Source organism: Scyliorhinus torazame, chromosome 2 (genome assembly GCF_047496885.1).
Source record: "Scyliorhinus torazame isolate Kashiwa2021f chromosome 2, sScyTor2.1, whole genome shotgun sequence".
Taxonomy (NCBI): Eukaryota; Metazoa; Chordata; class Chondrichthyes; order Carcharhiniformes; family Scyliorhinidae; genus Scyliorhinus; species Scyliorhinus torazame.
Window position 1 is genome coordinate 266,766,227 of NC_092708.1, and position 71,357 is coordinate 266,837,583.

Sequence of the window (71,357 nt, forward strand, 5' to 3'; positions counted from 1 at the left end):
CTGTGTTGGAGAGTGGGATCACTGTGTGGGAGTGTGGGATCACTGTGTGGGGTCACTGTGTGGGAGTGTGGGATCACTGTGTGGGAGTGTGGGATCACTGTGTGGGGTCACTGTGTGGGGTCACTGTGTGGAGTCACTGTCTGGGAGTGTGAGGTCACTGTGTGGGAGTGTGGGGTCACTGTGTGGGAGTGTGGGGTCACTGTGTGGCATTGGGGCCACTGTCTGGCATTGGAGTCATCGTGTGGCATTGGAGTACTGACTGGCCGTGTGGGTTCACTGTTTGGGAGTGTGGGGTCACTGTGTGGGAGTGTGAGGTCACTGTGTGGGAGTGTGGGGTCACTGTGTGGGAGTGTGAGGTCACTGTGTGGGAGTGTGAGGTCACTGTGTGGGGTCACTGTGTGGGAGTGTGGGGTCACTGTGTGGGAGTGTGAGGTCACTGTGTGGGGTCACTGTGTGGGAGTGTGGGGTCACTGTGTGGGAGTGTGAGGTCACTGTGTGGGGTCACTGTGTGGGAGTGTGGGGTCACTGTGTGGGAATGTGGGATCACTGTGTGGGAGTGTGGGGTCACTGTGTGGGAGTGTGGGGTCACTGTGTGGGAGTGGGAGGTCACTGTGTGGGAGTGTGAGGTCAATGTGTGGGAGTGTGGGGTCACTGTGTGGGAGTGTGAGGTCACTGTGTTGGAGTGTGGGGTCACTGTGTGGGAGTGTGGGGTCACTGTGTGGGAGTGTGAGGTCACTGTGTGGGAGTGTGAGGTCACTGTGTGGGAGTGTGGGGTCACTGTGTGGGAGTGTGAGGTCACTGTGTGGGGTCACTGTGTGGGAGTGTGGGGTCACTGTGTGGGAGTGTGGGGTCACTGTTTGGGAGTGTGGGGTCACTGTTTGGGAGTATGGGGTCACTGTGTGGGAGTGTGGGGTCACTGTGTGGGAGTGTGGGGTCACTGTGTATGGTCACTGTGTGAGGTCACTGTGTGGGAGTGTGGTGTCACTGAGTGGGAGTGTGGGGTCACTGTGTATGGTCACTGTGTGAGGTCACTGTGTGGGAGTGTAAGGTCACTGTGTGGGAGTGGGAGGTCACTGTGTGGGATTGGGAGGTCACTGTGTGGGAGTGTGGGGTCACTGTTTGGGAGTGTGTGGTCACTGTGTGGGAGTGTGGGGTCACAGTGTGGGGTCACTGTCTGGCATTGGAGTCATCGTGTGGCATTGGGGTTACTGTCTGGCATTGGAGTACTGTCTGGCCGTGTGGGTTCACTGTCTGGCCGTGTGGGTTCACTGTCTGGCCGTGTGGGTTCACTGTGTGGGAGTGTGGGGTCACTGTGTGGGAGTGTGGGGTCACTGTGTGGGAGTGTGGGGTCACTGTGTGGGAGTGTGCGGTCATTGTGTGGGAGTGTGGGGTCACTGTGTGGGGTCACTGTGTGGGAGTGTGGGGTCACTGTGTGGGAGTGTGGGGTCACTGTGTGGGGTCACTGTGTGGGAATGTGGGGTCACTGTGTGGGGTCACTGTGTGGCATTGGGGCCACTTAGTGGGAGTGTGGGGTCACTGTGTGGCTGTGTGGGGTCACTGTGTGGGAGTGTGGGGTCACTGTGTGGGGTCACTGTGTGGGAGTGTGGGGTCACTGTGTGGGAGTGTGGGGTCACTGTGTGGGAGTGTGGGGTCACTGTGTGGGGTCACTGTGTGGGAGTGTGGGTCACTGTGTGGGAGTGTGCGGTCATTGTGTGGGAGTGTGGGGTCACTGTGTGGGGTCACTGTGTGGGAGTGTGGGGTCACTGTGTGGGAGTGTGGGGTCACTGTGTGGGGTCACTGTGTGGGGCCACTGTGTGGGAGTGTGGGATCACTGTGTGGGAGTGTGGGGTCACTGTGTGGGGTCACTGTGTGGGGTCACTGTGTGGGAGTGTGGGGTCACTGTGTGGGATCACTGTGTGGGAGTGTGGGGTCACTGTGTGGGGTCACTGTGTGGGTGTGGGGGATCACTGTGTGGGAGTGTGGGGTCACTGTGTGGGAGTGTGGGGTCACTGTGTGGGAGTGTGGGATCACTGTGTGGGAGTGTGGGGTCACTGTGTGGGGTCACTGAGTGGGAGTGTGGGGTCACTGTGTGGGGTCACTGTGTGGGTCACTGTGTGGGAGTGTGGGGTCACTGTGTGGGAGTGTGGGGTCACTGTGTGGGGTCACTGTGTGGGAGTGTGGGGTCACTGTGTGGGAGTGTGGGGTCACTGTGTGGGAGTGTGGGGTCACTGTGTGGCATTGGGGCCACTGTGTGGGAGTGTGGGGTCACTGTGTGGGAGTGTGGGGTCACTGTGTGGGATCACTGTGTGGGAGTGTGGGGTCACTGTGTGCGATCACTGTGTGGGAGTGTGTGGTCACTGTGAGGGAGTGTGGGGTCACTGTCTGGCCGTGTGGGTTCACTGTCTGGCCGTGTGGGTTCACTGTCTGGGAGTGTGGGGTCACTGTGTGGGAGTGTGGGTTCACTGTGTGGCCGTGTGGGTTCACTGCCTGGGAGTGTGGGTTCACTGTCTGGGAGTGTGGGTTCACTGTCTGGGAGTGTGGGGTCACTGTGTGGGAGTGTGGAGTCACTGTCTGGGAGTGTGGGGTCACTGTCAGGCCGTGTGGGTTCACTGTCTGGGAGTGTGGGGTCACTGTGTGGGGTCACTGTGTGGGAGTGTGGAGTCACTGTCTGGGAGTGTGGAGTCACTGTCTGGGAGTGTGGGGTCACTGTGTGGGAGTGTGGGGTCACTGTGTGGGAGTGTGGGGTCACTGTGTGGGAGTGTGGGGTCACTGTGTGGGGTCACTGTGTGGGAGTGTGGGGTCACTGTGTGGGAGTGTCGTGTCACTGTGTGGGAGTGTGGAGTCACTGTGTGGGAGTGTGGGTTCACTGTCTGGGAGTGTGGGGTCACTGTGTGGGATCACTGTGTGGGAGTGTGAGGTCACTGTGTGGGGTCACTGTGTGGGAGTGTGGGGTCACTGTGTGGGAGTGTGGGTTCACTGTCTGGGAGTGTGGGGTCACTGTCTGGGAGTGTGGGGTCACTGTGTGGGAGTGTGGAGTCACTGTCTGGGAGTGTGGGGTCACTGTGTGGGAGTGTGGGTTCACTGTGTGGGAGTGTGGGTTCACTGTGTGGGAGTGTGGGGTCACTGTGTGGGAGTGTGGAGTCACTGTGTGTGAGTGTGGATTCACTGTCTGGGAATGTGGGGTCACTGTCTGGGAGTGTGGGATCACTGTGAGGGAGTGTGGAGTCACTGTCTGGGAGTGTGGGGTCACTGTGTGGGAGTGTGGAGTCACTGTCTGGGAGTGTGGGGTCACTGTGTGGGAGTGTGGAGTCACTGTTTGGGAGTGTGGAGTCACTGTCTGGGAGTGTGGGGTCACTGTCTGGGAGTGTGGGGTCACTGTTTGGGAGTGTGGGATCACTGTGTGGGAGTGTGGGGTCACTGTGTGGGAGTGTGGAGTCACTGTGTGGGAGTGGGGTTCACTGGGAGTGTGGAGTCACTGTCTGGGAGTGTGGGGTCACTGTTTGGGAGTGTGGGATCACTGTGTGGGAGTGTGGGGTCACTGTATGACATTGAGCTCACTGCCTGGGGGTATGGGGTCACTGTCTGTGATTATGGGTCTCAGAATGTGGGGCACTTCTGGTGCTGTGGGGTCTCTGGCTGGCATTGGGATCATTGTCTGGCATTGGGGTCACTGTCTAGATATGCAGGATTATTGTCTGGGAATGTGCAGCCACTGTCCTGCAGCGTGGTGTCACTGTCTGGGAGTGTAGGGTCACTATCTGGCACTGGAGTCACTGTCGAGGGGTGTAGGATTAATGTCCGGGAATATGCAGCCACTGTCTGGGATTGTGGGGTCACTGTCTGGGAGTGTGGGGTCACTGTCTGGCAGTGGAGTCACTGTCGAGGGGTGTAGGATTACTGTCTGGGAATGTGCAGCCACTGTCTGGGAGTGTGGGGTCACTGTCTGGGAGTGTGGGGTCACTCACTGTCTGGCAGTGGAGTCACTGTCGAGGGGTGTAGGATTAATGTCTGGGAATGTGCAGCCACTGTCTGGGAGTGTGGTGTCACTATCTGGCATTGGAGTCACTGTCGAGGGGTGTAGGATTACTGTCTGGGAATGTGCAGCCACTGTCTGGGAATGTGGGGTCAATATCTGGCATTGGAGTCACTGTCGAGGGGTGTAGGATTACTGTCTGGGAATGTGCAGCCACTGTCTGGGAATGTGGGGTCAATATCTGGCATTGGAGTCACTGTCTGGCATTGGGCACACTGTCTTGGGGTGTGGGGTCACTGTTTGCGATTGTGGGTCACTGGCCCTGAATGTGGGGTCACTTCTGGTGTTGTGGGGTCACTGGGAGTGTGGGGGTCATTGTCTGACATTGGGGTCACTGTCTGGGATGGGGTGCACTGTCTGGGAGTGTGGAATCACTCTCTGGGAATGTAGGATCACTGTTTGGGAGTGTGGGCTCCCAGCTTGGGAATGTGAGTATCTAACTGGGGCCTGTTTTTTTGAGGATTTGGAAGGGGGCTTGACAGCATGGACCCACAGATGTTGTTTCTGCTGGCTGAGGAAATTGAGAACAAAGGGACACAATCACAGGATAATCATTTCGGATTTAGATGAGCAGAAATGTCTTCAAAGGGATATGAATCTTTGGAATTCTCTCGCCTCGAAGGTTGTGGATGCTCCATCATTGACTGTGACATACTCAGAGTTTTGGTCTCTCAGGGAATCAGAGATATGGAGAGTGGGTAGGAAAGTGTCCACTATTAGTCAATGATTGTATGATTTGATGAAGTAAGCTTGACGGGATTTACGCCAAGCTCCTGCTCAAGTGTTCTGTTGTGTTTGGGTTGTTTTCTGTAGCCACAGAAGGCTGAGACTTTCATGGGGAAGAGGGTGGCACAGTGGTTAGCACTGCTGCTGCACACCATCAGGGACTCGGGTTCAATTCAGCTTCGGGTGACTGTGTGGAGTTTGCACTTTCTCCCCGTGTCTGCGTGGGTTTCCTCCGGGTGCCTCCCACAGTCCAAAGATGTGCAGGTTAGGTGGATTGGCCATTTAAAAAAAAATTGCAAGGTTATGGGGATTGGGTGGGGCAGAGGATCGGTGGAGACTCAATGGGCCAAATGGCCTCCTTCTGCACGGTTGGGATTCCATGGAGTAAGGGGTGCATGTTCCCCCATCCCCGCCATGAGTGACTCAAAGCTGGGTGGGAGGCTGAGCTGTGAGGAGGATGCAGAGATACTTCAGTGTGAATTGGAGAAGTTTCTTTTTAAATTAAAATTTTTCCAATAAGGGGCAATTGAGCGTGTGCAATCCACATACCCTGCACATCTTTGGGTTGCGGGGGTGAAACGCACGCAGACATGGGGAGAATATGCAAACTCTATGTGGGCAATGCCCAGGGCTGGGATCAAACTCGGATCTTTGGCACCGTGAGGCAGCAGTGCTAACCACTGTGAATTGGACAAGTTGATTGAGTGGACAAATGAATGGCAGATGCAGTATAATTTGGTAGCAAAAACAGGAAAGTAGACTATTATCTGAATGACCATAAATTAGGTGAGGGGAATGTGCAATGAGACCTGGGTCGCTGAAGGTAAACTTGCAGGTTCAGCAGGCAGTAAAGAAAACAAATGGTATGTTGGCCTTCATTGCGCGAGGTTTCGAGTATAGAAGCAGGGATGTGTTGCTGCAATTGTACAGGGTCTTGGTAAGGCCACATCTGGAATATTGTGTGCAGTTTTGGTCTCCTTATCTGAGGAAGGATGTTCTTGCTCTCAAGGGAGTGCAGCGAAGGTTTACCAGACTGATTCCAGGGATGGCGGGACAGACGTATGAGGAGAGATTACATCGGTTAGGATTGTATTCACTGGAATTCAGAAGAATGGGGGGGAATCTCATTGAAACCTATAAAATTCTAACAGGACTAGACAGGGTAGATGCAAGAAGGATGCCCCCAATGGTGGGGGTGCCCAGAACCAGAGGTCACAGTCTGAGAAATTTCTTCACCCAGAGAGTGGTGAGCCTGTGGAAATCGGTACCACAAAACATAGTTGAGGTCTAAACATTGCATGTTTTCAAGACGCAGTTAGATATAGCATTTGGGGGGGGGGGGGGGGGGGGGGGGGGGGGGAAAGGGGATCAAAGCATATGGGGGTAAAACGGGATGATTACCATGATCATAATGAATGGCGGAGCAGGCTCAAAGGGCCGAATGGCCTCCTTCTGCTCCTATTTTCTATGTTTCTATAGTCAAGAGGCACAGTCAGCAGCATTTATTTATTATAAATAATGTATAAAAAATAGTTACCAGAAATGAATCAGACACAGAAATCTGACCTATAGTATTCCAGCAGAGGCTATAACCTATGAGACCATAAGACATAGGAGCAGAATTAGGCCATTCAGCCCATCAAGTCTGTTCTGCCTTCAATCATGGCTGATATATTTCTCATCCCCATTCTCCACCAGTACAGGCTTAAGTTCTCAGTTACTAAGACTGTTCAGTCCCTCCACTAGATTGTATGTAATGTGTCGATGCTGGTGAACTGGATGTGAAGCTAGCAGCACACTTGTTGACTTTGGTAGCTAGATGAATGCCGCCTACTCTTGCCCAACTGTGGGTCCGCCTCCCAGGGGTAGCGAGAGTGCCAGGGCAGCAGCTTCGATTGAGAACAGGTGCTCATCCTCCACCCCTGGGCATATGGAGTGCATGAACTGTGCCAGTCTGAGCAGATATTCCAGGTTGTATCCTGAGCAACCGCAGCACCCAACAATCTGCCTGGCAATGGCGTCAGCTGGGGCTGGCCCCAGATACAGTGGGTTCTGAGGGGTGGCAATATAAACCAGGGCGAAGGTGCTGCCACAGGGCTCCATGCCCTGAGGGACGAACTCCACAGTCTTGCACATGTATCCCCCGAGCAGGCTTTCACGAAGGTTTAAATACTCCAGCGAACTCCTGACCTGATCATCCCGCACCTCATAGGCCACTCCCCATGTGTCAGCCTGAGCAGATGGAGAGAGAGTGAAGCTGTGATTAGACTCAAACATCAGTAAAAGGTACAGCTCAGACACCAAAACAATAACAAACTGCAGGTGAGGACAGGGGTCGGCTGTGATGTTCCCTCATGCCAAACTCCATCCACAGTTAACACACATCAGCTGTAGCATGCAGCAGGGCTGCAGGTATTTGCTGAATATGAGCCTAGACTATACAACCTGTCATCATAATGTAACCCTTTTAGCCCCGATATGATTCTGGTGAATTTGCTCTTCATTTTCTCCAAGAGCTCTATAAATCCTTCCCAGAACTGAATGCACCACTCTGGCTGCAGTCAAACTGGATCTTTACAGCTGTAGCAGAACCTGCGCCCTCTTATAATTCAGCCAGCTTGAAATCTAATGTTCCATTAGCCTTTGAAACTTTTTCCTCCTCTGCACAGACTTCTTGGAAACCCCAAAGCTCATCCGCAGTTCCCAGCCGCTCAACTACTTTACTTGGACTAAGTTGATTAATTGAAAATATATTGAAAAGTCAGTGCAAACAGTTGCTTAGGGAGTTATTGTTATTCATTCTGTATGGTCTAGTATCAGTGACTCAAAGCCAGGGAATGCAGTTCAGAGTTTCACAACAGTACGTCACTGTGAAATACTTACATCAACATCTTCTAATAAAGTGACCACGCGACCTGGCTGAAAAACAAAACAAGGCAGATTAATGAACATGTTGGCAGCCTGTGTACTGAGAAAACAAGCGACAGCCAGTCAGTGGATCCCATTCCTGCCACACCTCAAATGTCAACCTCCCAACAGTGATGGGACAGGATCTGTGTCTGCAATTCCCTCGTATAGGAACACACTCTGTGTCAGCCCCTGGCTCAAGTTGGTCTCACACCTACTGCCATAGGGTCCTAAGGTGCCAAGTTGAGGACCTGGACACAAAAATTTAAAAAAACTGACATTCCAGTGTATTACAGATGGGGTGCTGCACAGTCAGAGGTGCCGTCTCTCAGTTGAGATTTTAAACCAAGGCCCCATCTGTTGGATGTAAAAGGTCCCATGGTATCATATTGGAGAAGAGGAGGGAGGTTATCATGGCTGTCCAAAGGGTGCAGTTTAGGTGGATTTGGCCATCCTAAATTGTCCCTTAGTGTCCAAAGTTAATTGGGATTGCAGGAGGGTGGCATGTGGCACAGTGGTTAGTACTGGGACTGCGGCGCTGAGGACCCGGGTTCAGATCCTGGCCCACTGTCCGTGTGGAGTTTGCACATTCTCCCCATGTCTGCGTGGGTTTCACCCCCACAACCCAAAGATGATTCTATATCCTGGCCACTATTAATCCATCAATCAACATCACAAAGAACAGTTTGGCTGGTCATTATCTCATTGCAGTTTGCAACAAATTAGCTGTGTTTCATGAATTACAACAGTGACTACACTTTAAAGGTTTCTTTGATGGGATGGGGGTCTCTTTGATTCCCGCAGTGAAGGGTGTCTAATTCCACACAGCGAGGGGTTTCTAATTCCCCACAGTGAGGGTCTCTATCCCACATTCCCCACAGTGAGGATCTCTGATTTCCACAGTGATGGGTGTCTGTCTATGACCCTCGAGTGGTTCTCAAACAGAAGGAGACCAAATCTTTGTGTTCAGATTTAATGGACCTCAATCCCTCAGAGGGAGATTCAGGTTAAATCATTTTTCAAACATATTTACCAGAATCAAAACTCACCATCTCCTGGTTTCCGCGGTGATAAGAATCTCCATGCCAGAACCTCCTGCTGTAACCACGGATGAAGCCAATCTTCCTGGAGGTGAATTCAAAATCTGGTTTCCAAATCAGCGAGCCGTAACCAAAGATCCAGAGGACCCGGGGAATGTTGCAACTCTGGAGTAGTGAACCAGCTTTATCCACCTCCAAATGCTCGGTCACCTGGGGAGGCATCGGCAGGTGGGGATGGGGGGGCTGTACAGATAAACTGCCTGTGGGACGAGAGCCTCACTCCGCGCCCCTCTTCTGTCTCTCCTGCACTTTGTCAGTGTCTTCTTTCTCTGTGTCTGTTTTCTCTCTTTTTCTTTTTCTGTCCTCACTCTCCGTCAGTCCTCTATCTCTCCTCTCTCACAGACTCTGTCCTCTCCCTCAGTCGGTCTTCCCTCACTCTCTTTGTCTATCCTTCCTCTCTCACTCTGTCCTCTCTCACTCTGCCCTCTCTCCAACTTTGTCCTCTTTCTCCTCTCACCCACTCTGTCCTCTGTCTTCCCTCTGTCCTCCCCCTCTGTCCACTCACTCAGTCTCTCCTCTCACTCAATCCTCTGACACACTCTGTCCTCTCTCCTCTCACCCACTCTCTCCCTCTCCTCTGTTTGTCCTTTCTCTCTCTCTCTCACTCTGTCCTCTCTCACTCTGCCCTTTCTCTCTCTCTCACCCACACGCACTCTCTCTCGAAGTGCCTGCCTGTCGCTCTGTCTCACAATCTGTCTCAGTCGACCTCACTTTATTTACTTCACACGAATCCACTGCTTCAGCAAGTGGGCGGGTTATTGAAGCTCTGACCAATCAGTGTTTTCCGGGCGAGGGTTGGGTTCAGAAGCGGCCAATAAAGCAGTCCCAGCCGGACTGAAATATTCCTCTGAGTTGCATCAGATTGCGGTTCAATGATGCAACAAACCCGGGAACAGGGACTGGAAACATGGGCAATCAGGAGCCAGGGGCGGGAGAGGGTATGAGGCACTGGGGGCAGGGCCTCTCATAGAGTCGAGCAAAGACTGGCAACACCACCCAGAGGCAGGGCACCAGCAGGTTTTGCTTCAAACATTCTCAGGGCAGGTCCAGCGCGGATGAGATACCGAATAAAGCTCCATCTCCTCTGTCCCAATCAGACATCCCCAGGACAAAGTTGAGTAAGTTGCTGCTGTTCGGCCTGCGGGTGGGTTTAATAAAGGACACAGACAACAGATATTGCAGCAGGAATGATTTCATTGTTTGAACAAAAAAAATTAATTCAAACTTTGCCAAGGAATTGAAACCATAGTTGAACTGATAAGTGTATTTACATGTGAAGACATTTATAAATATACATTATATACAAAATAATTTTATAAAAGTATAAAGTTCAGTGCTTCACATTTAAATTAATTATGAAATACCCAACCTTAAAAAAAATAACATTATTGATTGTCTTGGTCTTTGATTTAAGGGATCAGCAATGGGCAGTCTGTACACGAGGCTCTGCTCCCTGGGAGAATGTTGATCCAATCCCAGGGTGGAAGGTAGGGGAATGGGCCATGGACCCGTCAGCCAGTGCTCCTGTCTGGGGTTTTTCCTCAATCCCAAATCCGGCCTTATTTCAGTCACTGTGAGCGAGTCAGTGCCTCGGGGTTAAAGTGGGCCCAGTTAAATACACTCCACTCTGCAAAAATAATAAATAGAGACTACTCTGTGGGCTTGCGGTCAATCACAATCCTGTATTTGACTCTGTTCTCACTCCGTCAGCATCTCCAGTAACAACGGTCGCTCTTAGACCGAAGCATTAAATTGGCGCTCTCAGCATCTTCTCCTGCAGAGGCTCAATACGTAGAGCTTTACATTCAGTCTGTGACACTGCGTCGATGGGACCAGCCTGGCCCCAGAGTCTGTCGAATCTCTGGTTCTCCACGAACAGCAACAGTTCACTAGGCTGAAAGATTTTCACCATCACACAAAGCCACTCAGACACTGAGAGCCAGAGCGGGCCCTGCACAAGGTCGCAACCTCCACTTTCCAAACATTTCTCCTCCGAATAGCAAGCCGTGAATAAATAAAACAGCAGTCCCACTTCATGTAAACAGACAGACCTGGAGACCCCAGGCAGACTGTAGTATCTCTGGCATTGCAGCCTTAAACCTGGGCAAAGAGAGAGAGAGAGAATCATTGAAAATGTCTTTCACTGGTTTATTTTGCCCTTAAATCAACACCTTCCGATCCTGTGATTTCTGTTGCTTTTAAAACTTTCCTGTGCTGTACATTTCTTTGTTCTTTGTAAAAGTAGGCAAGCAGTCCACATCCACCTGTTCTGGGCGTGTCCAAAGCTGAGGGGGTTCTGGTAGGGGCTCTTGGCTGTTATGTTGGAGGTTGTGGGGGTCGGGGTGACCCTGAGTCCGGAAGTGGCGATATTCGGGGTGTCGGAAGATTCGGAGGTCCAGGTGGGGAAAGAGGCTGATGTCTTGGCCTTTGACTCCCTGGTAGCCTGGAGATGGATTTTGTTGTGTTGGCAGACTTGGAGCCACCGAAAGCGGGGCGGGGGGCGGGGGGGGGTGAGTAACCTGGCAGAATTCCTGCACTTGGAAAAGGTTAAGTTTGTCATACGGGGAGCGGAGGAATTAAGGCGTCAGCGGGGGAGAGGGGCTTGGGTTTTTTTCTGATTCTTTATGTTGGGGGGGAGATAAGTGGGAAAAATCTAAGGGGGCGAGGAGAATTGTGGGCTTGGTATCAGGGTTGTGGTTGGCCTGTGTTTTGGTATCTGTGGTTTTTTGGTTTTCTGATATTTAATCATAATAATCTTTATTGTCACAGGTAGGCTAACATTAACACTGCAATTAAGTTACTGTGAAAAGCCCCTAGTCGCCACATTCCGGCGCCTGTTCGGGTCCACAGAGGGAGAATTCAGAATGTCCAATTCACCTAACAGCACGTCTTTCAGGACTTGTGGGAGGAAACCGGAGCGCCCGGAGGAAACCCACGCAGACACGGGAAGAACGTGCAGACTCCGCACAGATAAGCTGAGGATCGAACCTGGGGACCCTGGCGCTGTGAAGCAACAGAGCTAACCACTGTGCTACTATGCCGCCCATACTATATATATATGCAAAATGCCTTTAATAAAAATATTTTTAGAAACAAGTAGAGGCAAGCAGTGTAAGGTTTGGCGACAGAGCCCTTCATTTAGAGGCTTACTTCCCAGAAATTCTATCACCACTCTTAGATCCAGGCCCCAAACTTTTAAACTGCCAAATCTTCCAGTATTTGCTGCTACAAACGAGCTGCAGCTTGAAATTTCTACTTGAAGAGGAGTCTGATTCAGAATGACTCGCACCACCTGACCCTGAACCCCACCTCTCATGCACACATCCAAGGCAGGATTCTCCAGCCGCATCTGCCCAGCGACCGGAGAATCCCGCCCGAGGTCAATGGATCTATTGTACAGGTCTCGCCTGTGCCGTTTTTGCGGTCGGCGGGGTGGAGGAATCCAGCTCTCAATGTATCTCTCAATCTCATCCCTTCCTCCCCAGTGTCCCTTTCTCCTTCCCCAAGCTCCTTCCCTCCATGTACACTGTCTCCGTCCTGTCGAGTGTACCTTCCTCCCTCAGTGTACTTCTCTCCCATCACACCCCAATCCACATGCTACTAAACCTCTCTCCAAAGCCCTGACTGTGGCACGGTAGCACAGTGGTTAGCACTGTTGCTTCACTGCTCTAGGGTCCCAGGTTCGATTCCCGGCTTGGGTCATTGTCTGTACGGAGTCTGCACGTTCTCCCCGTGTCTGCGTGGGTTTCCTGCGGGCGCTCCGGTTTCTTCCCACAAGTCCCGAAAGATGTGCTGTTAGGTAATTTGGACATTCCGAATTCTCCCTCTGTACCTGAACAGGTGCCAGAATGAGGTGACATGGGGATTTCCACAGTAACTTCATTGTAATGTTACTGTAAGCCTATCTGTGACACTAATAACGATTATTATTATTACCCTCCCCCTGCCTAGTATTCACCTGCACAGCTCCCTCACCCTGGTGATACCTCCTCCCACCTGTGGCCTTTCTACCGGAGCTCCACACAATGGTTTGCTTTACCTCAGTGATGACATCTTGCAGCATGCCCTCAGCAGTCCGGTGTAGGGGCTGGTACATCAGGTCCTGGGCACTTGATATCGTGGATATTCTGCACTCCAGTTTTTCACTACTAAACAAAGAAGAAATCAGGTGAGGGAAAAGTCCGAGAAAGCGCTGAGCAGAAGCACAATGGTAACACACAAGACATTCAGCAGGGAAAGTTCATTATAAATAAATGTAAAATGTCACCACAATCCCAGAGGTCCATAGGCTGCTTTCCCCTTTGAGAGAGAGAGAGTTGACTGGTGGTGATTTCATTCCTGAATAACCTCAGTCAGTACAGGAATTGAACCCATGCTGCTGGTGTCGCTCTGCATCACAAACTATACGTCCAGCCAACTGAGCTAACCGACCGCCATCATTCTAAATAGCAGTTCCACAAAAGCAGCCAATGAGTGACCTTGACAGAGTAATAATGGGACACCCACTGACGTTAGAGAGTTTCACTGGGGTGTGACAGGGGGTTGAATCGACCCAGGAATATGGCCGGAGGCAGGTGAGAAGGTTGTTTAGATGGCGCTGTTCTCATCGGGGGAGATAGGATGGTGGTGGGCGCAGGAAGGATTACGTGGGGGTGGGTTACATTGTATCGTGGGTCAACATCTTTGGGGAGGGAGGAGTGAAGAGACAGGAAAACTATTAAAGGGCAAGCAAATATTAGGAATTTCTTTCTAATTCAATTCACATAATGGAATTCTGGAACAGGAGGCCAGAGGCAGCAACCCGCCCTGACAGAGCTTTATGGACACTGTACTAGAAGTGAAATGAGTCTATAAATAGATTCCCACTGTATAGGATGACTCATAGAATCCCTACAGTGGAAGCCATTCAGCCCATCGAATCTGCACCCACCCACATATAGATAGATAGATAGATAGATCGGTAGATAGATAGATAGATAGATGGACAGGCAGATAGATACGTAAATAGATAGATAGATAGCTAGATTGATATATAGATAATTAGACAGACAGATTGATAAACATATAGATAGATAGATAAGAGAGTAATATAGATAGACATCTAGATAGGTAATTAGATAGATATATAGTTAGATAGACAGATAGATCGATAGAGAGATAGATAGGCAGGCAAAGAGATCGTTAGATTTATAGATAGATAGATTAATAGATAGATCGGTAGATAGATAGATGTATTGATAGATAGATAGTAATATAGATAGACATCTAGATAGGTAATTAGATTGATAGATAGATATATAGATAGATAGAGAACCCTACCTAGACCCATACTCCACCATTTCCTCGTAACCACATGATCACACCTAACCTGCGCATTCCTGGATACTGAGGGCTAATTTAGCATGGCCAATCCAGCTAACCTGCATATCTGTGGACTTTTGGGAGGAAACCAGAGCACCCGAAGGAAACCCACGCAGACAAGGGGAGAAAGTGGAAACTCCACACAGACAGTCACCCGAGGCTGGAATTGAATCCGGGTCCCTGGTGCTGTGAGGCAGCAGTGCGAACCACTGTGCCACCATGCCGTCCAGGCACTGAGGGAATTATTCTCAGTTCAATTCCTGCTCAAAGTACAATGCTCCTTCAGTACTGCCCCTCTGACAGTGCCGAGCTCCCTCAGTCCTGCCCCTCTGACAGTGCCGAGCTCCCTCAGTACTGCCCCTCTGATGGTGCCGAGCTCCCTCAGTACTGCCCCTCTGACAATGCCGAGCTCCCTCAGTCCTGCCCCTCTGACAGTGCCGAGCTCCCTCAGTCCTGCCCCTCTGACAATGTCGAGCTTCCTCAATTTTGCCCCTCTGACAGTGCCGAGCTCCCTCAGTCCTGCCCCTCTGACAATGTCGAGCTCCCTCAGTCCTGCCCCTCTGACAATGTCGAGCTCCCTCAGACCTGCCCCTCTGACAATGTCGAGCTCCCTCAGTCCTGCCCCTCTGACAATGCCGAGCTCCCTCAGTCCTGCCCGTCTGATGGTGCTGAGTTCCCTCAGTCCTGCCCCTCTGACAATGTCGAGCTCCCTCAATACTGCCCCTCTGACAATGTCGAGCTCCCTCAATACTGCCCCTCTGACAATGTCGAGCTCCCTCAGTCCTGCCCCTCTGACAATGCCGAGCTCCCTCAGTCCTGCCCCTCTGACAATGTCGAGCTCCCTCAGTCCTGCCCCTCTGACAATGCCGAGCTCCCTCAGTCCTGCCCCTCTGACAATGTCGAGCTCCCTCAGTCCTGCCCCTCTGACAATGTCGAGCTTCCTCAATTTTGCCCCTCTGACAATGTCAAGCTCCCTCAGTCCTGCCCCTCTGACAGAGCCGAGCTCCCTCAGTCCTGCCCCTCTGACAATGCCGAGCTCCCTCAGTCCTGCCCCTCTGACAATGCCGAGCTCCCTCAGTCCTGCCCCTCTGACAATGCCGAGCTCCCTCAGTCCTGCCCCTCTGACAGAGCCGAGCTCCCTCAGTCCTGCCCCTCTGACAATGCCGAGCTCCCTCAGTCCTGCCCCTCTGATGGTGCTGAGCTCCCTCAGTCCTGCCCCTCTGACAATGCCGAGCTCCCTCAGTCCTGCCCCTCTGACAATGCCGAACTCCCTCAGTCCTGCCCCTCTGACAGAGCCGAGCTCCCTCAGTCCTGCCCCTCTGACAATGCCGAGCTCCCTCAGTCCTGCCCCTCTGACAATGTCGAGCTTCCTCAATTTTGCCCCTCTGACAATGTCGAGCTCCCTCAGTCCTGCCCCTCTGACAGAGCCGAGCTCCCTCAGTCCTGCCCCTCTGACAATGTCGAGCTCCCTCAGTCCTGCCCCTCTGACAATGTCGAGCTCCCTCAGTCCTGCCCCTCTGACAATGTCGAGCTCCCTCAGTCCTGCCCCTCTGACAATGCCGAGCTCCCTCAGTCCTGCCCCTCTGATGGTGCTGAGTTCCCTCAGTCCTGCCCCTCTGACAATGTCGAGCTCCCTCAATACTGCCCCTCTGACAATGTCGAGCTCCCTCAATACTGCCCCTCTGACAATGTCGAGCTCCCTCAGTCCTGCCCCTCTGACAATGTCGAGCTCCCTCAGTCCTGCCCCTCTGACAATGTCGAGCTCCCTCAGTCCTGCCCCTCTGACAATGTCGAGCTCCCTCAGTCCTGCCCCTCTGACAATGCCGAGCTCCCTCAGTCCTGCCCCTCTGACAATGTCGAGCTCCCTCAGTCCTGCCCCTCTGACAATGTCGAACTCCCTCAGTCCTGCCCCTCTGACAATGCCGAGCTCCCTCAGTCCTGCCCCTCTGACAATGTCAAGCTCCCTCAGTCCTGCCCCTCTGACAGAGCCGAGCTCCCTCAGTCCTGCCCCTCTGACAATGCCGAGCTCCCTCAGTCCTGCCCCTCTGACAATGCCGAGCTCCCTCAGTCCTGCCCCTCTGACAATGCCGAGCTCCCTCAGTCCTGCCCCTCTGACAGAGCCGAGCTCCCTCAGTCCTGCCCCTCTGACAATGCCGAGCTCCCTCAGTCCTGCCCCTCTGATGGTGCTGAGCTCCCTCAGTCCTGCCCCTCTGACAATGCCGAGCTCCCTCAGTCCTGCCCCTCTGACAATGCTGAGCTCCCTCAGTCCTGCCCCTCTGACAGAGCCGAGCTCCCTCAGTCCTGCCCCTCTGACAATGCCGAGCTCCCTCAGTCCTGCCCCTCTGACAATGTCGAGCTCCCTCAGTCCTGCCCCTCTGACAGTGCCGAGCTCCCTCAGACCTGCCCCTCTGACAATGCCGAGCTCCCTCAGTCCTGCCCCTCTGACAGAGCCGAGCTCCCTCAGTCCTGCCCCTCTGACAATGCCGAGCTCCCTCAGTCCTGCCCCTCTGATAATGTCGAGCTCCCTCAGTCCTGCCCCTCTGACAGTGCCGAGCTCCCTCAGTCCTGCCCCTCTGATGGTGCTGAGCTTCTAGAGTACTGCCCCTCTGACAGTGCCGAGCTCCCTCAGTACTGCCCCTCTGATGGTGCTGAGCTCCTAGAGTACTGCCCCTCTGACAATGTCGAGCTCCCTCAATGTTGCCCCTCTGACAATGTCGAGCTCCCTCAGTCCTGCCCCTCTGACAATGTTGAGCTCCCTCAGTCCTGCCCCTCTGACAATGTTGAGCTCCCTCAGTCCTGCCCCTCTGACAGTGCCGAGCTCCCTCAGTCCTGCCCCTCTGATGGTGCTCAGCTCCCTCAGTCCTGCCCCTCTGGCAATGTCGAGCTCCCTCAATTCTGCCCCTCTGACAGTGCCGAGCTCCCTCAGTCCTGCCGCTCTGATGGTGCTGAGCTTCTAGAGTACTGCCCCTCTGACAGTGCCGAGCTCCCTCAGTACTGCCCCTCTTATGGTGCTGAGCTCCTAGAGTACTGCCCCTCTGACAATGTCGAGCTCCCTCAATACTGCCCCTCTGACAATGTCATGCTCCCTCAGTCCTGCCCCTCTGACAGTGCCGAGCTCCCTCAGTTCTGCCCCTCTGACAATGTCGAGCTCCCTCAGTCCTGCCCCTCTGATGGTGCCGAGCTCCCTCAATACTGCCCCTCTGACAATGCCGAGCTCCCTCAGTACTGCCCCTCTGACAGTGCCGAGCTACCTCAGTACTGCCCCTCTGATGGTGCTGAGCTCCTAGAGTACTGCCCCTCTGACAGTGCCAAGCTCCCTCAGTACTGCCCCTATGACAATGTCGAGCTCCCTCAGTCCTGCCCCTCTGACAATGTCGAGCTCCCTCAGTCCTGCCCCTCTGACAATGCCGAGCTCCCTCAGTCCTGCCCCTCTGACAATGTCGAGCTCCCTCAGTCCTGCCCCTCTGACAGTGCAGCACTCCCTCAGTCCTGCCCCTCCGAAAATGTCGAGCTCCCTCAGTCCTGCCCCTCTGACAGTGCAGCACTCCCTCAGTACTGTCCCTCCGACATTGCCGAGCTCCCTCAGTCTTGCCCCTCTGACAATGTCGAGCTCCCTCAATGTTGCCCCTCTGACAATGTCGAACTCCCTCAGTCCTGCCCCTCTGACAATGCCGAGCTCCCTCAGTCCTGCCCCTCTGACAATGTCGAGCTCCCTCAGTCCTACCCCTCTGACAATGTCGAGCTCCCTCAATACTGCCCCTCTGACAATGTCGAGCTCCCTCAGTCCTGCCCCTCTGACAATGTCGAGCTCCCTCAGTCCTGCCCCTCTGACAATGCCGAGCTCCCTCAGTACTGCCCCTCTGACAGTATCGAGCTCCCTCAGTCCTGCCCCTCTGACAATGTCGAGCTCCCTCAGCACTGCCCCTCCGACAGTGTCGAGCTCCCTCAGCACTGCCACTCCGACATTGCCGAGCTCCCTCAGCACTGCCCCTCTGACAGTGTCGAGCTCCCTCAGCACTACCTCTCTGACAGTGCATCACTCCCTCAGCACTGCCCCTCCGACACTGCAGAGCTCCCTCAGCACTGCCCCGCTGACAGTGCAGCACTCCCTCAGTACTGTCCCTCCGACATTGCCGAGCTCCCTCAGTCCTGCCCCTCTGACAGTGTCGAGCTCCCTCAGCACTACCTCTCTGACAGTGCATCACTCCCTCAGCACTGCCCCTCCGACACTGCAGAGCTCCCTCAGCACTGCCCCTCTGACAGTGCAGCACTCCCTCAGTACCGTCCCTCCGACATTGCCGAGCTCCCTCAGTCCTGCCCCTCTGACAGTGCCGATCTCCCTCAGCACTGCCCCTCTGACAGTGCAGCACTCCCTCAGTACTGCCCCTCTGACAGTGCCGAGCTCCCTCAGTACTGCCCCTCTGATAGTGCAGCACTCCCTCAGTACTGCCCCTCTGACAGTGCCGAGCTCCCTCAGTCTTGCCCCTCTGATAATGCCGAGCTCCCTCAATGTTGCCCCTCTGACAATGCCGAGCTCCCTCAGTCCTGCCCCTCTGACAATGTCGAGCTCCCTCAGTCCTGCCCCTCTGACAATGTCGAGCTCCCTCAATAGTGCCCCTCTGACAATGTCGAGCTCCCTCAGTCCTGCCCCTCTGACAATGTCGAGCTCACTCAGTACTGCCCCTCTGACAATGTCGAGCTCACTCAGTACTGCCTCTCTGACAGTGCAGCACTCCTTCAGCACTGCCCCTCCGACATTGCCGAGCTCCCACAGTACTGCCTCTCTGACAGTGCAGCACTCCCTCAGTACTGCCCCTCTGACAATGTCGAGCTCCCTCAGTATTGACCCTCTGACAGTGCAGTACTCCCTCAGTATTGACCCTATGACAGTGCAGCACTCCCTCAGTATTGACCCTATGACAGTGCAGCACTCCCTCAGTATTGACCCTCTGACAGTGCAGTACTCCCTCAGTATTGACCCTATGACAGTGCAGCACTCCCTCAGTATTGACCCTCTGACAGTGCAGTACTCCCTCAGTATTGACCCTCTGACAGTGCAGTACTCCCTCAGTACTGACCCTCTGACAGTGCAGTACTCCCTCAGTATTGACCCTCTGACAGTGCAGTACTCCCTCAGTATTGACCCTCTGACAGTGCAGTACTCCCTCAGTACTGACCCTCTGACAGTGCAGTACTCCCTCAGTATTGACCCTCTGACAGTGCAGTACTCCCTCAGTATTGACCCTCTGACAGTGCAGCGCTCCCTCAGTATTGACCCTCTGACATTGCAGTACTCACTCAGTATTGACCCTCTGACCCTCCGACAGTGCATTACACCCTCAGTATTCACCCTCCGACAGTGCAGTGCTCCCTCAGTATTGATCCTCCGACAGTGCAGTACTCCCTCAGTACTGCCCCTCTGACAATGCAGCACTCCCTCAGTACTGCCCCCCTGACAGTGCCGAGCTCCCTCAGCACTGCCCCTCTGACAGTGCAGCACTCCCTCAGCACTGCCCCTCTTTACGGTTCTGAGCTCCCGCAGCACAGCCCCTCTGACAGTTCAGCACTCCCTCAGTACTGCCCCTCTGACAGTGCCGCGCTCCCTCAGCACTGCCCCTCTGACAGTGCAGCACTCCCTCAGCACTGCCCCCCTTACGGTTCTGAGCTCCCGCAGCACTGCCCCTCTGACAGTTCAGCACTCCCTCAGTACTGCCCCTCTGACAGTCCGCACTCCCTCAGTACTGCCCCTCTGACAGTGCCGAGCTCCCTCAGTACTGCCCCTCTGACAGTGCAGCGCTCTCTCAGTACTGCCGCTCTGACAGTGCCGCACTCCCTCAGTACTGCCACTCTGACAGTGCCGAGCTCCCTCAGTACTGCCCCTCTGACAGTGCCGCGCTGTCTCAGTACTGCCCCTCTGACAGTGCAGCACTCCCTCAGCACTGCCCCTCTAACAGTGCAGCACTCCCTCAGTACTGTCCCTCTGACAGTGCCGAGCTCCCTCAGCACTGCCCCTCTGACAGTGCCGCGCTCCCTCAGTACTGCCCCTCTGACAGTGCCGCGCGCTCTCAGCACTGCCCCCGTTACGGTGCCGAGCTCCCTCAGTACTGCCCCTCTGACAGTGCCGCGCGCTCTCAGCACTGCCCCCGTTACGGTGCCGCACTCCCTCAGTACTGCCCCTCTGACAGTCCGCACTCCCTCAGTACTGCCCCTCTGACAGTGCCGCGCGCTCTCAGCACTGCCCCCGTTACGGTGCCGAGCTCCCTCAGTACTGCCCCTCTGACAGTGCCGCGCGCTCTCAGCACTGCCCCCGTTACGGTGCCGCACTCCCTCAGTACTGCCCCTCTGACAGTCCGCACTCCCTCAGTACTGCCCCTCTGACAGTGCCCCGCTCCCTCAGTACTGCCCCTCTGACAGTGCCGCGCTCTCTCAGTACTGCCCCTCTGACAGTGCCGCGCTCTCTCAGTACTGCCCCTCTGACAGTGCAGCACCTCCTCAGCACTGCCCCTCTAACAGTGCAGCACTCCCTCAGTACTGTCCCTCTGACAGTGCCGAGCTCCCTCAGCACTGCCCCTCTGACAGTGCCGAGCTCCCTCAGTACTGCCCCTCTGACAGTGCCGCAATCCCTCAGTACTGCCCCTCTGACAGTGCAGTACTTCCTCAGTATTGATCCTCTGACAGTGCAGTACTCCCTCAGTATTGACCCTCTGACAGTGCAGTACTCCCTCAGTATTGACCCTCTGACAGTGCAGTACTCCCTCAGTATTGACCCTCTGACAGTGCAGTACTCCCTCAGTACTGCCCCTCTGACAGTGCAGTACTCCCTCAGTATTGACCCTCTGACAGTGCAGTACTCCCTCAGTACTGCCCCTCTGACAGTGCAGTACTCCCTCAGTATTGACCCTCTGACAGTGCAGTACTCCCTCAGTATTCACCCTCTGACAGTGCAGTATTCACTCAGTATTGACCCTCTGGCAGTGCAGTACTCCCTCAGTATTGACCCTCTGACAGTGCAGTACTCTCTCAGTATTGACCCTCTGACAGTGCAGCGCTCCCTCAGTATTGACCCTCTGACAGTGCAGCGCTCCCTCAGTATTGACCCTCTGACAGTGCAGTACTCCCTCAGTATTGACCCTCTGACAGTGCATTACTCCCTCAGTATTGACCCTCTGACAGTGCAGTACTCACTCAGTATTGACCCTCTGACAGTGCAGTACTCATTCAGTATTGATCCTCCGACAGTGCAGTACTCCCTCAGTATTCACCCTCTGATAGTGCAGTACTCCCTCAGTATTGACCCTCTGACAGTGCAGTACTCACTCAGTATTGACCCTCTGACAGTGCAGTACTCATTCAGTATTGATCCTCCGACAGTGCAGTACTCCCTCAGTATTCACCCTCTGATAGTGCAGTACTCCCTCAGTATTGACCCTCTGACAGTGCAGCGCTCCCTCAGTATTGACCCTCTGACAGTGCAGCGCTCCCTCAGTATTGACCCTCTGACAGTGCAGCGCTCCCTCAGTATTGACCCTCTGACCATGCAGTACTCCCTCAGTATTGATCCTCCAAGGGTGCAGTACTCCCTCAGTATTGCTTTGCTAACAGTGTAACAGTCTCTCAGTACTGTCCCTCTTACAATGGAGCGCTATCTGAGTGTTACCCTACTGAGAGCACAGTGCTACCTCAGCACTGCCCCTCCAACAGTGCAGTACTCTTTCAGTACTGCCCTTTCAACAGTGCAGTACTCCCTCAGTACTGACTCTCTGATAGTGCAGTACTCCCTCAGTACTGACTCTCCGATAGTGCAGCACTCCCTCAGTACTGCCCTTTCACCAGTGCAGTTCTCGCTCAGTACTGCCCCCTTAAACAGTGCAGCACTCCCTCAGTACTGCCCCCTTAAACAGTGCAGCACTCCCTCAGTACTGCCCCCTTAAACAGTGCAGCACTCCCTCAGTACTGCCCCTCTGACCGTGCAGCACTCCCTCAGTACAGCCCCCTTAAACTGTGCAGTGGTCACTCAGTACTGCACCCTTAGACAGTGCAGCGCTCCCACAGTACTGCACCCTTAGACAATGCAGTGCTCCCACAGTACTGCCCCTCTGACCGTGCAGCACTCACTCAGTACTGTCCCCTTAAACAATGCCGTGCTCCCTCAGTATTCCCCCTCTGACCGTGCAGCACACCTTTAGTACTGCCCCACTGAGTGTAGCTCTCCTTCAGTACTGCCCTTCAGTCAATGCAGCAATCCCATGGTGCTGCTCCTCAGACAGTGCAGCACGCCTTCAGTACTACCCCTCTGACCGTGTAGCACTCCCTCAGTGTGGTAAACCACTGTATTGTATTGTATTGTTGTATTGTTACATGCCTGGGCTTGTCCCTGCTGGCTCCGCCTGTGGCTCCTCCCCTCAGGCTCATGTATAAAGGTGGCTGGTCTCCGCCTCTGATCCAGTTCGGGATCAGAGGCCAGGAGGCTTTCTGTTTAGTGTATTAAAGCCTGAGTTACGTTCACCACTCGTCCTGTGTTCATTGATGGCATATCAATTTAATACACTAAACATCTAATATGTATTCATCACTCAAGCCTGATCGCCTGGAGCTGGACCCACAGGCAGCCGACGCCACTGCAACATTCGAGCACTGGCTAAGCTGCTTTGAAGATCCTTCACCGAAGACTTCACCGACCTCCAAAAGTAGCAGATCCTCCACGCACGGGTGAGCCCGCAAGTCTTTCTTCTCATCAGGGACGCCCCCTCTATACGGAGACGATAATGCTGCTGAAAGGGACACCATGTTAAGTCTGTGAACGAGGTGTACGCTAGTCACCTTCTTGCCACGAGACGACAACACCCTGGGGAATCACTAGCAGAATTCCTGCGTGCCTTGCGGGTACTCTGCCAGAGCTGAGATTGCAGGCGGTATCGGCTACCCAACACGCGGAGCTGTTGATCAGGGACACTTATGTCGCGGGCATGAAAGCGAGCTACATCCGCCAGCGATTGCTAGAAGGGGGTACACTCGGCCTCCCAGAGGCAAACTCGCTGGAGGTGGCCTACCAGAACATGGAGTCCTACACCTCCGACCGCGCGGCACCCTCGTGGGCGCCGCTATCATCCGACCTGGGTGCGGCGCACGCCTGTGCCGCACAGCAACCCGCCAATGGCGGAGGCCCGAAGTGCTACTTTTGCGGCCAGGGTAAGCACCCAGACAACACTGCCCCGCACGGAACGCGACTTGCAACAGGTGTGGGAGGAAGGGCCACTTTGCGAAAGCCTGCCAGGCCCGATCTCTCCCTAAAGCCTCTAGGCCTGTCGGGGCCGCCCCCAACTGCTGCGCCACCCGCCATGTGCGACCCGTGGGCGCCGCCATATTCGATTTCCGCCGCTGCTCCCTCCCAATCTTACCCGCGACCCAGAAAATTTCCCTGGCTTCCGGATCACATGCAGTAGAAATCCGGGGGTATTGTGTCGCAACCCTTACTGTACAAGGCATAGAGTACACTAACTTCAAACTCTACGTCCTTCCCCATCTCTGCGCTGCCCTATTACTGGGACTCAACTTCCAGCGCCACCTCCAAAGCCTTACTTTAAAGTTCGGCGGACCCCTGCCCCAATCACCGTCTGTAGCCTTGCGACCCTTAAGGTCGCCCCACCCTCGCTCTTCGCTAACCTCACCCCGGACTGTAAACCCGTCGCTACTAGGAGCAGGTGATACAGTGCCCGGGACAGGGCCTTTATCAGGTTGGAGATCCAGCGACTCCTACGAGAGGGGATCATTGAGGCTAGTAACAGCCCCTGGAGAGCCCAAGTGGTGGTCGTCAAGACTGGGGAGAAGCTCCGGATGGGTCATCGACTACAGTCAGACCATCAACCGGTACACGCAGCTCGATGCGTACCCACTCCCCCGCAAATCTGACATGGTCAATCAGATTGCGCAGTATCGAGTCTTCTCCACAGTTGACTTGAAGTCCGCGTACCACCAGCTCCCTATCCGCCCGGAGGACTGCCAATACACTGCCTTCGAGGCTGTTAGCCGCCTCTACCACTTCCTCAGGGTTCCCTTCGGCGTCACCAATGGGGTCTCAGCCTTCCAACGGGAAATGGACCGAATGGTTGACCAGTACAGGCTGCGGGCCACGTTCCCGTACTTAGATAATGTCACCATCTGCGGCCATGACCAGCAGGACCATGACGAAAACCTCTGGCACTTCCTCAACATCACTAAACTCCTGAACCTCACCTACAATCAGGAAAAATGCATTTTCCGCACAACCTGCCTAGCCATCCTTGGCTATGTTGTGGAAAACGGAGTCCTAGGGCCCGACCCCGACCGCATGCGCCCCCTCCTGGAACTCCCCCTCCCCCACTGCCCCAAGGCCCTGAAGAGATGCCTGGGGTTCTTCTCCTACTATGCCCAGTGGGTCTTCAATTATGCAGACAAGGCCCGTCCGCTTATTAAATCCACCGTTTTTCCCCTGACGGCTGAGGCCCTCATGGCCTTCAACCGCATCAAGGCAGATGTTGCCAAAGCCGCAATGCACGCTGTGGATGAGTCCATTCCGTTCCAGGTGGAGAGCGATGTGTCGGACTTTGCGCTGGCCGCTACCCTCATCCTGGCGGGCAGGCCCATGGCTTTCTTCACCCGTACCCTCCATGCCTCCGAAATTCACCACTCCTCCGTCGAAAAGGAAGCCCAAGCCATTGTAGAAGCTGTGCCCCTCAGAGCACAGTGCTACCAGTACAGCACTTCCAACAGTGAAGCACTCCCTCAGTACTGCCCCTCTGACACTGTAGCACTTCCTCAGTACTGCCTCTCCAACAGTGCAGCACTCCCTCAGTGCTGCCCCTCCAACAGTGTAGCACTTCCTCATTACTGACCCTCTGACAGAGTAGACTTCCTCAGTCCTGCCCCTCCATCAATGCGGCACTCCCTCAGTACTGATCCTCTGACAGTGCAGCAGTCTCTCATAACTGCCTCTCTGACAGTGCAGCACTTCCTCAGTACTGACCCTCTGACAGTGCAGCACTCCCTCAATACTGCCCCTCTGACAGTGCAGCACTCCCTCAGTACTGACCTTCTGACACTGTAGCACTTCCTCAGTACTGCCTCTCCAACAGTGCAGCACTCCCTCAGTGCTGCCCCTCCAACAGTGTAGCACTTCCTCATTACTGACCCTCTGACAGAGTAGACTTCCTCAGTCCTGCCCCTCCATCAATGCGGCACTCCCTCAGTACTGATCCTCTGACAGTGCAGCACTCTCTCATAACTGCCTCTCTGACAGTGCAGCACTTCCTCAGTACTGACCCTCTGACAGTGCAGCACTCCCTCAATACTTTCCCTCTGACAGTGTAGCACTCCCTCAGTACTGACCTTCTGACAGTGCAGCACTTCCTCATTACTGACCCTCTGACAGTGCAGCACTCCCTCAATACTGCCCCTCTGACAGTGCAGCACTCCCTCAGTACTGCCCCTCTGACAGTGCAGCACTCCCTCAGTACTGCCCCTCTGACAGTGCAGCACTTCCTCATTACTGATCCTCTGACATTGCAGCACTCCCTCAGTACTGCCTCTCTGAAATTGCAGCACTTCCTCAGTACTGACCCTCTGACAGTGCAGCACTCTCTCATAACTGCCTCTCTGACAGTGCAGCACTCCCTCAGTACTGCCTCTCTGACAGTGTAGCACTTCCTCAGTACTGTCCCGCTGACAGTGTAGACTTCCTCAGTCCTGCCCCTCCATCAATGCGACACTCCGTCAGTACTGACCCTCTGAGAGTGCAGCACTCCCTCAGTACTGCCTCTCTGACAGTGCAGCACTTCCTCATTACTGACCCTCTGACAGTGTAGACTTCCTCAGTCCTGCCCCTCCATCAATGCGGCACTCCCTCAGTACTGATCCTCTGACAGTGCAGCACTCTCTCATAACTGCCTCTCTGACAGTGCAGCGCTCCCTCAGTACTGTCCTCTGACAGTGTGGATTTCCCCAGTACTGCCCCTCCATCAATGCGGCACTCCCTCAGTACTGATCCTCTGACAGTGCAGCACTCCCTCAGAACTGCCTTTCTGACAGTGCAGCACTCACTCGGTACTGTCCTCTGACAGTGTGGATTTCCTCAGTCCTGCCCCTCCATCAATGCGGCCGGCACTCCCTCAGTACTGATCCTCTGACAGTGCAGCACTCCCTCAGTACTGCCTTTCTGACAGTGCAGCACTCACTCAGTACTGTTCCTCTGACAGTGCAGCACACCCTCAGTACTGTCCTCTGACAGTGCAGCACTCCCTCAGTACTGCCTCTCTGACAGTGCAGCACTCCCTCAGTACTGACCCTCTGACATTGCAGCACTCCCTCAGTACTGCCTGTCTGACAGTGCAGCACTTCCTCAGTACTGACCCTCTGACAGTGCCGAGCTCCCTCAGCACTGCCCCTCTGACAGTGCCGAGCTCCCTCAGCACTGCCCCTCTGACAGTGCAGCACTCCCTCAGTACTGCCCCTCTGACAGTGCAGCACTCACTCAGTACTGTCCCTCTGACAGTGCAGCACACCCTCAGTACTGTCCTCTGACAGTGCAGCACTCCCTCAGTACTGCCTCTCTGACAGTGCAGCACTCCCTCAGTACTGCCCCTCTGACAGTGCAGCACTCACTCAGTACTGTCCCTCTGACAGTGCAGCACACCCTCAGTACTGTCCTCTGACAGTGCAGCACTCCCTCAGTACTGCCTCTCTGACAGTGCAGCACTCCCTCAGTACTGACCCTCTGACATTGCAGCACTCCCTCAGTACTGCCTCTCTGACAGTGCAGCACTTCCTCATTACTGACCCTCTGACAGTGTAGACTTCCTCAGTCCTGCCCCTCCATCAATGCGGCACTCCCTCAGTACTGATCCTCTGATAGTGCAGCACTCCCTCAGTACTGTCCCTCTGACATTGCAGCACTCCCTCAGTACTGACCCTCTGATAGTGCAGCACTCCCTCAGTACTGACCCTCTGACAGTGCAGCACTCCCTCAGTACTGACCCTCTGACAGTGCAGCACTCCCTCAATACTGCCCCTCTGACAGTGCAGCACTCCCTCAGTACTGACCCTCTGACAGTGCCGAGCTCCCTCAGCACTGCCCCTCTGACAGTGCCGAGCTCCCTCAGCACTGCCCCTCTGACAGTGCAGCACTCCCTCAGTACTGCCCCTCTGACAGTGCAGCACTTCCTCATTACTGACCCTCTGACATTGCAGCACTCCCTCAGTACTGCCCCTCTGACAGTGCAGCACTTCCTCATTACTGACCCTCTGACATTGCAGCACTCCCTCAGTACTGCCTCTCTGACAGTGTAGCACTTCCTCAGTCCTGCCCCTCCATCATTGCGGCACTCCCTCAGTACTGATCCTCTGACAGTGCAGCACTCTCTCATAACTGCCTCTCTGACAGTGCAGCACTCCCTCAGTACTGACCCTCTGACAGTGTAGCACTCCCTCAGTACTGTCCTCTGACAGTGTAGCACTCCCTCATTATTGTCCCTCTGACAGTGTAGACTTCCCCTTTACTGCCCCTCCATCAATGCAGCACTCCCTCAGTACTGACCCTCTGTCAGTGCAGCCCTCTGTCAGTGCACACTCCCTCAGTACTGCTCCTCCAACAATGCAGTACTCCCTCAGTATTGCTCGTGTGACAGTGTAATGTTCCCTCCATTCTGCAGTGGAGAGTCAGTCAAGATTATTGTGCTCAAATTCTGACTATGAACCCATGGGTTTCTGAGCACAGAGAGCTGGCTGGGAGCACGAAGGTTCACTTCAGGCAGTGAGATTTCTATGTCCATGCTTGGCTTGCTTCACAGAGTGGAAAGGTCATCGTCTATCCTGTCAAACAACACAAACCCCTGTGTAAATCCCAACCCTGTCCACGCAGTTAATGTCGTACAGCATGAATGGGCTGGTTTTATAATTAAAGGTATCAGCCTGGGTGCTGAAGCTGAAATCTCCTTGACAGTCTCAGATTTCCAAGCTTGTCCCTTCAGGTTTACATTACATTTGCATTGAATTACACACTGGGCACACCTCCCTTCAAAATACTCCAATAGCTTTATATTACTGGGAACAGTACAGAGGCCATCGGGTCCAACTCAGTGCCTGGCCCAGCCCTGCCCTCAGTTTCCCAAGCTCTACCCTCAACCGTTGTCCCAGGCCCTGTCCACCCTCAGGAATGAGTACTCAGAATTTGGAGAGCTGGGAGTTGCTGGGACCGCCACCTAGTCTAAGGTCAATGGTTTCTTCCCTGAGCCTCTGTTTGACTCAGTGTGGACTGAGTCCCAGAAATCCCGGGCAGTATCTTCCGATCTAACTTTGGGAAATAGCGACCTCATAGCTCCCTCCCCTCACCTTGTCACTCCTCCATCCACTCCCCAACAACCTTTCTGCCCTCCCACCCCAAGTCGAGTTTTGCCTTGGCTTTGTTCAGTCGGCCCTTGTGTTCAAGTCAGGCACACATTGGTGTTCCTGGTCACATTGTGCACGGGGGCTCTGAAGGTGTTGCCACCCCACCCTGAGCTTTGAAGCGTGAACATTCAATGTCAGGCAGTGGCACCACCACCATCTTGGCCTCAACCACCAACAAGTCACATGCTCCTTCCCCAGCTGGAAGTTTGGGATTTCCATGACAATAATGAGCACCAGTCTGGGGTCACCATGACAACTGTGAGTACCAGTCTGGGATCTCCATGACAACATGAGCACAGCCTGGGATCTCCATGACAATGAGCACAGTCTGGGATTTCCATGACAACTGTGAGCCCTGATGAATATGACCTGATGATGACGGAGGAGCTTTTATTTAACACAAAGTATTTGGTGTTGTGACAGAAGCCTGCTCGATCTCTATAAACCCGTGTCTTTTACAAGACATTTAATAGCTGTCCTGTATTGGGAGTCTAATGTTACAGCCAGTCAGTCAGGGGGAGTTGCAGATTCGAGAGGCATGTGGAGTCGCAGTCTTCTGGAAATTTAACATTGGGAACACTCCAAGGAGTTGCTGTGCACGATGGAAGACCCAATGTCTGCATTTCATCTCCCCACACCCCAGCCGATTGTATGAGGGAGGGAAGGGACACTCTTGACTTGAATATATCCCCACATCCTGCACATTCTCCATTCCCCCTGCACAGCTGCACACCACTGCCCCATCTCCAATCCCTCACAACAGTGCCCTCCATGACCAAAAATCTGAGGCAGTAATCCTTGAGATTACTTTGAGAAATTGTGAATTTACATCTCCTCCTCCCCCCTCCTCACTCACACTACACACTGCACAGAATGCATAGGGCAGGGTTCTAATGTCCTGAAGATGCTGACAAACCCTGGCTTGCTGCTATCTCCCTGTAGATCTGATCTCGGACAAAACTAAAGAGGTTCCAATTTGTTTTTAACCACAAAAGCTGAGCCTCACTGGGCCCTGATGTGGGGCCCTGAATTTCTTTGCGACCTTCTGATTGCATATGTTCGAGAATCACAATTTGAGAGTGAGTGGAAGAACTGGCGAATAACTTACCACGAGTTTCTGAGGGGCAAGCTTTCCTCTTTTCTACATTTGTGATTTTTATGGCATTTGAGTTCTTGGGACAGATCAGCCTTGAGGCCTGCAGCTAAATTCCAATCCAGGGCACAGTTCCTGTCTTTGTAATTGGTCTTCTCCATGATACAGTCCGTTTCCAAATCAACCTTCTTGTTAGTAAGTTTGAGCTGGGACGCCACGATCAGATTGTCCCTCTGGGACTCGGACAGATTATTCATGGTCTCGGTGTCTCGGTGCTGCCTCCCGCGGGGCCTCTGCATTTGCCTCAGAGCAATGCCCAGAACACACAGCAACATGACAAAAGCCATCAGTCCAAAGGCCAATGATACAGCCACCCAGGGGAAGGAGTTCGGTGGCTGCTGCCGCTTCTGTGATGGACTGGGAAATACAGGGATCTCGCACAGCAAACCCATGAAGTTGAATGGGCATTGGCACACAAAGCTCTTGCCGTATATGCCTGCGTGGCACGTCCCGCCATTATGGCATGGTCTGGAGTCACATTCATCCCCCAGCGGTTGACTGCAGTCCTGGCCTGAGAAACCGGCTGTGCACACACACGTGTAGTTGTTGATGTGGTCGACGCAGGTAGCTCCATTGGCACATGGGTTTCTGGCGCAGTCGTTCACATTAATCTCACACTTCTGTCCAGCAAAGCCCGCCTGACATACACACATCCTCGACAGCCCCAGATCGAAGCACTGGCCTCCTGCAGGGGAAGAGGACAACAGTTCAGCAGCAGTTCAACAAAACACCGCTCTGAATTAACACTCAACAAATTCAGGCTCGATCCGGTCAGGGATTCGCAGGCCCCGCGCGCTGTGCGTTCGCAGGCCCCGCGCGCTGGGCGTTCGCAGGCCCCGGGCGCTGGGCGTTCGCAGGCCCCGGGCGCTGGGCGTTCGCAGGCCCCGGGCGCTCGCAGGCCCCGCCCGCTGGGTGTTCGCAGGCCCCGCCCGCTGGGCGTTCGCAGGCCCCGCGCGCTGGGCGTTCGCAGGCCCCGCGCGCTGGGCGTTCGCAGGCCTCGCCCGCTGGGCGTTCGCAGGCCCCGCGCGCTGGACGTTCGCAGCCCCGGGCGCTGGGCGTTCGCAGGCCCCGGGCGCTCGCAGGCCCCGCCCGCTGGGCGCTCGCAGGCCCCGCGCGCTGGGCGTTCGCAGGCCCCGCCCGCTGGGCGTTCGCAGGCCCCGCGCGCTGGGCGTTCGCAGGTGGGTCGCAGCTTGGGGAGGCACCACTTCAAAACTCCATTGATAAATCCTTGCCAACAAAGAAGCTGAAATACCAGCTGAGCAGCTGCTCACTGCTGTTAACATAGACCAGTGACATTAACACACATACACAGACACTCTCATATTGTCGCAGGCCCCTGACCCAATTGTCAATTAGACTAGAATGAAATGTGTAAAACATGTGAGATTTATCCAGCCAAGGCTGTGGCGTCTCAAGTGAAGAGATGATCAAAACAGAAACTGGGATGACTTTTCTTTAAACACATTTTCACTGGCCCTTCCATTCCAACCACCCTCAACTGAACCATTTTCTGCTTTTGAACCCTCGAGGCTGTGATTCCTTCCTAATTAAACAATTACCCTTAAAGATTACTGAAAGCTATACCATCCAGTCTTGGTTATTTGTTGTTTTAATTTAGTGTACCCAATTAATTTTTTCCAATTATGGGGCAATTTAGCGTGGCCAATACACCTACCCTGCACATTTTTGGGTTGTGGGGGCGAAACCCACACAAACACGGAGAGAATGTGCAAACTCCACACAGACAGTGACCCAGAGCCGGGATCGAACCTGGGACCTCGGCGCCGTGAGGCTGCAGTGCTAACCACTGCGCCACCATGATGCCTCCTTCTTGGTTATTCTTTTTTTTAAAATTTAGAATACCCAATTTTATTTTTTTTCAATTGAGGGGCAATTTAGGGTTGTGGGGGTGAAAACCACGCAGACATGGGGAGAATGTGCAAACTCCACATGGACAGTGCCCCAGGGCCGGGATTCGAACCCGGGTCCTCAGCGCTGCAGTCCCAGTGCTAACCACTGCATCACATGCCGCCCTCTGTCTTGGTTATTCTGACATGTTGTATAATTTCTTAAAGCTCTATCCTGACAGCAGATACCGAGCTCTCAAAGGTCGGTGACTCACATATCACACCCCCCCTCCAATCCATCTGCCCAAACCTCCACCAGCAAACAGGCTCAAGTGAGGCCTGACATTTGGGGGAGGATATTGCATTCCCATGTGCCATCCCAGCTCTATACTCAATGGTAAAGGCACATGTTTGGCGGAACAAAAATCCATGTGTAAACCATGTGTAAATGTGATAAATTACCACATTATCTAGGCATGCTGTAATGCACTGAGCACGAAGCCCCAACATCCCACCATTAGCCACTGAAAGGAGGCAAGGCTCTGAACTGCCCAGGTAGAATTACTTGGTACTGATCCCCATTGTTCCGAAGGCAGATTCTATTAATGGTATCATAAGAATATGAGAACTAGGAACAGGAGTAGGCAATACTCCTGCAGCACGGTAGCCTTGAGGATAGCACAATTGCTTCACAGCTCCAGGGTCCCAGGTTCGATTCCAGCTTGGGTCACTGTCTGTGCGGAGTCTGCACATCCTCCCCGTGTGTGCGTGGGTTTCCTCCGGGTGCTCCGGTTTCCTCCCACAGTCCAAAGATGTGCAGGTTAGGTGGATTGGCCATGATAAATTGCCCTTAGTGTCCAAAATTGCCCTTAGTGTTGGGTAGGGTTACTGGGTTATGGGGATAGGGTGGCGGTGTTGACCTTGGGTAGGGTGCTCTTTCCAAGAGCCGGTGCAGACTCGATGGGCCGAATGGCCTCCTTCTGCACTGTAAATTCTATGATAATCTATGATAATCTATGATACAGCCCCTCGAGCCCACTCCGCCATTCAACACGATTACGTCTGATCTCCTCACGGCTCAACTCCACTTTCCTGCCCATTCTCCATAACCCTTCGACCCATTACTAATTAAAAATCTGTCTATCTCCTCCTTCGGCTTATTCAATGTCCCAGCATCCACCGCACTGAATTCCACAGATTCACCACCCTTTGAGAGAGACAATTTCTCCTCACCTCTATTTTAAATCTGTTACCCTTTAACCTAAAACTATGATCTCTCATTCTAGATGGCCCCAGAAGAAGAAGCATCCGCTCCACATCTACTTTGTCAATACCTTTTATCATCTTATATATCTCAATTAGATCTCCCCTTATTCTTCTAAACCCGAGAGAGTGTAGGCCCAAACTGTTCAATCTCTCTTCTTAAGACAAACACCAATCCCTTTCGGACTATACCCATTCAGAATCCAGGGAGGACACAAAGTTGGCATTTCCCAGACATTCAATCAACTTGTCCACCTTGGGCATGGGGCATTAATCAAAGTTAGCAACTTTAATTTAAAAAAATAATAATATAGGATCTCCATGACTCATGGGGTTTTAGCACCATCTCTGGAACGTTTGATCTTTAACTGTGAAATTGATCTAGCTCTGGCATTGTTCCGACCTCTTGGGAGACCTTCGCACTCCACGGAGATGCTGTATGGTTTCACCAAGGCCGTTATCCCTTGTTGTATTCTGCTTTCACATTTAATAACCATTTCACGAGTCAAGAGGTTAAAACATCTGCATATCTTTTGACTAATTTAAGCGGTTTTAGCTGTAACGCAGTCAGTTCTTTGCCCAGCCTCTCGAGTCTTAGTTTCCCAGGGAGACTATAGAGGTTCTAATTTGGAATTGGGTAGCACGGTAGGACAGTGGTTAGCACTGTTGCTTCACAGCGCGACGGGTAGGGTGCTCTTTCCAAGAGCCGGTGCAGACTCGATGGGCCGAATGGCCTCCTTCTGCTCTGTAAATTCTATGATCTATGACCTGATCTCCCCATGGTTTTAACAGATTTTAATAAGACAGATCTTGTGCCAAGATATCCTGCAATGAGTACTCTCACTATTAACTCCACAGCGGTAGGTTTTGGCTTATGTTTGAATGCCAGCACAGCGTAGCACACTGGCACAGTCCTCAGATCCAGTGGTCAATTAGACATTCAGACTAGCGTATACTGTTCCAAACAGGTGAGGTTTATTCACCCACAGCAAGAGTATTTTTACAGTAAGACTACTTTTCAGTATTTGCATTTTCACTGCTCTTCAGCCTCTCCCACGTGAACCATTTCACTGTCTTTGATTCTTCCGGGCTGGGAAAACTTTCTGTTTGACCTTAATTGCTTGACTTGGCCAATCTGACATTTTAGATAATATAATATTTTTATTTGTTCAGCAGATGTGGATGGCACTGGCTAGGCCAGCATTTATTGCCCATCCCTTCTTAAAGCTGCATCCCTTATGATTGAGTCCCCAAATATCTGCGATGCATGTATTATCCCTCTCTCACTCTGTTACACAACCCACGCATACCGACACATTTACATTGTAGCAGGGTGATTACCGTTAAAAGGTAATTATGATGGGAGTGGGAGGAGACATTCCTCAACTGGAGCTTAAAAGGAGATTTCTAAGAGCAGTAAAGAGAACTGAAAATGTGTTGTGAAGCATGCTGGCCTGTGAATTGTACTATCGTGTTGAAACTGGGATTGTTCAAGGACTAACGTTTGTGGTAGAAAGGAGGTTCTGAGATGGTGGGACACACAGCAAACATGCACAGACTTCCTTCATAATCCAGAAACTCAGTGTTCGGTTTAGAGGCTGAGGGTGTGACTGAAGGGGTTCCTCTTGTATTACCGTCAGATTTTAGAGTGGGATGGTTTAAATCTGGCATTGAGACAGAGCTACGCAGAGAGAGCAGGCAGTGGGATTAGTTTAAGAATCATACTGAGCTCTGGGGGGAGTGCAGGGCAGTGAGATTATTGTGGAGCAGTGGGAATAGTTCGAGATTGATATTGGATTTTGGGGAGAGGACGGAGCAGTGGGATTAGTTTGGAATTAATACAGGACGATGGGGAGAGGACAGGGTAGTGAGTTTAGGGCTATGGAGAGAATGTAGGGCAGCGGGATTAGTTTGAAATACGTAAACAAAGGCACAATGTGCCAACTGGCCACCTCCTCAGTTAGCAGACGCTATAGTTCAAAGCATATTTCTGAATCAGTTTCTTCTTTTTTTTTAGAAAATATTTTATTAAGGCATTTATAATTTAAACACTTTTAAACAGAAAAATCCAACAAAGACAAAAAACCCACAATAACGCCCCCCCCCAAACACAGACCCCAACCAGCATGGTCCATATAAACACTCCGTCTCACAGCCCTCCCTTCATTGGTATTCCTACCCTTGTTCATCATCACTTCTATGCCTTCCTCTTTTTCTCCCCCCCCCCCCCCCCCCCCACCCCCCCGGCCCCGGCTGACAGACTAATTTTCTTTAAAGAAGTCGATGAACGGCTGCCACCTCTGAGTGAACCCCTGTAACGAAGCACTTAAGGCGAATTTGATTTTCTCCAACCTGAGAAACCCCACCATGTCGCTTACCCATACCTCCGACTTCGGGGGCTCCGAGTCCCTCCATCCCAGCAGAATCCGTCTCCGGGTCACCAGGGAAGCAAAGGCCAAAACGTCGGCTTCTCACCCCCCTTGGGCTCCCAGATCTTGCAACACTCCAAATATTGCCACCTCTGGACTCGGAGTCACCCTCCCTTGCAGGACCTCAGACATGCCTGCCAAATGCCCCTCAACCTCGGACGCGCCCAGAACATGTGCACATGATTCGCAGGATCTCCCCAACATCGCCCACACCAGTCCTACACCTCCTCAAAATACCTGCTCATCCTGGCCACAGTCGTATGAGCCCTGTGGACCACCTTGAATTGGATCAGGCTGAGCCTGGCACACGACGAGAACGCGTTCACGCTCTGCCGCGCCTCCTCCCATAGACCTCCAACTCCCCTCCCAACTCTTCCTCCCACTTCCTCTTCACCTCCCCTATTGGAACTCCTGCCCACTCCATCAGCTCCTTATATACTTCCGAGACCTTCCCCTCCCCAACTCCTGTTTTTGACATCGGAAAGCCCGGGACCTGCCTCCGAACAAAATCCTGTACTTGCAGGTACCGTAATCCGTTCCCCCCTGGCAACTCAAACTCTTCCTCGTGCTCCTCCAAACTTGGAAAGCCCTCCTCAGTGAAAAGATCTCCAAATCTCTCGATCCCTGCCCGCTGCCACCTCCTAAAGCCCCCGTCCAGCACCCCTGGTGTGAACCAATGGTTGTCACAGATCGGTGCCCACATCGACGCCACTGTCCCCACACCCTCAGGGCTGCCACTACCACCGGGCTTGTGGAGTACCGAGCTGGTGAGAACGGCAGAGGTGCCGACAACAAATCCCTCAGGCTCGTGCCCTTACAAGGTGCCACCTCCACCCGCTCCTACACCGACCTCTCCCCCACTACCCACTTCCTCAGCATCGATATATTAGCCACAATCAGCAGGGCTAAATCGCTGGCTTTGAAAGCAGACCAAGGCAGGCCAGCATCACGGTTCAATTCCCGTAACAGCCTCCCCGAACAGGCGCCGGAATGTGGTGACTAGGGGCTTTTCACAGTAACTTCATTTGAAGCCTACTTGTGACAATAAACGATTTTCATTTCTTCATTTAAGCATGTGGTTACAAGGAGAAGCACTGGAATAAAAACGGATAAGACCCTGTGAATTATTACCGTTTGTACAAGGATTGTTGATACAGCGGTCCACTTTCTGCTCACAATTTAAGCCAGTAAAACCCAGGGGGCAGCTACAGATGTAAGGGGTCCCCTGTGATCTCTTGAAGCAGGAGCCACCATTGAAACAGGGGGAATCAGCGCAGGTCAGAATGCTGTCCTCACAGTGTTGTCCAATAAAGCCAGGTAAACAAGAACAGCTGTAACCATCGTCCAATTCCTGCAACAAAAGGGCCACTGCATTAGAAATAAATCACTTATTTCCAAGGGAAGGTGATTAAAGTTACACTCACTTTTGAGTCTCTCTGCCTGCAACATGGAATCATGGAATGCTTACGACACTGAAGGAGATCATTCAGCTCATTGTACATACCTCTCTACAAGAGCTCATCCTGCTCCTTTGCCCTTTCCCTGTAGCCCTGCAATTATGTTTATCCAGTCCTTATCAAATTCCCTTTTTGTAAGGCACAATTGTGTCTGCCTCCACCCCGCTCAAATGCAGTGCATTCAAGAGCCTAATCACCCAGCACACAAAAAAGGTTTCCCCTCGTCGCCATTGCTTCTTCTGTCATTCACCTTAAACCCGAGTCCTCTAATTGTTAATCTTTCCACCATCAGGACCAGTTTCTCTCTATCTAGTCTGACCAGACCCCCTTCATGGTTTTGAAGACCTCTACCAAATCACCTATCAACCTTCAAAACTCCAAGGAGGACAACTCCAGCTTCTCCAATCTATCCTTGTAACTGAAGTCTCTCATTCCTGGAATCATCCTAATAAATCTTTTCTGCAGCCACTCTGAAGCATTCAAATCCTGCCCAATGCATAGTGCCCAGAATTGGATGCAATACTCCAGTTGAGGCTGAACCAGAGTTTTATAAACGTTCATACATAGAAACGTACATAGAAAATAGAAGCAGGAGTAAGCCATTTGGCACTACGAGCCTGCTCCACCAGTCATTATGATCATCAAGTTCAATACCCTGATCCCACCTTCCCCCATGTCCCTTGATCCCTTTAGCCCCAAGAGCAATATCTAATTCCTTCTTGAAATTACACAATGTTTTGGCCTCAACTACTTTCTGTGGTAATGAATTCCACAGATTCACCACTCTCTAGGTGAAGACATTTCTCCTCACCTCATTCCTAAAAGGTTTACCTCTTATCCTCAAACTATGACCCCTAATTTTGGACTCCCCGACTATCAGGAACATTCTTTCTGAATCTACCCTATCTAATCATGTTAGAATTTTGTAAGTTTCTGTGAGATCCCCGCTCACTCTTCTAAACTTCAGTGAATATAATCCTAACCAATTTAGGATTATATTCTCTCTCCTCGTATGACAGTCCTGCTATCCCAGGAATCAGTCTGGTAAACCTTCGCTGGATTCCCTCCATAGCAAGAGCATCCTTCCTCAGATAAAGACACCAAAACTGCACACAATACTCCAGGTACAGCCTCACCAATGCCATGTACAATTGTAGTAAAAAAAAAAATCATAATCTTCATGTTTTTGTAATCTATGCTTCTATTTATAAAGCCCAGGATTTCATGATGAAATAATCCTCCAGGAAAATAGATAACTTGGGCAGCCGCTGGGACTTAATAGGAATCTCTCTCCCTCATGGAAATATCTCCTCTTATTGTCCATGTGGAGTCATTCTCCCTGTGTCCGTATGTTTGTTCCACAACTCAAAGATGTGCAACGTAGGTGGATTGATCACGCTAAATTGCCCCTTAATTGGAAAATGTTTTAAAATACATTTTAAAAATGGGACCCTCTCTCAACTCCCTGAGGGGACCCTCCCTCAACTCCCTGAGGGGACCCTCCCTCAACTCCCCAAGAGGACCCTCCCTCAACTCCCTGAGGGGACCCTCCCTCAACTCCCTGAGGGGACCTGCTCTCAACTCCCCGAGGGGACCCTCCCTCAACTCCCCGAGGGGACCTGCTCTCAACTCCCTGAGGGGACCCTCCCTCAACTCCCTGAGGGGACCCTCTCTCAACTCCCTTCGGGGACCCTCCCTCAACTCCCTGAGGGGACCCTACCTCAACTCCCTGAGGGGATCCTCCCTTAACTCCCTGAGGGGGGACCTTCTCTCAACTCCCTGAGGGGGCCCTCCCTCAACTCCCTGAGGGGACCCTCTCTCAACTCCCCGAGGGGACCCTCTCTCAACTCCCCGAGGGGACCCTCTCTCAACTCCCCGAGGGGACCCTCTCTGAACTCCCCGACGGGACCCTCTCTCAACTCCCCTAGGGGACCCTCTCTCAACTCCCTGAGGGGACCCTCTCTCAACTCCCGAGGGGACCCTCCCTCAACTCCCCGAGGGGACCCTCCCTCAACTCCCTGAGGGGACCCTCTCTCAACTCCCTGAGGGGACCCTCTCTCAACTCCCCGAGAGGACCCTCTCTCAACTCCCCTAGGGACCCTCTCTCAACTCCCTGAGGGGACCCTCTCTCAACTCCCCGAGGGGACCCTCTCTCAACTCCCCGAGGGGACCCTCCTCAACTCCCCGAGGGGACCCTCTCTCAATTCCCTGAGGGGACCCTCTCTCAACTCCCTGAGGGGGCCCTCTCTCAACTCCCTGAGGGGGCTCTCTCTCAACTCCCTGAGGGGACCCTCTCTCAACTCCCTGAGGGGACCCTCTCTCAACTCCCTGAGGGGGCCCTCTCTCAACTCCCTGAGGGGGCCCTCTCTCAACTCCCTGAGGGGGCCCTCTCTCAACTCCCTGAGGGGGCCCTCTCTCAACTCCCCGAGGGGACCCCCTCTCAACTCCCTGGGGGGGGGGACCCGCTCTCAACTCCCTGAGGGGACCCTCCCTCCTCTCTGATGGGAACCTCTCCTTCCTTTTTGAAAAAAATTTAGAGTCTCCAATTATTTTGTCCCAATTAAGGGGCAATTTAGCAATCCACCTAACCTGCTCATCTTTGGGTGGTGGTGTGAGACCTACGCAGACACAGGAAGAATATGCAAACTCCTCACGGACAGTGACCCAGGGCCAGGATCAAACCCGGGCCCTCGGCACCACGAGGCAGCAGTGCTAACCACTGGGCCCCCCGGAATCTCTCCTCCCGATGGAATTCTCTGTACCCTGATGAGAATTTCTGCTCCCTGATGGGAATTTCTGCTTCCTGGCTGGATGAAGACATCACTGTGTTCCCCGTGGTGATGGTGAGGAGCATGAGGCTGGCTGAATCTAAGCGGAGGTGGGGTATGGGTTGTGCCTTACCATGCAGGTTCCCCCGTTGCTGCAAGGGCCACTGTCACATTTGCGAATGGCCGATTGGCAGTTTTTGCCAGTGTAGCCGGGCTGACAGGTACAGGTGTAACTGCCCTGGCCTGTGTTGCTGCAGGTTGCGTTGTTCAGACATGGCTTGTTGTGGGTGCAGTAGTTGAGATCTATGTGCAAAGAGGAGAGGGAAAGAGAAAAAGGTTAGTCACATTTCGCAAGCAACACAAAGCAGACCCCAGAACCCCTTCCTCCGAGATTGCTCAACCACACCCCCTCTCTAAAATAACCAGACAAGGTGACCAATCGGAATAGCACAGGTTGTGGGGTGAAGGGATGGAATGAGAGTTTATTCCATGCTCAGGGGAGGGGTGGAACGCTGTGGGAAGAAGAGGGATGAGGGTCTTTCCCCACAATGGCTTATTCTTTATTCACTCGTTTGCCTTGGATGCAACTACCAGGGTGAGGCAGTGGGATCCTACTGGTTAGCTGTGTAATCTGGTATGTAGGAACATGGGAATTAAGAGCAGAGAAGGCAATTCAGCTCTTTGAGCCTGCTCCACCATTCAATCAGATCATGGCTGATCTCTTCCTGGTCTCAAATCCACCTCCCTACCTGCTCCCCATATCCCTTTTACCCGTTTTAAAAATCAGAAATATATCTGTCTCCTTCTTGAAACCATTTAATGCCTCGGACTATGGGACAGCGAGTTCCACAAATTCACCACACTCTGCAAGAAGTAGTTCCTCCTTATCTCAGTTTTCAATCTACCGCCTCTCAAGTTATATCTGTCACCTCTCATTCTAGATAGATTTCGCTACCAGGGCAACATTTGGTCTATGTTTACTTTATCAATCCCTCTTCATACTTCACACCTTGATCAGATCCCTTCTCATTCTTCTAAACTCCGGTGAGTAAAAGCCCAAACTGTTTAATCTCTCCTCATGCGTCAGCCCTTTTGTCCCCGGAATCAATCTGGTGAATCTCCTCTGAATTGTCTCCATTGCCTCCACACCCTTCCTTAAATAAGGAGACCAAAACTGGACACAATACTCCAGATGTGGTCTCATCAATACCCTGTACAATTGCAACGATACTTCTCTACTTTTATACTCCAGTCCTTTTGCAATGAATGCTAAAATTCCATGTGCATTTTTAAATTACATGTTGTACCTGCATCCCGACATTTTGTGATTCATGAACAAAGACTCCCAGATCCCTCTGCTCAGACGCTTTTAAAATCTGCTTTCCATTTAGATAATAATTTGCTTTTCTATTTTTTTGACCAAAATGGATAACCTCATGCTCATCTCCATTGAACTCCATCTGCCGAGTCCACTGGTGGTGGCCACGTTGAAGATCTGGAGCAGTTTTGGGAGCGGGTTGGGGAGGCTGCCGAATAGGGGGAAATCGGGGGTTTTGGTCGGGGAGGATGTATGCGAGGTTTTGGGGATGGGAAGAGAGGGGGATTAAGGAAATGAAGGATTTGTTTCTCGGAGTGCGATTTGTGAGTTTGGAGGAGCTGGAGTTTGGGCTGGCACGGGGCGAAAACTTATGTATACGAAGGTGCTGGACTTTGTGAGAATGGTTTTCCTGACCTTCCTGATAGCACCTAACTCCCCGCTGTTGGACGCGGTGCTGTCAGTGGGGGGTTTGGAGAGGGGTGGTTATCTCGGCAATTTATGGGAGGATCATGGAGGAGGACGGGGTGTCCATGGTGAAGTGGGAAGAGGAGTCGGGGGTGGTGCTGGAGGAGGGTCTGTGGTGTGAGGTGCTGTGGAGGGTAAGTGCCTCGACTTTGTGTGCCAGGCTTTGGCTGATGCAGCTGAAGGTAGTGTACAGGGCGCACCTCACAAAGTCTAGGATGAGCCGGCTGTTTGAGGGGGTGATGGATGTCTGTGAGCAATGTGAGGGGGGTCCTATGTATCATGTGCATAAGTTTTGGTCCTGCCCAAAGCTGGAAAGGTTCTGGTGAACGGTGCTCAGCATCATCTCAGGGATCGTACCTGTGGACGTGGAGCCAGGCCCCCTAGAGGCCATATTCGGATTGTTGGACCGGCCGGAGCTGCAGGTGGGAGCGGGGGTGGGTGTTTTGGCCTTCGCCTCGCTGATTGCTCGTGGACAGGTCTTGTTGGGGTGGAGGTCAGCTTCTCCAATCTGTGCCTTGGTCTGGCGGGGGGACCTGCTGGAGTTTCTGACCCTGGAGAAGGTGAAGTTTGCTCTAAGGGAGTGAGTGATGGGCTTTACTGTTGGGGTTTGTTTATCATGCACTTTTGTGAGTTGGTTACCATTGACTGTTGGGGGGGGGGGGGGAGTGGGGTTGGGTTTTTTTGTGGGGTTGTTTTGTGTTATAAAACTGTTGAAAATTTGTTGAATAAAAATACTTTAAAAAAATTAAACTTCCTCTCCCAAATTTTGGCCCCTTTGGCTTCTTTTCCCACCTATTTTAGTATCATCCACAAATGTTGCTATGTTACACTCTCCCTGCTTGCAGATCATTTATTGTGAACAATCGAGGTCCGAGCACTGACCCCTGCGGCGCCCGCTAGTTACAGTTTGCCACATACAGTACTTGATGCATTCACTCATCACATCCAGTGATTGGCACTGGAAAATGCCGTCCGTCCAATTAGACACAGCCCCAGGGGAAGTGTATAAAGTATCTGGGTCTCAACCGCTCCAGACTCAACTAACCATCAAACACTGCCAGAGTTTCAGAGGGGTTTAACAAGGGATTTATTTTAACAGACTTTGTGGAATGTGTTCCATAAAGAGCTTGGAAGAGAGAAAACTTGATGGATTTCCTGCAGATCTGACACATACACTCACCCTGGTTACAGAAGAGGCCACCCCATCCTTCCTTACAGGTGCATTGAAAAGGCTGTTGACATGTCCCATGTAGACATCCTGGATAGTGCATGCAGTCATCACATAAAGGCCCCTGCCATCCAAAGTGACACCTTGAGAGAGAGAGAGGGAGAGATAAAGGCACAAAATTAATCATCCTGCGGATCTTGACAAGGAACATGAAACTCGGAAACACGGACATACCATACGGTGGGCACAATGGTTAGCACTGCTGTCTCACACGCCAGGAACCCGGGTTCAATTCCGGCCTTGGGTGACTGAGTGGAGTTTGCACGTTAGAATCAGAGAATCACTACAGTGCAGAAGGAGGCCATTTGGCCCATCGAGTCTGCACCGACCCTCTGAAAGAGCACCCTATCTAGGCCCACGCCCCCACCCTATCCCAGTAGCCTCACCTAACCTTTTTGGACACTAAGGGGTAATTTAGCATGACCAATCCACCTAACCTGCACATCTTTGGACATTCCCCCTATGTCTGCGGAGTTTCTTCCGGGTGCTCCGATTTCTTCCCACAGTCCAAAGATATGCGGGTTATGTGGATTGGCTATGCTAAAAGTGCCTTGCAGTGTCCAGGGATATGCAGGTTAAGTTACAGGGTTACGAGAATGGGGTGATGTGAACAGGGGAGTGTGTTTGGGTAGAGTGCGTTTTCAGAGGATCGGTGCAGACTCGATGGGCCGAACGGCCTCCTCCGGCACTATAGGGATTCTATGAAACCCCCTCCTCAGATAATATACCAACAACGCCATATCACTTTGATGGGTGGGGTGGGATAGACTGCAATGGGTGAGTAGGAGTCGGAAAACACGAGTCAGTATAAGGTCTGGTAAGAGGAGGGTGGGTGGATTGGTGTGGGGTGCAGAGAGAAGGGTTGAGGCTTTGTTGTGGCAGGAAGATTGTAGTGGAGTAAGGTGGGGCAGAGCGAGGCGAGGTTGGAAAGCAGTGATAGCATGGAGCAACAATAATAGTGAGAAATTCAGAAGAAATAAGTACATCTGCTCAGATCTGGTGCTAATAAAATGTGATGTGTGCTGCTGGGTGATGCTGAGGGATGTCAGATCAATGTGGCTGGATTACAAGCCTATACCTCCTGCCTATCAGTAACTTACTTGCACTCGTCAGGTCGGTCACAGTATCCGTGCTCTGTGCTGCACCCGGCCCGGCAAATCGCTGCAGGGATACAAGACAGAGTCAGAATACAAAGGCATTGTAAATCTGACAAAACTCCAGACTGATCTCAGAGTACCAATCTTCTGTGCCAGTATTAACAGCAGTGCCAGTAATAACAAGAATAATAATACTGCCTTGTACCAGTAATTCCCTCCAGTGCTAGGATGCACACCTCTTCCTCTTTCCTCTCTTTCCCCCTATTTTCAGTAGTAATCACCCCAGTGACAGTGCCATTAAAATGACCCCTAGCCTCTTGTGACCTGCCATAATTTCCCAGAACAGGTACATCTGGACAGTACCAAGAGGAACCCTCAGTGACACCCAGAACCCACAGTGCTGGGATGTACATGGCTCCCTTTGCACTCATGCTCCCTACAGATCCCCCCCCCCCCTTTCGCTACCTCCCTTTCCATTGCCTTTCCCTCTTTCTTCCTTTCATCCTTCCCTCCTCTCTCCCTCCCGGGGCCAGTATGGTTGTTGGGTGCCTCTCGCCTTACGTTGTGTGCAGTACTCATTCTCCCAGCCAGCCATGCAGAGCCGTTGCCCCTCCTGACCGCAGGTGTAGTGTCCGAAGGTGTCGTTCCTGGGCCGGCAGTAGTCGGAGCATCCCTCGCCGTAATAATGGTGGCTGCAGACCACCCGGTATGAGTAGTGTAGTTGGGTGTGTTCCCTGCGGAGGACATCCTGGGACCAGGCCATACCCACAGGCTGGTGTCTCTGGATGGCAAAGCGGCTGATCAGCATCTCAGGGCTGGTGACATCTGTGCACAACAACAGCCCAGGTTAACATGGGGCAAGAGGGTGAGTGTATAAGACAAGAAACTACAGGCACACCACGTAGTACTCTAAAAGTGTTTTTAGCAAAACAAGGGCAGTCATTCCCCTTTATCACATCCTCCCAAAGCCCTTTCCCTTGTGCTGCACTTGCATTTCCCATCACTTCTATTAAAGGCAGAGGCTAATGTTCAAAATGGGCACTGGGTTACTGCCAGTGACAGGAAGGTTCATGAACTAACCGGAGATCCGACACTGGTTAAGTGTTCAGAAGGAACAGTCTCAATTCAGTGTCTGTCTGTGTGGATCCACGTTTGCGTATCAGGCAGCCGGGAATGGGAGACTGGTGCTGGGATGTGGATCTGGAACAAGGGGACTGGAATGGAGGTGATGGGCACACAGGAGGGGGGACAGGCTGATGGGAGGAAGCAGACAGGAAGAATGAACTGGGGCGTGTGTGTGTGGGGGAAGTGGGCACTGGCAGAGGGGGACAGGAGGGGTGGTAGTCAGCAGCAGGGAAATGGGAGGTGGGGACAGTTATCCAACTCTATCCAGGCCAATTCCCACCCTAACGTGCATTGCAAAACCAATATATATATTTTTCTGAAAATATTTTTTGGAATTTTGCATTTAACATCAAAACTTTGCAGAACAATATAGAAACAATAATAGTAACCAAAATGATAACAACACCAATGCAGGTACCACATGCTGCCTCTGTGTTAGTGACAGTACTATCATTTCCTACATTCTTTACATCAAAACCAATTATATTGCAGTTAATGTACAGCTCATGGTCAGGGGGAATACAGACAGAAAATTAATTCCTCAAAAAGCCGAATAATCTGCAGTTTGGGCTGCAAAAAATACGTAACATTTCCAGATCAAATCCGTTGTCATCATCACAGATTGTTCTTTGATTCCAAGACTGTTAGAGACACAAAGCGATGGGGATAAACAGCCTGTGTCTGAGGTGCACGTAGGTCCCAGAATGATGGAAAGAATCTGTTCCTGGAGTACTGAACACAGAGTGATATAGACATACAGATTCCAGAGTGATAAAGATAAACTGATCCCGGAGTTATGGCGATTAACCAAACCCACACTGATGCTGGTAACCGACCCCAGAGTGACATGATTCCAGAAGGCATTTGTTGAAGCCCCGCATAAGAAAGGCTGTTGGCTAAAGTTGAAGCTCGTGGAATTGAAGGCAAATTATTGACCTGGTTCAGAAGTTGGCTGAGTGACAGCAGAAAGAGAATTGAGATAATGGCTGGATGTGACTAGTGGTGTTCTGCGAGGATGTGTGTTGGGGCCCCAACTATGCACCAGGATATTTATCAATGACCTAAAGAAGGGTTAGAGAGTCACATAGCCAAGATTGCAAAAAGATAGACAAAGGCTTCATGTGATGTAGATCAGTGATTCCCAAACTGCTTTGGTTAAAAGACCCCTTTTCAAATGAATTTAGAAGTAACCATGGACCCCATCCATGGAAATGATAATATATAATGTTGATAATATACTGGATGTAAAGAGTGTTTTAATAATCCTTTTCAGAAAAGAACTCATTGAAATGGATATTACAGAGGATCTATGGCACAGGAACAAGTCATTGAACCCAAGCAGGGAGTGGGAACTCTAAGAGAACAGAACATGCGACTGGCCACCACTCATGAACTTACCCTCACCACGGCACACTTGCATTATTTTGTGGATACTATGGGCTGCACCAGGGTATTGATGGAAAATTGCAAAGTGACATTAACAGATTGAGTGAAAGGGTAAAACCATGGCAAATGGACGTCAATGCAGGGTTCATTCACCCTTGACCTAAAAAGGATAGACCAGGGTACTTTCTAATTGGGGAAAAGGTCGAACCAGTGGAGGTCTAAGAGACTGGAGGGCCCACGTGCACTGATCGTTAAAATATCATGAACATGTACCAAAAATAATCAAAAAGGCTAATGAGATGTGAGAGGACTCAAATAAAAGGGGTTGGGAGTCATGTTTCAGCTCTATAAAGCTCTGGTTAGACTACACCTGAAGTGTGATCACTTCTGTGCACCGTACCTTAGGAAGGATATAGTGTTCTTCTAGGGAGTACAGCGGTGATGTGCCAGAATGATACACGAGTTAAATTACGACGAGAGATTACATAAACTAGGATTGTATTTGCTGGCATTTCAAAGATTAAGTAGTAATTTGATCAACATTTTAATGGCATCAAGGGGAACAGATAGGGTAGATATCTGCTTATTGCAGAGCCTAGGACTAAGAACTGGAGCCAGACTTTTCAGGAGTGAAGTTAGGACAAAAACTTCTTCTTGCAAAGAAGTTTCGAACTCTTCCACAAACAGCAATTGGTGCGAGATCAACTGTTAATTTTAAACCTGAGATTGACCAATTTAGTCAAATGTATCAAGGGATATGGGGCAAAAGCAAGGAGACAGTGATAGGTTGCAGATCGGTCTTGGTCCCATTGAAGAATGGGAACAGGCTTGAGGGCCGAATGGCCTCCTGTATCTATGATCCTTGTCAGAAAGATCCAGAGTGGTGCAGGCACGCAGATCCTAGAGTAATCCCAGAGTGATGCAGACACACAGATGCTGAAGTGAGTAATCCCAGAGTGATTGAGCCACACGGATCTTGGGGTGATCCCAGAATGACAGAGATGCACAGATCCCAGACTAGTCCTGCAGTGATCCCTGACTGTTCCAGGAGTGATGGCCCTGAAGGAGTGAAGATACACAGAACCCAGAGTGGCAGGAATACAGAGATCCCAGAATGATAGAAATGCACAGCTCCCGGAGTAATCCTGGAGTGATAGGAAAAAAGAACAGACCCAATCCTGGAGTGATAGAGATGCACAGGTCCAAGAATGATCCACAGATCCGGTAGAGATGGAGACTGACACTCCTGGAGTGATGGGGGACAGATAATCCTGGAATGATGGAGATAATCCCGGAATGATGAGTGTATTTGCATCTTTGAGCCATCACTCTTCTTCCCGAAGAACATGTCAGCCTCCTCCTCCCCCATTCCAATCGATGAAACCCTTCCAAAAAGGGCGGCGTTTATTGTTAAAGGTGTAAAACGCAGGAAAAGGCCGCCTTGACTTCTTGGCAAGGTTTAGTTTTTCTCACCAACCTCCAGCTCGGTTTCCCACGCCAAAAATAAACGAAAGGAAGTTGATTGTGTTGAACAGTCAAAGGCTCTGGGATGCAGAACTGCTAATTCAGCTAATAAATGGAGGTCATAACTTCAAAACCCCTACACCGGGCTCTGCCATTTAACTAAAATAAAAGGTGGGAAGGGGGAATGCAAAAAGCTTTTGTTAAAACTTATGTTTAAAGTAGGTATTTTAATGATGCTCAATGCACAGAAGGCGCGGCTCGCTGCCGCCCCCTCGCGGTGTGAGAAACACGGACACTTACTGGGGCTCGGCAGGTTGGAGGGAGAGTTCCAGGCTTCGATAATCAGAGAGAAAGTTCCCTGTCAAACAGAAGAGATATAAACTAGAGTTAGCAATGATTATTATCTGCATCTGTGTAATAGCAATAGGATTGGTCACTGGAGTGAGCCGGTTCTGAGATTTCCCCAGTTCTGGATACTGGGTCAAGGCTTTTCATTTCTGATCAACTCCCGGGTTCTTCCCCTTTCTGAGAGGGTTGTTCTTGCTGCCTCTGTACTGGGGACAGGTGGAAGGTGCTCCCTTTATCTGTGCATTAGTAACGGGTTAAACATCGCGTGCTTGATGTATCTGTGTTTATCCGTGCCTGTCTCTGTGTTTGGTGCCTCACTCTGCCTGTCTCACTCTGCCTGTCTGTCTCTCTCTTTGCGTCTCTTCGTGTGTCCGTGTCTCGGTTTCTGTGTGCCTGTCTGTGTTTGTGCGTGACTCTGAGCCTGCCTTTGTGTCTTGTGTGTGTGTCTGTGTGTTTGTGTATTTTTTCTGTGTGTGCCTCATGTTCGTCTCTCGGTGAGTCTTGTATGTTCCCCCGTTTATTATCCTGAATCTATCTTTCTGAGGACTCGGTCTCCCTTCCTCTCTCCATCGCTAGTCTTTTCCAGCCGATATTTCCACTCACTCCTCAGCCATGTGACTGATTCTCACACTGAGATTCCGCTGGAATTAATAGGTCAATGCCTTCCCCACATGAAAGAGTAATCACCCCCACCCCCTCCACCTTCACCACCCCACTCCCTCCCTCCCTCCCTCACCCCCCATCACCACCCCATCCCCTCACCCCCCACCTTCACCACCCCATCCCCTCCCTCACCCCTCATCACCACCCCATCCCCTCACCCACCCCTCACCCCCTCCACCTTCACCACCCCACCCCCTCCCTCCCTCACCCCCCATCACCACCCCATCCCCTCACCCCCCACCTTCACCACCCCACCCCCTCCCTCATCACCACCCCATCCCCTCACCCACCCCTCACCCCTCACCTTCACCACCCCACCCCCTCCCTCCCTCACCCCCATCACCACCCCATCCCCTCACCCCCCACCTTCACCACCCCACCCCCTCCCTCACCCCTCATCACCACCCCATCCCTTCACCCACCCCTCACCCTCACCCCCTCCACCTTCACCACCCCACCCCCTCCCTCACCCCCTCCCTCATCCCCATCACCACCCCATCCCCCCATCCCCTCACCCCCCCACCTTCACCACCCCACCCCCTCCCTCATCCCTCATCACCACCCCATCCCCTCACCCACCCCTCACCCTCACCCCTCACCTTCACCACCCCACCCCTCCCTCACCCCCTCACCCCCACCCCCTCACCCCCCACCTTCACCACCCCACCCCTCCCTCACCCCCCATCACCACCCCATTCCCTCACCCACCCCTCACCCTCACCTTCACCACCCCACCCCCTCCCTCACCCCCCCGCCTCCTCACCCACCCCTCACTCCCCACACACCCACCCCCTCACCACCCCAAACCCTCACCCCCCACACACCCCAACCCACTCCACCCTCACCCCCGACCCCTCACCATCCCAAACCCTCACCCCCACACACCCACCCACACCCTCACCCCCCCCCCCCGTCACACCCGCCCCCTCACCACCCCACAGCTCCCCCCCCCCACACACACACCCTCACCCCCAGCCCCACTGCTCTGACTGTGAAGTAAAGCTGCCCTCACCGGCCATTTGAAGGTGAAGTTCAGCCTGACCAGGCTCTGATTGACCCCCACCCTGAATGTGTTGCTGCCCAGTAGCGGGGTCAGCACATTGCCGTAGGTGCAGGGCTCCGGGGAAACCACCTTCTGGAAATGCTTCAGACAAACCCGCAAGAAGGTGCGGCAGGCCGGCACACAGTGACTGCCACTGGCCAGCAAGCCTCTGCCATTCTCAAACTCCTCCATCCTCAACTCGAACGTACCGCTGCCGGAAACCTTACAGAACACAACAAATAACACAAAAAGCAGAGTGAGAGACATGGCAAAATTCAGAGAGGGAGGAGGTTGGCTTGAGGAGGGATAGAGAGAGGGGCTTGAGGGGGTTAGAGAGGGGATTGAGGGGGATAGAGAGGGGATTGAGGGGGATAGAGAGGGGATTGAGGGGGTTAGAGAGAGAGGCTTGAGGGGGTAGAGAGAGGGGCTTGAGGGGGATAGAGAAAGGGGCTTGAGGGGGTTAGAGAGAGGGGCTTGAGGGAGTTAGAGACAGGGGCTTGAGGGGGATAGAGAAAGGGGCTTGAGGGGGTTAGAAAGGCTTGAGGGAGTTAGAGAGAGGGGCTTGAGGGGGGATAGAGAGAGAATGTAGGGAGAGGAGGTTTGAGGGGGGATAGAGAGAAGAGGGGCTTGAGATATATATATAGAGAGAGAGGGGATGATATGGAGAGAGGGGGCAGATGATAGAGAGAGGGGGAAATAGGGAGAGAAAGGGGGATAGATACGGGGAGTCAGGGAGTTAGAGAGAGAGATGGCAGTGAGAGAGAAGAGCTTGAGAGGGGAAAATAAGGAGAGGGGACGAGCAACAGCTGGAGAGAAGGTGATTTAAGATAAAGTAGCCCCCAGCAAGACGAGTATATGGGTGAAGGGTAAAGTGAAGATTTACCTGGGGCACGAGCAGCAGGAAGAACGCGGTGCCAATGCTGTGTAAAGCTGCCATTGCACAGCTCCCCTGGAACAGTGATACTCTGCAAAGCCTCACTATGTTCTCTCTTGTGCCTCTCTGGGTTCCCACAAGGCAGCTTTAGTGTCTCTCTTCTTTAAAAAAAAAACTAGTCAGTTGTATCAGCAAGGATCCGTCTCTTAAACTGGCTTCTCCAAATGCGGTTAGATCCAGGGACGGACAAGTGGCTCTTTCGCAGTCCAGCAGCAAGCGCCAAACCAAGTGTCAATCCGGAGCCAAAATCCTGCTCCCGTTAGGTCCCCCGGAGTGTCTAGGCTGCAGTCTGGGTGTGTGTGTGTGTGTGTATATATGGGACAGGCTGCTTTCAGACACCAGCCTCTCTCTCTCTCGCTGACACTTCTGTGCAGCTGCACAGCCTGAGAGCTCCCTTTAAATAGAGGCTCTGTGAGCCAGGCTGTCAATCACTGGGAAAGGAGCTGGGGGTGGGTGTCCTCCTCTTTTGCATGTATTAGCCAGGCTGTCAATCACTGTCACGGTGCTGTGTGTGCACCTTCCACTTTCTCTTTGACTCTCTATTGTCACCTTGATAAACGTGTTAGCTGCACCCAGGATTGATCGAGAGCACGAGTTTTCTCGGTGGTTAGATCCCAGTGCAAGGAAGCCATACCATTACAGACAACAGCAGCTGCCCCTCCAGCAATGGTCCGGCCAAATACCCAACATTATCCAGCTCACCTTCACACACTAACTCACTGGCAACAGGGACAGGCCACTGCGTTTTCAGCCTTTTGTTTTCTAGGAAGCTTACTTTTGTTTTAATGATGAGTTGGGGGAGTTTTCCTGAAAAAGACCAACACTATTTTATTAAGAATGAAGCTCCAATAATGTTTCATTCCTGGTTCAACCAGTACTGCTTTAACTTGAACACTTGATCTCAAACAGAGTTAGATCTTCCAACTACATTTAGATATTTTGAACCATATCAGCTTCATACAATGCACAATATATGCATTGATGTGGTTGTTAGGTGAATTGGACATTCTGAATTCTCCCTCTGTGTATACGAACAGGCGCCGGATTGTGGCGACTGAGGGATTTTCACAGTAACTTCATTGCAGTGTTAATGTAAGCCTACTTGTGACACTAATAAAAATTATTATTATTAATTTGTTTTGCCTCCTGGAAGTATTTCTGTCTCCACCTCGCAGCAACACCTCTCCCCAACACCTCCCCCCCCCCCCCCCCCCTCAACCTAGACACTCACCTCTGAATCCCAATCCCCCTTAGCCTTCAGCAGTTTATATTTGGATCTGTGAAGAGTAAGCTTGGATTCTGAGGTTGGGCATTGGTACAAATTTGCACCCGAGCCCCTGACAGCATCCTGACCTGTGCTCACTTGAGTAGCAATCCAATCACCATCGAGTCTTCCAGTACCGGCCTCCCCGAACAGGCGCCAGAATGTGGTGACTAGGGGCTTTTCGCAGTAACTGCCTTGAAGCCTACTTGTGACAATAAGCGATTATTATTATTATTATTATAGTCAGATCTCCAGCGAGTAGCAAAGTCTTGCTTCAATTGTATAACGGCTTGGTTAAATCACACCTGGAATACTGAGAGCGGTTTGGTCCCCTACCTCAGGAAGCCTATTATTGCCACAGAGGGAGTGAAACAAAGGTTCACCAAGCTCGTACCGGGGATAGTGGGACTGCCTTATGAAGAGAGATTGGACAAACTGGGCCTTTATTGTGTTGAGTTCCGAAGAATGAGAGATGATCTCACTCAAACCAACAAAATAGTTAAAGGAATAGACGGGCGGCACAGTGGCGCAGTGGCTAGCACCACTTCCTCATGGCATCGAGGATCCGGGTTCGATCCTGGCCCCAGGTCACTATCCATGTGGATTTTGCACATTCTCCCCGTGTCTGCGTGGGCCTCACCCCCACAACCCAAAGATGTGCAGGGTAGGTTAATTGGGGAAAAAAAATCTATTAAAAAAACACTGAACAGGGCCAACTCCAGCTCCTCCTGCGCAAGGCTCAGCCGAATGCAGCTGAAAGTGGTGCACAGAGCACACCTGACAAGAGCCCGAATGAGCAGGTTCTTCCCACAGGTTGGGGACAAATGTGAACGGTGCCAGTGGTGCCGGGCCAACCATTTCCACATGTTCAGGTCCTTTCTCTGTGGCATTGTTTTCAACCCCCCCGTCTGCCCGGCTGTTTCCGTGCCCCCCTCCATCACACGGCCCCACCCCATCACACGGCCCCCTCCCCATCACATGGGCCCCTCCCCATCACATGGCCCCCTCACCATCACATGGCCCCCTCCCCATCACACGGCCCTCTCCACATCACACGGCCCCCTCACCATCACATGGCCCCCTCCCTAACACATGGCCCGCTCCATCACACGGCCCCACCCCATCACATGGCCCCCTCCCCATCACACAGCCCCCTCCCCATCACATGGCCCCCTCCCCTTCACATGGCCCCCTCACCATCACATGGCCCCCTCCCCATCACACGGCCCCCTCCCCATCACACGGCCCCACCCCTTCACACGGCCCCCTCACCATCACATGGCCCCCTCCCCATCACACGGCCCCCTCACCATCACATGGCCCCCTCCCCTTCACACGGCCCCCTCACCATCACATGGCCCCCTCCCCATCACACGGCCCCCTCCCCATCACATGGCCCCACCCCTTCACACGGCCCCCTCCCCATCACATGGCCCCCTCCCTATCACATGGCCCGCTCCATCACACGGCCCCACCCCATCACACGGCCCCCTCCCCATCACACGGCCCCCTCCCCATCACACGGCCCCCTCACCATCACATGGCCCCCTCCCCATCACACGGCCCTCTCACCATCACACGGCCCCCTCCCCATCACACCGTCCTTCCTCCATTACACAACCCCCTTCTCCCTATTGTCCGCCTCCAGCAGTTCCTCCAACACTGTACAGAAAATACAATAAATACAAAACACACAATTTCCCCTTTTCCTCTTGAAACGGCCCCCTCCGTCTTTCTTTAATAATGTCCAAAAGTTTCTTTGAACTAGCCCCTCTCTTAGTGTTATGGGCCAGGGTTTAGAAAACTCCAAAGTATATCATGGAGTTCACCTGACCTACAACTGTTTATTGATTTTGGTTACGATGAGCATAAGGGACTACCTTTCAGGTGTTATTCAACAGAGGCCTTAAGCACTTTTAATCAAAACCAAGCTTTATTCTACAAAATTAGTTAACATTTTTATAAACACACACAGTCAGCAATTTTATCAATTACAAACAGTTACAGTAATCTATGTATCACCCTTAATAAAGTCCCCCCTTTAACTGTTCCAATTTAATAACATGATCCCATAAACCAGAAACCCCCTTTCAAAGGTGTGGCCCAACACACGGCACTCTTACCATCTTTAAGACTTTGTATGGATATACCTGTTTCCTTTGTAAAACAGCAGGTTTGAATTCCTTCCAGAAAATAGTTATCACTTTTAAGTTCTCAAGTACCCTGGAAACAGCTTTTAAACTGAAGATAGAGAGACACTTCTTTCCAACCTGTGCAATACAAAAACCAGGTCAAACTCAAAGCAAAAGTAAAACCAACTCCCAGAGCAACAGCCAAGCTCCTCCCACACAATGACATCACTGAAGCCATGTGATAAGACAAAAACATTTCTTAAAGAGACATTCCCATGACACCTCCCCCCAAGAAAAAAAAACCCATCAACTTCAAAGATGGTTTCATTTTTCACATTTTCACTTTTCCAATAAGAACAAATGACAATAAATATACATTCCTTAAACAAAAACAAAACAGGCAAACAGTGATAATATAGTCCATTTTATTTCTTCTTCTTCCACCATCGAACCTGCTTCTCTTTATCACATTCGTGACAAAGCATCGGCTATCACATTTTCTCATCCTGCCACATGTATAATTCTTAAATGAAATGGCTGTAACAATAAACTCCATCGAAACAGTCTGGCATCTGCATTCCTGAATCGCTCCAAAAACGTCAATGGATTATGATATATAATTGTTTCAGACGAATTGCTGGTAACATAAATGTGAAAATGTTGCAAAGCCAGCACCAAGCTCAAAGTCTCCTTTTCAATTGTTGAATACTTCCTCTGGTGATCATTTAATTTCTTGGTAAAATACCCAACCGGCCGCTCTATTCCTTCGTCGTCTTCTTGCAAGAGCACAGCACCTACGCCCACATCACTCGCATCGACAGCCACTTTGAATGGCTTTGTGTAATTTGGGGCGGCCAACACAGGAGCAGTGGTTAACACAGCCTTCAGGCCGTCAAATGTCTGTTGACATTCTGCCGTCCACTGGAATTTGTAACGCTTCTTCAGCAAGTGTTAGTGGAGCAACCACACTGCTAAAATTCGGCACAAATGTTTGGTAAAATCCACTCATGCCAAGAAATCGCATTATTTCCCTTCGTGACGAGGGTATTGGAAACTCCCCAATAGCTTTTGTTTTCACATCCCGTGGGACCATTCCCTGTCCAATTGTATGGCCAAGGAACATGACTTGGGCTTTTCCAAATTCACTTTTGATCGAATAACTTCATCTGAATCTTCAAATGTTCTTTCCATGTCTGACTGAAAATTACCAGATCGTCGATGTATACCACACAATTGGGTAACCCTGAAACAACTTTGTTAGTTAACCGTTGAAATGTGGCTGGAGAGTTTTTCATGCCAAAAGGGATAACTTTGAATTGGTATATACCATCTGGAGTCACAAAAGCTGAAATCTCCTTCCTCCTTTCGGATATAGGTACCTGCCAGTAACCTTTAAGTAAATCCAGTTTGGAAATAAAAACAGATTGTCCCACCTTCTCAATGCAATCCTCCAAGCGTGGGATAGGATAAGAGTCTGTCCTTGTAGCTGCATTAACCTTTCTATAGTCCACACACAATCATTGGTTCCAGTCCGGTTTCGGTACCATCACTATGGGTGAGCTCCATTGGCTGCAACCCACTTCAATTATGCCATTTTTAAGCATACTTTCAATTTCTTTTTGAATTTTAAAGGGTTAAGTCTACATAGATGTTGTTTAATTGGAACAGCATTTCCCACATCTACATCATGTATAGCCATTTAAGTACTTCCCAACTTATCTCCACAAACTTGCCCATGTGATATAACTAACTCTTTCAAGTCAGTTTGTTTTTCCTCTGGAAAGTAACTCAACAATTTATCCCAATTTTTAAGAACATCCTCGTTATCCAATTTAATTTGAGGAATGTCAAATTCAGAGTCATCTGGATTTGGTTCTTCACTTTGAGTTAGAATCACTAAAAACTCCTCCTTTTGCTCTCCTTCCCTTTCAAAGTACCTGTTAAGCATATTCACATGACACACTCGGTGAGTTTTCCTTCTATCTGGTGTTCTTACCACATAATTCACCTCACTTAATTTCCTTTCAATCTGATAAGGTCCACAAAACCTTGCTTTTAAAAGTTCACCTACCACTGGTAATAATACTAAAACTTTATCTCCACTGGCAAAACTACAAACTTTTGCTTTCTTGTTCACTACTTGTTTCATCACACGCTGTATACCGCACTTTTAAATGTTGTCTAGCCAATTCACCTGCTCTATTTAATCATTCCCTAAAATTTGACACTTAGTCCAATAACGTAATTTCAGACTGCTCACTCACCAATTTCTCCTTAATCAATTTAAGTGGTCCTCTTACCTCAAGACCAAAAATTTGTTCAAAAGGACTGAATTTGGTTGACTCATTAGGTACTTCCCTAATTGCAAACAGTACGAATGGAATTCCTTTATCCCAATCCTCTGGATAATCTTGGTAATAAGCCCTCAACATTGTCTTTAACGCCTGATGCCACTGTTCTAACACCCCTTGCAATTCTGGATGGTATGTAATTGATTTTAATTGTTTTACTCCAAAGCTATCCATAACTTCCTTGAATAACCTTGAGGTAAAATTTTATCCTTGATCCGATTGTATTTCTGTGGGTAGTCCATATCACGTAAAGAAATTGAGTAATTCCTCCACAATCTTTTTCGCTGTAATATTGCATACTGGAATGGCCTCTGGAAACCTAGTAGACAAATCCATTATCATAGACTTTACAATGCAGAAGGAGGCCATTCGGCCCATCTAGTCTGCACCGGCTCTTACAAAGAGCACCCTACTCAAGCCCACCTATCTACCCTATCCCCGTAACCCAGTAACCCCCACTTAACCTTTTTTTGGACACTTTAGCATGGGCCATTTGCCATAGGGCAATTTAGCATGGCCAATCCACCTAACCTGCACATCTTTGGACTGTGGGAAGAAACCGGAGCACTCGGAGGAAACCCATGCAGAAACGGGGAGAACGTGCAGACTCTGCACAGACAGTGACCCAGCCGGGAATCGAACCTGGGACCCTGGAACTGTGAAGCAATTGTGCTAACCACTATGCTACCATGCTGCCAAAAGATATTGATTCCCACTTTTCGTTTTAGGAAATGGTCCTACGCAATCAATTAAGACCCTTGTAAAAGGTTCCTCAAATGCTGGAATGGGTATTGAGGGCGCTGGTTTTATCACCACTCTAGTTTCCCTAACATTTGACATGTGTGACATGATCGACAAAATGTAACTACATCTTTATGTAGTCCAGGCCAATAAAAATGTTTTTGTATTTTAGCCTGAGTTTTCCTTATTCCCAAATGACCTCCTACTGGTACCTCATGTGCTACTCGCAACACTTCCTTTCTATACCCTACCGGCAATACCACTTGATGAACTTCTGCCCACTTTTCATCCACCTGCCTCCATTTTCTCATTAAGACATCATTTTTAAGGTAATAACAATCTGGTATATACTCAGATTCCTCTTCCGTGTATGCTTTCTGATACATCCGTTTTATTTCTATATCTTTCTGTTGTGACTCCGCCAATTTTCCTGAACTAAAAATATCCGCCTCATCCTCCACCTGTCCTTGTTCTTTTTCAACCATCTGATCAAAAATCGTTTCTGATAATTGAGCTTCAACTTTGTCTTCACTCTTTGATTTCTCCTCTTGTCTTAACCTGTGACTTTGCAACCTTGTTACTACACAATCCGGAAAAATCCCAGGATATTCGTCCTTCAACAATTCAGTTGCTTGATTTTCCACTGGCTTATCAACCACAGTAGGCATCACTCCCACCTGCGATCCAGCTATATCATTACCCAAAATAAACTGTATTCCTGGACAAGATAGTTTCTCTATTACTCCTACTACCACTTCACCACTCTTAACTGGACTTTCCAACCTTACCTTATATAATGGAATACTACTCTTCTCATCCTGAATTCCACATATTACCACCTTTTCTGGCAATATTCCTCCCGGACGAGCCCCCAATTTGTTAAGGGCTAGGGTTTAGAAAACTCCAAAGTATATCATGGAGTTCACCTGACATACAACTGTTTGTTGATTTTGGTTATGATGAGCACAAGGGCCTGCCTTTCAGGTGTTATTCAACAGAGATTTTAAGCACTTTAAAAAAAAATATATATATTTTATTCAAATTTTTTGAACAAAACAATACAAAGGTTTTTCTTTTTACAACAGTAAAACAGTATAAATAACAGTGGCCGTTTTTAACAAATAAATAAATAATATATAAACTAAATGGCAACTGCCATATCAAAAATAATAACTCTCCAAAAATAAAATCCAACAATCCAATATGCATAGCCTAATACAAATATCTATACAAAAACACTCCTGAGGACCCGCCCGGGCCCTCCCCCCCCCCCCCCCCCCTCCCACTCCTCCCCCCCTCCCCCCTGGGTTGCTGCTGTTACCTTCCCATTTCCTTTATCGTTCTGCGAGGTAGTCAATGAACGGTTGCCACCGCCTGGTGAACCCTTGAGCCGAACCCCTTAGTGCGAACTTTATCCGTTCTAGTTTTATAAACCCTGCCATGTAATTTATCCAAGTCTCCACGCCCGGGGGTTTGGCTTCCTTCCACATAAGCAATATCCTTCGCCGGGCTACTAGGGACGCAAAGGCCAAGACATCAGCCTCTTTCGCCTCCTGCACTCCCGGCTCTTCTGCAACCCCGAATATAGCCAACCCCCAGCCTGGCTCGACCCGGACCCCCACCACCATCGAAAGCACCTTTGCCACCCCCACCCAGAACCCCTGCAGTGCCGGGCATGACCAAAACATGTGGGTGTGGTTTGCTGGGCTTCTCGAGCATCTCCCACACCTATCCTCTACCCCAAAAAATTTACTGAGCCGTGCTCCGGTCATATGCGCCCTGTGTAAAACCTTGAATTGTATCAGGCTTAGCCTGGCGCACGAGGATGACGAGTTTACCCTACGTAGGGCATCAGCCCACAGCCCCTCCCCAATCTCTTCCCCCAGCTCTTCTTCCCATTTCCCCTTCAGCTCATCCACCATGATCTCCCCCTCGTCCCTCATTTCCCTGTATATATCCGACACCCTACCATCCCCCATCCATGTCCCTGAGATCACTCTATCCTGAACCTCCTGAGTCGGGAGCTGCGGGAATTCCCTCACCTGTTGCCTCGCAAAAGCACTCAGTTGCATGTACCGAAATGCATTCCCTTGGGGCAACCCATATTTTTCCGTCAGTGCTCCCAGACTCGCAAACGTCCCGTCTACGAACAGATCTCTCAGTTGCATAACCCCAGCTCTTTGCCATGCTCCAAATCCCCAATCCATTCCCCCCTGGGGCAAACCTATGTTTATTTCTTATTGGGGACCGCACCGAGGCTCCCGTCCTTCCCCTATGTCGTCTCCACTGCCCCCAAATTCTTAGTGTTGCCACCACCACTGGACTTGTGGTGTATTTCTTCGGGGAGAACGGCAACGGCGCCGTCACCATTGCTTGTAGGCTGGTTCCCTTGCAGGACGCCATCTCCAATCTCTTCCACGCCGCTCCCTCCCCTTCTCCCATCCACTTACACACCATTGAGATATTGGCGGCTCAGTAGTATTCACTTAGGCTCGGTAGTGCCAGCCCCCCCTATCCCTGCTACGCTGCAAGAACCCCCTCCTCACTCTCGGGGTCTTCCCGGCCCACACAAAACTCATGACACTTTTCTCAATTCTCTTGAAAAAAGCCTTCGTGACCATCACCGGAAGGCACTGAAACACAAAGAGGAATCTCGGGAGGACTACCATTTTGACCGCCTGCACCCTGCCCACCAGTGACAGGGGCACCATGTCCCATCTCTTAAAATCCTCCTCCATCTGTTCCACCAATCTTGTTAAATTAAGCCTATGTAAGGTTCCCCAACTCCTGGCTATCTGAATCCCTAAGTAACGGAAATCTCTTGTTACCTTCCTCAGCGGTAAGTCATCTATTCCCCTGCTCTGCTTCCCCGGATGCACCACAAATAACTCACTCTTCCCCATATTCAATTTGTACCCCGAAAATTCCCCAAACTCCCTGAGTGTCTGCATTATCTCAGGCATCCCCTCCACTGGGTCCGCAACATACAGCAATAAATCATCTGCATACAGTGATACCCGGTGTTCTTCTCCTCCCCTGAGCACTCCCCTCCACTTCCTGGAGCCCCTCAGCGCTATGGCCAGGGGCTCAATCGCCAATGCAAACAGTAACGGAGACAGGGGACACCCCTGCCTCGTCCCTCTATGAAGACGGAAGTAGTCAGACCTCTGTCTGTTCGTGGCCACGCTCGCCACCGGGGCCCTAGACAGCAGCTGTACCCATCCAATAACCCCTTCTCCAAAACCAAATCTCCTCAGCACCTCCCACAGATAATCCCACTCCACTCTGTCGAATGCTTTCTCGGCGTCCATCGCCACCACTATCTCCGCCTCCCCCTCTGGTGGGGGCATCATCATTACCCCTAGCAACCTCCGTATGTTCGTGTTCAGCTGTCTCCCCTTAACGAACCCAGTTTGATCCTCGTGGACCACCCCCGGGACACAGTCCTCTATCCTCGTCGCCATCACCTTGGCCAGGAGCTTAGCATCTACATTTAAAAGGGAAATGGGCCTGTAGGACCCACATGCAGCGGGTCTTTTTCCTTCTTCAAAAGGAGCGATTTCGTTGCCTCCGACATAGTCGGGGGCAGCTGCCCCCTTTCCCTAGTCTCATTAAAGGTTCTCGTCAAAAGCGGGGCCAGTAAGTCCATATACTTTCTATAAAATTCTACCGGGAATTCGTCCGGTCCCGGGGCCTTCCCCGCCTGCATGCTCCCAATCCCTTTTACCACCTCCTCCATCTCAATCTGTGCTCCCAGTCCCGCCCTCTCCTGCTCCTCCACCTTAGGGAATTCCAGCTGATCCAAGAAACACATCATTCCCTCCTTCCCTTCCGGGGGCTGAGCCTTATATAACCTCTCATAAAATGCCTTGAACACCCCGTTCACTCTCTCCGCTCCCCGTTCCATCTCTCCCTCCTCATCTCTCACCCCACCTATCTCCCTCGCTGCTCCCCTCTTCCTCAATTGGTGGGCCAGTAGCCGACTCGCCTTCTCTCCATACTCATACTGTACGCCCTGTGCCCTCCTCCACTGTGCCTCTGCCTTACCCGTGGTCAGCAGGTCAAATTCCACATGTAACCTTTGTCTTTCCCTGTACAGTCCCTCCTCCGGTGCCTCCGCATATTGCCTGTCCACCCTCAAAAGTTCTTTCAGCAATCGCTCCCTTTCTTTACCCTCTTGCTTCCCTTTATTTGCCCTTATGGATATCAGTTCCCCTCTAACCACCGCCTTCAACGCCTCCCAGACCACTCCCACCTGAACCTCTCCATTGTCATTAAGCTCCAAGTACATTTCGATGCACCCCCTCACCCTTAAACATACCCCCTCATCCGCCAATAGGCCCATATCCATTCTCCAGAGTGGGTGCTTTTCTTTTTCCTCTCCTGCCTCCAGGTCTACCCAATGTGGAGCGTGGTCCAAAATAGCTATGGCCGTATATTCCGTCCCTGTCACCTTCGGAATCAGTGCCCTTCCCAAGACAAAAAAGTCTATCCGTGAGTATACTTTGTGGACATGGGAGAAAAATGAGAACTCCTTACTCCTAGGCCTACTAAATCTCCAGGGGTCTACCCCTCCCATCTGCTCCATGAAGTCCTTGAGCACCCTGGCCGCTGCCGGCCTCCTCCCGGCCCTGGACCTCGATCTGTCCAGCCCTGGATCAAGCACCGTATTGAAGTCTCCCCCCATTACCAACTTTCCCACCTCCAGGTCCGGGATACGTCCCAACATACGCCTCATAAAATTTGCATCATCCCAGTTCGGGGCATATACGTTCACCAGAACCACCGCCTCCCCTTGCAATCTGCCACTCACCATCACATATCTACCCCCACTATCCGCCACTATGGTCTTTGCCTCAAACAGTACCCGTTTCCCCACTAAGATAGCCACCACCCTGTTCTTCGCATCCAAACCCGAATGAAACACCTGCCCCACCCGTCCTTTACGCAGTCTGACCTGGTCTATCAGTTTCAGATGCGTCTCCTGCAACATAACCACATCTGCCTTTAATTTCTTTAGGTGTGCGAGTACCCGTGCCCTTTTAATCGGCCCGTTCAGCCCTCTCACGTTCCACGTGATCAGCCGGGTTGGGGGGGCTCTTTACCCCCCCCCCCTTGTCGACTAGCCATCCCCTTTTTTAACCCAGCTCCTCACCCGGTTCCCACGTACCCGTGTATCCCCCCGACGGCGCCCTCCCGCCTCGACCACCCCACCCCATAACAGCTCCCCCTTCTCCTTAGCAGCAGCAACCCAGTTAACCTCCCCCTCCCCCCCTCCGCTAGATCCCTTTCTGGCGTAGTTGCACCCCCCATGTTGCTCCCAGAAGTCAGCGAACTCTGGCTGACCTCGGCTTCCCCCCTTATCCTCGGCTCCCACTGTGCGAGGCCCCCTCCTTCCTGCGTCCCTGTTCCCGCCATAATTACCATAGCGCGGGAAGAAAGCCCATGTTTCCCACTCGGCCCCGCCCCTAATGACCGGCGCCCACAGATCCTCATATTCCACCCCCCCCAACATGGGGAAGAGAGAAAAGTTACAGGATCGCAAGATTAACAAATTGAAAAATCATCCCCCCCCCCTTTTTCCTCACCCCACATAATCACCCCACCACTTTGTCCCAAAAGTTCTTTCTCTCGCCAGACTATTCCAGCTTCTCGTCCACAATGAATGTCCACGCCTCTTCTGCCGTCTCAAAGTAGTGGTGATTCCCTTGGTGTGTGACCCACAATCTCGCCGGTTGTAACATTCCAAACTGGATCTTCTTTTTGTGAAGCACCGCCTTAGCCCGATTGAAACTTGCCCTCCTTCTCGCCACCTCCGCACTCCAATCCTGGTATACGCGGATCACCGCGTTCTCCCGCCTACAGCTCCGAGTTTTCTTCGCCCATCTGAGGACCGTCTCTCTGTCATTATAGCGGAGAAACCTCACCACTATAGCTCGAGGTATTTCTCCAGCCCTCGGTCTTCGCGCCAAAACTCGATAAGCTCCCTCCACCTCCAAAGGGCCCGTCGGGGCCTCCAATCCCATTAGCGAGTGAAGCATCGTGCTCACATATGTCCCGACGTCCGCCCCTTCTGCGCCTTCGGGAAGACCCAGAACCCTTAAATTCTTCCTCCTCGAATTATTCTCCAGTACTTCCAGCCTTTCCACACACCTTTTGTGCTGTGCCTCGTGCATCTCTGTCTTCACCACTAGGCCCTGTATTTCGTCTTCATTTTCAGCAGCCTTTGCCTTCACGACCCGAAGCTCCTGCTCTTGGGTCTTCTGCTCCTCCTTTAGCCCTTCAATCGCCTGTAATATCGGGGCCAACAGCTCCTTCTTCAACTCCTTTTTCAGTTCTTTCACACAGCTCTTGTTGGTCCGGGCCCCATAACAAACGGCCACCTTCCGACACCATCTTGCTTTGAGCTTGCCTTCCTTGCTGCTGCTCCAGAGGATCCTCCGCAATCCGGCCGCTATCCTCTCCCTTATCCATGCGTGCCCCGGGGGATTCCCTTCTGGTTTACCGCACAGTGTTTTTGGCCGTTTAAATTGCCGTTGGGGCTCCTATTAAGAGCCCAAAAGTCCTTTCCACTGGGAGCTGCCGAAACGTGCGACTTAGCTGGTCATCGCCGCACCCGGAAGTCCGATTTTAAGCACTTTTAATCAAAACCAAGCTTTATTCTATGAAATTAGTTAACATTTTTATAAAGACACACAGTAAGCATTTTTATCAACTACAAACATAAATACCCCACACAGCTACAGTAATCTATGTATCACCCTTAATAAAGTCCCCCCTTCAACTGTTCCAATTTAATAACAAGATCCCATAAATCAGAAACCTCTTTTCAAAGGTGTGGCCCAACACACGGCACTCTTACTATCTTTAAGAATTGGTATGGATATACCTGTTTCCTTTCCAAAACAGCAGGTTTGAATTCCTTCCAGAAAACAGTTATCATTTTTAAGTCATCAAGTAATCTGGAAACAGCTTTTAAACTGAAGATGGAGAGACACTTCTTTCCAACCTGTGCAATACAAACCAGGTCAAACTCAAAGCGAAAGTAAAAGCTCCACCCACACAATGACATCACTGAAGCCATGTGATAAGACAAAAACATTTCTTAAAGGGACACTCACATGACATTAGTAAAACAATTGGATAACTGATAGCTATTGTTGACCCATTTCATTTTTGATATCTCCCCTTTGTCCGTCTTTTGCTTCGAACTGACAATGTCAATCCTCAATTTTTTCTGATTTCCACTTTTTGTGGAGTGCACATTTTCCCACAGGGATTTATTGTCAATGTGACACTCAGTGGGTATTTTACCCAAATCCACTAATCCCAAAATGTCTGTTAATATCTGGTATATATAAAAGGCCATATCCACTGCCTCTACAAGGCTTAATCTCTCAGCGGCCAATGTGCTTTTAACCATTCTCCTTATTTTCTTTGTTTCCCACACAAGGGGGCAACATTTTCCATTTTCCTCCAAAAGAAAAATTATAAAACCTCCTGCGTTTGAAACCCCAGCACATAAATTGGCATAGGATGGATCACCATAAACTATGAGTTTCAAATGCCTCAGATCACCTAAAAACAGGAACCTCAAAACACACTCCTGCATTTTTAGTTTGGCCAACATTGTGTTTGCTCTCATTATGTCTTCCACTTTAGGATCATTCATTTTTGTACTCAACTCTAGGACATCAAAACTAACATCCGGTCTAGTCTGTTTACCTAATCAATTCAGTTACCCAATTAAACTTCGCAGTTCCTCTTTTTCCGTCTTTGAAACCACTGCGTCTTTTTGTGACCATGACTAATTGCTATTGAGCTGATGCTCTCCAAATAGAATTGCTGACGTAAAGTGACACCTGACTCAGTCTGTCTGATTTCCATCCCAATACATTTGAAAGCACCTGAAGGCCTGACTTCCAACCCTGAATTCTTTCCTCAACCCAGAGATTACAATAGCTTTGAAATCACTAATACCATCCCACAAAAAAATAATCGATATGCATCATGAAAATGCTAGAAAGATTTCCTTCAAAGTGCCAGTAAAACATTGCCAGATCTGCTTTCAACTGGCAACAGCCTAACTTTACCAAAACTGACCTTACCGAAAAATACCAGACTCTAGCTGCATCATTTAATCCATATACACATTTATTCAACTTCCAGAGTACCCCTTCTGTGTTAGCTGCCTCTTTAGGAGGCGGAGGATGCCCCTGCAAAAAGGCAGCTTTTATATCTATAGATTTGCACTCCCATGCCTTTGAGGCTAAAAGTGCCAAGAAGATCTTTAAAATAGCCCTTCCTGCCATAGGTGAATCTACCCTTAAATCCTGATCTTCCACGTTTTCTTCAAATCCCCTTGCTACAAGCCTGGCCTTTGCCTTATAAGTTCCATCCGGAAGAACCTTTTCCATGCAAATCCATCTGTGGGATAGAGCTCTTTGTCTCCTATCTGGTACTTGCGTGTATACCTCAAATTCACTCCAACTATGCAGTTCTTGCTGTTTGGCCTCTTTTATAACTTTTTCATCTAATTTATTGGAGGCCACCAAAATCTCACGTGCATGTGGGCTTCTACTCCTAGTAGTATTCGTAGTCTTACCCAGATTCCGAGACCTTGTCAAACTATGTCCCCTATCCCGCTTGGTATCTCGTTCTGTACTGCTACTGCTTGATCTTTCCCTTCTGCTGTGGGATGTCCTTTCAATAGTTCTCAACTTTTTCCTGTGATCATGTTCACTATCCAGTGTACTATCGGAACTGGCACTGCGTTTCTGTGCCCTCCATTTTTGAACTTCATGTTTCCAATCCATTGCCTTGACAGCCTCCCCTGTATTCTGTACATTCAACCAGTGTTTATACTTTCCAGTGGCCTTCCCTGCTCTACTAACAACAGTTGCATCCTTCCATTGACTAGACCCTTCAAGCAAGTATATCGTTTTTGTACCAACTTTTGGCAGTTGTCCTTTTGGATAAATCGCCTGTTCTAATTCATCAGAAATATTGTGTTCCTCCATAGATACCCTGGGATGGATTCTCTGATTCTGAGACTAAGTGCTGATGGCGGCGTGGGAACGGTGCCATTTTATGACCGGGAAAACAACGCAAAACGGCCACCGATCCCCCGTATGGTGGGGGGCTAGCAGGCACACAGCATAGAGCATTTGGCTCCAGCTGCGGATAGGGCCGGAGAATTTCCAGGTCCGTGGCCGCACATGCACACGGCGGCGGCCTGCAAAGGCCGTGCCGTGCAACACGGCGTCGGCCGTGCATGGACCCAGCCTGCCAAATAGTGACCCCCTTTGGCCAGGCTCCCCATCCGAGACCACCCCCCACCAGTGCCCCCCCGCCACTCCAGAGGCCCCCCCCCGGCCTGGGAATTGTCTCCCTCTGACTGTGGCGGCGCTGGACGTTGTCCGCAGGCGCCATGCCGAGTTCCCGAAAATAAATACCACTCGTGACCGATGCCATTGGGAACTCGGCCCATCGGGGGGAGGGCCTCTGGTAATGTCCCGAGGCCGTTCATACGGCGTACACCTAGTGTACGCCATTTTGGAGGGGCGGAGCCGCATAAAAGCGGTGCCGCCCCGATTTTGGCGCAAATATGGTTCTCTGGCCAATCGCCGAACGCGATTTCGGCGTCGGAGACCGGAGAATCCTGCCCCTTGTCTATTTCAGTTAACTGGTCCTCATAGTTCTGTGACAAATGCCTATCAGATGACCCTGGTTTCTCATCATGTTCGTCTGCTCTTTCTAAATTTGCAAGTTTGTAATCCATTCTTATAAAATGTACCCTAATAGTCTGATTACCATGTTGCAAAACAATTGTTTTGCCATCTATTCCTATGATATTCCCTGGGCCTTAAAATTGTCTCTCTTATAGTATAGCATGCCTCCTTGCTGAAAAACGTTATTTGATGGCCGTACATTATGCCTTAAAGCTCTGCGAATTCTTTCAGAGACTTCTGCTTCCAAAAAAGCTTTTCTGCTGCTTTGCAATGCATTTAAATGCTCAGCAAAGGCAGAGCTAATTGTAGTCCCTTCCCAAGCTGGAGACTGGTCATTCAAAATGGACGAAATTTTAGGATTGCTACCAAACACTAATTGGGCCTATAGCCCCCAACCATCTGCAACAAATTCTTTGCATGTACAGCTCATGCTAAGGCTGGATTTAACTTGCAACTTTATCGATCTGCCAAAATTTTCCAGAGCATGTCATCTATTACAGCATGGTTTCTTTCATACACCCCATTACTAAATGGGCTTTCACCCATCATGACTGTGATATTCATGTTTTCACACATATCCCAAAACTCATCATGAGCAAATTCTCCCCCATTGTCTGGAAGGAATTTTGCCGATGGGCCCATTCCTGTCTCTATCAGTTTTCCATGATCTGATCCAGAATTACTCTCTTTTCTTTACCACGTACAATGGTTGATTGACTAAATCTGGTCGCTAAATCTACAAAATGCAAAATAAATATATTGTTTGCTTTATCCCAGATTTTAAGGTCCATGGCCACAATGTCATTAAAATCCCTGGTCAAGGGTAGAGTTACTATCGGCTGTGATGGTGTACCTCTGTACTTTCTACAAACCTCACAGCAATCACTGACCTCTTCTATCAGCTTAATATAGTCTTCATCCCTTACCGCTGCATCCTTTAATACATTTTTCAGCCTCCGAGGAGATGTATGCGCAAATTGCCTATGCAGTTTTAATACAATGAGCTTTTTATCAGCTAAAGTCCCATTTCCAGCTGCGAATAGCACTTCCTTAACGTCTTTACCCGAAATATTATTTGTCATTAATGGAATACAATAGCGTCCCAACTGTATAAATTGTAAGTCCACCGTTTTTCCAAAAACTGTTGTCTTATCATTTTCCATATCCAGTTTCATGTGTGCTTTCTTCATCGACGGTCTGCTCAGAAGCAAAGGTTCATTAACACAACATCTATGTTAATGAAATAATTCACTCCGACAATATTGCAAGGGATCATCACTCTTTTCAATTACTTCAGGGTATTATCATCCCCAAACCTAAAACTTGTGGAACTTTCAAATTCTTTAACCTTGTTATGATTTTCAGCATTCAAAGAGTCCAGGTAACATTTTAACCAGTCAAGCCCACACACAGTAGATGTGCAGCCACTGTCCAATACAGCACAATTGAAGGATTCTGCAACCAACACTCTCATTACCGGCGTAAAACTGCTTGTTAATAGGGCAATGCCTTCTTTCTGGTCACTATCTTTTTCCTCTTCCGATTCTTCCGTGTCATGTGTAGCTTCTTTTTTTTAATAAATGTTTTATTAAAGTTTTTCCAATGAGCGTTTTTACATAATAAAAATAGAAATACAGATAGTAATAAAAAATAACAATAAACATAACCCAAAGCTTGCAATGAAACTACTTACACAACAGAATTTTTTTTTTAAAAAACAGAACAAGGTGGGTTTTGTCTCCATGCCCAACTCACATTATATCAACAGTACCCCCCCCACCCCCACCTGAACCCCCCACCCCCCCAGGATGCTGCTGACACTGACTGCTCCCCTGGAAAGTCAAGGAAAGGTAGCCACCACCGGGAGAACCCCATCAAGGACCCTCTCAAGGCGAACTTTATTCGCTCCAGGTTGAGGAACCCCGCCATATCGCTAACCCAGGTCTCCACACCCGGGGGTTTCGAGTCCCTCCACATTAACAGAATCCGTCTCCGGGCTACCAGGGAGGCAAAGGCCAGTACCTCGGCCTCTTTCGCCTCCTGCACTCCCGGATCCTCCGCCACCCCAAATATCGTTACTGCTGGGCTCGCTTCACCCGAGCGTCCAAAACCCTAGACATCACCCTCGCAAACCCCTGCCAGAATCCTTTAAGAGCCGGGCATGCCCTAAACATATGGGCATGGTTCGCCGGACTCCCTGCACACCTCGGGCACCTGTCCTCCACCCCAAAAGACCTACTCATTCTTGCTGCCGTTATATGCGTCCGATGCACCACCTTAAACTGGATTAATCCGAGCCTGGCACATGATGAGGAGGAGTTCACCCAGCCCAGGGCATCGGCCCACATGCCCTCATCCAGCTCCTCCTCCCACTTATCCTTCAACTCCCCCACTGAGGCTTCCTCTACCTCCTGATATATGTCCGACATCTTCCCCTCCCCTACCCAGCCGCCAGACACCACCCTATCCTGGATCCTACGTGGGGGTAGTTGCGGGAATGTCTCCACCTGTTTTCTAAGGAAGTCCCAAACCTGAAGGTACCTGAACGCATTCCCCGGGGGCAGGCCGAACCTCTCCTCCAGCACCTGCATGCTAGGGAAAGTCCCATCTATAAACAGATCCCCCATCCTCCTAATACCTGCCCTATACCAGCCTTGGTATCCCCCATCCAACCTACCCAGAGCAAATCTGTGGTTATTCCGTATCGGGATCCACACCGAGGCCCCCTCCTCTCCCCTGTGTCTCCTCCACTGCCCCCAGATCCTCAGTGCCGCCGTCACCACCAGACTAGTGGTGTATCGCGCCGGCGAGAACGGCAGCGGAGCCGTAACAAGTGCCCCTAGACTGGTGCCTCTACGCGACGCCACCTCCAACCGCCCCCATGCCGCCCACTCCTCCATCATCCATTTCCTGAACATGGCCACATTGGCCGCCCAGTAATAACTGCAGAAGTTCGGCAGAGTCAGCCCCCCCCCCTGGCTACGCTCCAAGAATACCCTTTTGACTTGCGGGGTTTTATTCGCCCACACAAATCCCGTAACAATCCTATTCACCCGCTTAAAGAAGGACTTGGGGATGAAAATGGGGAGGCACTGAAATACGAAGAGGAACCTGGGGAGAACCGTCATCTTCACAGTCTGCACCCGTCCCGCCCAGGAAAGCAGGAGCATATCCCACCTTTTAAACTCTCCCTCCATCTGCTCCACTAGCCGAGTTAAGTTGAGCCTGTGCAAGGCATCCCAGTTCCTGGCCACTTGTATCCACAAGTACCAAAAGCTCCTCTCCACTATCCTGAGCGGGAGCTCCCTCAGTCTCTCCTCCTGGCCCCTACCGTGGACCACGAACAGCTCACTCTTCCCCATGGTCAACTTATACCCCGAGAACCTCCCGAAGTCCCCCAGGATCCGCATGACCTCCCCCATCCCCTCTAATGGGTCTGAAATATACAACAGCAGGTCATCCGCGTAGAGGGAGACCCGGTGTTCCTCCCCTCCGCGCACCAGCCCCCTCCAATCCCCCGAAGTCCTGAGCACAATGGCCAATGGCTCAATTGCCAGGGCAAACAGCAACGGGACAGGGGATACCCCTGTCTCGTCCCCCGGTGCAGCCTGAAATATTCCGACCTTAGCCGGTTTGTGGACACACTCGCTACAGGGGCCTGATACAGCAGCTTGACCCACCCTATAAATCCCTCCTCAAATCCAAACCTGCCTAGCGCCTCCCACAGATACTCCCACTCCACCCTGTCAAAGTCCTTCTCCGCGTCCATCGCAGCCACCACCCCCACCTCCCCCCCCCTCCGAGGGCATCATGATAATATTCAGGAGCCTCCTCACGTTCGCGTTCAGCTGCCTGCCCTTATCAAAACCCGTCTGGTCCTCCCCATCACTCCCGGGACACAGTCCTCTATTCTGGTGGCCAGAATTTTTGCCAACAGCTTAGCATCCACGTTCAGGAGCGATATCGGCCTGTAGGCCCCACACTGAAGCAGATCCTTCTCCTTCTTCAGGATAAGCGAGATCAATGCCTGTGACATTGTCGGAGGGAGGATCCCTTTCTCCTTTGCCTCACTGAAGGTTCTCATCAGGAGCGGACTCAGCAGCTCCGAGAACTTCTTATAAAATTCTACGGGGAAGCCGTCCGGGGCCTTGCCCGTCTGCATGCCTGCCAGCCCCCTGACTACCTCCTCCAACCCAATCGGGGCCCCCAGTCCCTGCACCCGCTCTGCTTCCACCCTTGGGAACCTCAACCGGTACATGAACCACCTCATCCCTTCCCCCTCCCCGGGGGGTTCCAACTCGTATAACCTTCTGTAAAACTCCCTTAAGACTTAATTGACCCTCTCTGGGCTCAGCACCATGTTGCCTTCCCTATCCCGCACTCCCCCAATCTCTTTGGCTGCCTCCCTCCTGCGCAGCTGGTGCGCCAGCATCCTACTCGCCTTCTCCCCATACTCATAAACTGCCCCCTTCACTTTCCTCAGCTGGGCCTCCGCCTTCCCCGTGGACAGCAGGTCAAACTCTGCCTGTAATTTCCGGCGCTCATTCAACAGCCCCCCCTCTGGGGCCTCCGCGTACCTCCTATCTACCCTGAGTATCTCTCCCAC

The 71,357-nt window shown here is 51.2% G+C and overlaps 2 protein-coding genes across 2 annotated transcripts; both read right to left on the reverse strand.

The window, feature by feature from the left end:
- Positions 1-6,251: 6,251 nt before the first annotated feature.
- Positions 6,252-9,454, reverse strand: chac1 (ChaC, cation transport regulator homolog 1 (E. coli)). The gene is made up of 3 exons (XM_072486899.1): positions 8,716-9,454; positions 7,643-7,678; positions 6,252-6,991 (listed from the first exon to the last, which is right to left on the reverse strand). The coding sequence occupies exons 1-3, from the start codon at positions 8,926-8,928 to the stop codon at positions 6,590-6,592; spliced, it is 651 nt and encodes a 216-aa protein (XP_072343000.1). The 5' UTR covers positions 8,929-9,454; the 3' UTR covers positions 6,252-6,589.
- Positions 9,455-9,955: 501 nt separating this feature from the next.
- On the reverse strand, positions 9,956-51,112 carry dll4 (delta-like 4 (Drosophila)). Its single transcript, XM_072486913.1, has 11 exons — positions 50,482-51,112; positions 49,569-49,820; positions 47,846-47,903; positions 44,132-44,395; positions 43,574-43,634; positions 42,426-42,556; positions 39,596-39,765; positions 36,369-36,588; positions 29,654-30,383; positions 12,806-12,914; positions 9,956-10,866 (listed from the first exon to the last, which is right to left on the reverse strand). The coding sequence occupies exons 1-11, from the start codon at positions 50,533-50,535 to the stop codon at positions 10,861-10,863; spliced, it is 2,055 nt and encodes a 684-aa protein (XP_072343014.1). The 5' UTR covers positions 50,536-51,112; the 3' UTR covers positions 9,956-10,860.
- Between the last annotated feature and the right edge of the window lie 20,245 nt (positions 51,113-71,357).

Coding starts and splice junctions, on each gene's coding strand:
- dll4 (XM_072486913.1), bottom strand. CDS start 50,535: ATGGCAGCTTTACACAGCATTGGCACCGCGTTCTTCCTGCTGCTCGTG. Junction 43,635..44,131: donor GAATGAGTACTGCACACAAC/GTAAGGCGAGAG, acceptor GTATCCCTGCAG/CGATTTGCCGGGCCGGGTGC. Junction 30,384..36,368: donor CAACAATCCTTGTACAAACG/GTAATAATTCAC, acceptor CTTCCCCTGCAG/GAGGCCAGTGCTTCGATCTG.
- chac1 (XM_072486899.1), bottom strand. CDS start 8,928: ATGCCTCCCCAGGTGACCGAGCATTTGGAGGTGGATAAAGCTGGTTCA. Junction 7,679..8,715: donor ACCGCGGAAACCAGGAGATG/GTGAGTTTTGAT, acceptor TTTGTTTTTCAG/CCAGGTCGCGTGGTCACTTT. Junction 6,992..7,642: donor CTTTATTAGAAGATGTTGAT/GTAAGTATTTCA, acceptor CCATCTGCTCAG/GCTGACACATGGGGAGTGGC.